At 44.7% G+C, this 53,378-nt stretch overlaps 2 protein-coding genes across 2 annotated transcripts; one reads left to right on the top strand and one right to left on the bottom strand.

Annotated features, from left to right (window-relative positions):
* Window positions 1–1,826: 1,826 nt before the first annotated feature.
* On the bottom strand, window positions 1,827–36,069 carry ccdc85ca (coiled-coil domain containing 85C, a; the record flags this gene model as incomplete). The annotated part of the gene is made up of 6 exons (XM_080849724.1): window positions 1,827–1,916; window positions 2,858–2,956; window positions 3,494–3,589; window positions 7,823–7,927; window positions 10,585–10,658; window positions 35,358–36,069. The coding sequence occupies 6 exons, from the start codon at window positions 36,067–36,069 to the stop codon at window positions 1,827–1,829; spliced, it is 1,176 nt and encodes a 391-aa protein (XP_080705850.1).
* A 2,049-nt stretch (window positions 36,070–38,118) lies between these two features.
* hhipl1 (HHIP-like 1) lies at window positions 38,119–43,835 on the top strand (the record flags this gene model as incomplete). The annotated part of the gene is made up of 9 exons (XM_080849999.1): window positions 38,119–38,409; window positions 38,681–39,327; window positions 39,507–39,650; window positions 40,341–40,669; window positions 40,925–41,051; window positions 41,284–41,429; window positions 42,128–42,209; window positions 42,755–42,837; window positions 43,186–43,835. 9 exons carry the CDS (start codon window positions 38,119–38,121, stop codon window positions 43,734–43,736), a joined length of 2,400 nt encoding a protein of 799 aa, XP_080706125.1. The 3' UTR covers window positions 43,737–43,835.
* Between the last annotated feature and the right edge of the window lie 9,543 nt (window positions 43,836–53,378).

Below are 53,378 nucleotides of genomic sequence, written 5' to 3'. Positions count from 1 at the left end.
TGAGGCTTTCATCTGTAAAGCGCTTCGAGTGCTGTATGTGTAGAAGAGCGCTATATGAATTCAGTCCATTTACATGGGCGGAGGAGCTTATTGCAAGTGGCATTGAGGCAGTTGTCATTTGAGCAATCCTGCAGACATGGTCAAGAGATTTTCCAGACTGCACACACAGACCGCACTATGCTCGACGAGAACACCCTGCAGCTTGGGGAACTCAGAAAAGTGAGCAAAAGGACTTAGCTAAAAGAACTCAAAGAGTGACGACATGTCACACTGTAGGTAAGAGATCTCCAGGAACACAGTTCCTGCACAGCACTCTGACAGATGTTACACAGTTCATGCTCATAACAAAGGGCTTTAATACCGATCAAACAGATCGTATATCGATGGAAGGTCTGACAGTGGAATTTTTTAAACTCGTGAGACACAGCTTCAGACGGTATCTTCAGAGTCAACAGACAGCCTTGTTTTGCAGTCATGACAGAACACAGTTGCATTGGGACAACTTGTCCATAATGATCTGGGATCAGAGGACTAGTAGTTCAGCCATGAACTACACATTTCCATTCCATTATATTAAGCTGTTGTGTGATTTAATGAGCTACTGTAAGTGCTGACAAGGTAGTGACTGGCTCAAATCTGGGATTTATCTGGATTTGTCAGCTAAAGGTCAATGTGTTTATGTGCATGCCTGTTCACGTTTGTTCAGTTAGATAGATGGAAGTCTGTACATGAATTACATTTAATTAGCATTAGAATGATTGTCAAATTCAGGTCTGCTTCTTCATATAATGAAGGTAAATTCTTGGCATGTGTTAATGTGTTACTGTTATTGCTTTATCTGACGGACACTAGAATTATTACAATGATTCAGTCAGAAGAAGAATTAAACATTATTGATAACCTCCTCTATCCAGCAGACTTCTCTCTCTCTCTCTCTCTCTCTCTCTCTCTCTCTCTCTTAAACAAACACAGACACACACTCTCACACACACACACACACACACACACACACACACTTCACAGCACACTCCAGTATTCAGACAAAAAAGGACTTCCCTTCCTCTGTTCACCCCTTCATACACTACATCCTTCCATACAATGATCACAGTTTTGAAACACAAGGTATGAAACTGAATATGGTGATTACACACACACATATGCTTAATACATGGCCACTCTAGAGAAGAAAAATATACTGATAGAAAAATAGTGCCATGTTTAGTCAGCCACAATGGTTAACATGTGGGCTTCCTGAAGGAGAAGCTCTACTTTAAAAAAAGAAAAACGCTTCCTCGGTCAATAACACAAAATTAAACGTACGTGCAAAAAAACCATCCTTGATCAGACATGCTTGAAGTCTGTCAACATTTCCAGGACTGATGAACATATATTAGGACCTTGGAGAATATGGTGAGGAGATTCTGTTCAAATACAGGTTTAAGCAACCTCTGAACAACAGGTTTAAGGTTGTTCCAACCTGTAGAGTCACATCCTGGAAAGGCAGATAATTGGTAAAAACTAGTTGTCTGTCCACAGTACTTTGTAACACTGAGGATGGCATGAAACTGACTTGTCAGCGGATGTTGTGTTTTTTTTTCTTCTTCTTTGTTTGTGTTTTGTGATGATTACTTTGAAGCTTGAGGGGAAGAAAGAAAACAGGATATGACACGACTTGAGTTGAGGAAAGAGCAATGCAAGCAGTTCGTCTACTTGGTGATCTTCCTAGGAAAGCCTGTGCCTGTGCAGGAGGCAGCTGCTGGTGTCTCCCGCTTTGTTTACTGGGTTGCTTGTTTGCTTTAGACCCTGGGTGCTGGCTGATGCCGCGGCTACAAAGGTCCTTTGAACTGGTTCCCAGAGAGGTGCTGCCGGATGGAGGGCTTAGAGCCTGTTGCATCCCCCAGCTTACGCCACACCACCTGAGAGCATAGTAAGAGAGAGAGAGAGAGAGGGCGAGAGAGGGAGAGAGAGAGAGAGAGAGAGATGGGGGTATGCAAAAAAGGAACATAAAAGAGAGGGACAAAGAAAAAAGAAAGAGATGTTACACAAGTTCACAACGTACACACACTAACTCACACACACACACACACACACACACACACACACACACACACACAGACAGAGGGAGTAGTGGGGAAAGAGAGATATCAGAGGCAGACAAAAGACATGAAGGCCTAATTACAGTTAATACCAGGGCATCAGAGACCATGAATGGTGGCATTGTGCCCGCACATCATCACCGTGGCGATTCTTTGACAGACGTAGAGCGGTGAAAATACCGGGGTTATATGTCCGAGAACAATGTCAGTGTACCGTTCCCAGATCCCCGTCCTTTCAAACACAAACACACACACACACACACATGAGAGGGGCCCCTGGAATCCTTATCTGGGATCTGAACCCCTCAGTGCTTAGAACCCAGTGGCTTCCTGAACAAGCTTCAATAGAGTGGCATTGTTTCATCTGGTGAAGTTATTTTAATTGCATTGACAACTGTGCCATGAATACTCCAAGCCCATCGACCCAGGGACACTAATTACGGTCCTCGTAAAAACAAAGCTTTGTAGTTCCGTAGAGGGAGCCACGATCCTCTATTAAATGATGAGATGCACGACTCTCTCAAGAAAAAACATACACACATGCAGAACACACACACACACACACACACACATGCAGAATACCAACAGAAATATTCACACTATATCCTAATACAAATATGAAAACATGCACTTTCAAATTCAAGGAAACACATATACACACAGTACTTATTCTGCAAACATAACTGTACAAAATCACACACTCACGCACACTGTATTACACCTGTAGTACATGAGACAGAAATAACCAATAGGCTGCTTACATTACACATCTCTCTGACAATGGCCTTCTCTTTTTCACTCAGGTCTTCCTCATAATCTTCAGGGATCTGTCTGTCCAGGTTCTCATGCACCTCAAGGACCTGCAACACCAAGGGATGAGACAAATGCTCACTTTTGTCACAGCAACTAGCAACTTTATGTATTGATATCTAAATTTGACTCTGACAGGATGATCTCTACTCTGTGTAGAAGACTGGGAATGGAGGCTTTTAAAATATCTAATTTACTAGACATACCACATGGTGGCACAATTGCTTTCTGTGTGATCTACAGTGCAGTTATGACCAATTCAACAAAAGTGCTTAAAGATTTAAAGTATTTGTCTGAAGATTAAATTTAAGATTACAAAACACTGCATGCTCACTGAGAGCATTAGCCATTAATGGCCTGATGATTCACATGCTTTGTAATCTCACTGAAACTCCAGAAAAAAAGTATTATGCAACGTAAATAGAAACTTGTTCACTTGCTCTTTATCTCATGATAAAAAAATACAACCACTTGGGACCTTGAGGAAAGCTAGTGTTTACTTTCTAATTTCTGAAATTCTTCAGAAGTCATTGGACCTGCACAGAGCACTGGACCACTCATGCGTGGGGGATGGGACTGGGCCTTACCTTCATGGCGTGGACCACAGCCTCGGGCTTCTGTGCAGGAGGCAGGTTGGGGGTGGAGGGGGAGGTCAGCTCTGCGGCAGGAATGTGAACAGAACCCTGCAGATAGAGGAGTAGAGGAGCAGGCTGATGTTCAGAGGAGATGCATGAAAATTAAACATGAAAATGCACACATTCTCTACATCTATCTATAATGCATGTGCTATCACAATCACAAATGCATGCTCTCTGTCTCTCTCAAACACAAACTGCACAATGCAATCTAATACTTTTTCTCTTTCTCTCCTCAGACACATAGACACACTGACTCCATTTCTTTATCTCTATGGCACACATATAGAAAGATACCCTCACACACTCACTCTTCTCTCTCTCTTTCGCTCTCTCTCACACACACACACACACACACACAAACACACACACACAATGCAAAGTTTTTGATCATTCTCTCTCTAATTCCTAAACCTCCTCTCTCTGTCTCTCTCCCTCATGCTCTGCCTCTCCTTTTCTCTCTTTTTTCTCTCCCACACACACACACACACACATATCATACATGTACATATCTCCCTGTCTACACAGGCACTAAATGGGTTAAACCATCTCATTATGGTTCATCTCTGCCTCTGCGCTGGCGCTCTGAGCCCCCTGACAAAGGGCCCTTTGAGCAGACGGGACCCCGCGGAGGCTCTGTTTAGACCCAGGCTTTTGAGCCCCATTCTAGCGTTAAATCCACAACAATTGGGCTGGCATTCCGGCAGTGGGGCGCGGAGGAGGGCACGGCCCTGAGAAAATGCCCCCGTGCTGCTCACTTCCAGCTGCCAGCGCCGGGTTAGGGGTGTGGGCACGCACTGGCCTGGGGTCGCACTCACAAAGTGGGCCGTGCCCAGGACTGACCAGGGCAGGACGATGCCTGCAGGTCAAGTTCAGATGGCAGAGAACGGCCATTAGTGGAGGCTGCAACAGGAAGGGGGGTGGGGTGGGGGCTGGGCTGTCCATCTTTCTGAGAAGAAAATGGTGCTGGGATTCCAGCCCTCTGCCAATGAGTGGGAGAGTTGGGCTTTTTACAACTAAAATTCCGGAAGCTGATAGTACTGAGCATATCTTAATTTATTATATGCACAATAATAATTCACCTTCAAGATCTCAAATTCAGATCCTCTATGATCCAGCAGATTCTACACCGTTGGAAATGTAGGTTTTGTGAGGGTTTGTAACTTCTGGCAGCACTATTTCGGAAGCCATTAGTAATGACTGTCCAGTCAGTGTGATTAAATCACAGGCATCGCTGAAAGGAAAATCTCTTGCTTGTACAAACACAGATCACCCACACTGAGCTGCCTTCCACTCCAGTCCTAATTACATGGCATTTGTGCTGTGCAGGCCTACAACCCACAAAGCCCCTCCGGGAATCATTAAATGTCATGTCCCAATGCACGACCCTTTTAATGCTACAGAGAGTGCAAATCTGAGAGAGAGAGGGTGAGAGAAGGATAGATAGAGAGAGAAAAAAAAGAGAGAGAAAGAGTGTGAATCTGAGATAGAGAGAGAGGTTTGAGGTTCAGTCCTTAAGCGCAACAACTTTTTTACACAATTACACCAGTAAAACACATACAACATTACCACCTCCAGTCAACGAGAGGGTCAGAGAGAGAGAGATGGAGAGGGAGAGTGTGAGAGAGAAAGACAATGGGGGCAAGTGGAGTAATGGAGAGAGAGGAATGGAAAGACAGAATGAGACGTCATAAGAGAGAGATGTCTGCCATGAAGGGCAAACCGCTTGTGAGTGAGCATCATGACTCATTTTATAGTTCTCCATATGATTGCTAGCAGCAGGGCGGCTAAGCTGAATTCCAAATGGGTGGCTAAGTGTCTGCATCAGGGGCTCCCTGCCAAATGAGATGGAGACATAAATTAAAAAAAGAAAGAAAAAACTACATTGTCTCAACATAGTCAAAATTCCCACAAACAAACCAGCATAACCACTGGGACCCCTTACGAAAAGCCTAACCACCATCACTGACTTTCACCGCAAGGCACCCTCCACAACAGACCACAAAAGGAGTTCAATAATAGAGCCCTTATCCACAATGAGGTAAGACAAAGGTCCCCTTACAGCAAATCCACTAAGTCCAATAAAGCCCCCCTTGCATAACACACACACACACACACACACACACACACACACGTCATACACGTTGAAATTGACAAACAATCGACCAAAACAACAAACATTTACTGAGAAGGGTTGTTGTGGAAAATCTTATTTTCCTCTGTGGATCAGAGAAATCATAAGACCAAAAAGGGATGGAAAAAGGTTGAGTGTTTGCATCATGGGAAACCAACACAAGGATGTTCAGTCTCTTGGTTTCCTCCATCACATCCTGAACGTCTTTAATACCCACATTTGAGTAAACTATTTTCACAGCTACGGTAAGGCTCACTCATCATCCCAAACACCCAAAGAATGTGATCAAATAAGCAGAGTCTGTGTAGGGTTCTATGTAGATGAAATCCATTCAAGTTTAAATCGGAACTCTGACGTAGATAGCTCAAAAAACTGCATACAGCAAAGAACAGCACGCCATATAAGATCCTGAAAGCTGTAGCCATCTTGACTTAGTTTAGCGTAGCGTAGACTCAAGCTGAGTCTGTCCTGGTGGAGGTTATCCCACATCTGTCACACGGGGCTTTGGGGCTTTGGGACCCTTGTGTTTGATAGACTAATTTTAGCTCCATCATAAGGAGGGGAAGGTAGGTGGAGGCTACTACACACACACCCCCCCCCCCCCCCCCCACCACCACCACACAACACACACACACACACATACACACACACACACACACACACACACACACACATGTCCCCCTGACACTTGACATTCTAAACACTCAGTTAACCCCTGACGACAGTCACAGGTCTTGTACAAATGCCTTGCTCCCGGTTTAGAAGAGCAGCCGTGCATAATTTAAAGGTGTCATCCACCTCTCCTGTTTGAAGTGAAAGTTCAAAGCCATGATAATGAGTTCACGAGCCCGACGACGACGACAACGACAATAACGGTGGCGGCTTTCACTTGAGTCATCTCATCCTGCACTATGAGTGAAAGGACGGAGGAGACAAAAGAGAAGTGGATGAAAAGAAAAATATAAACAATGGAGAAATAAACACAACAATAACAACGAAGGCTTTTCACAGTGCGCGGCTCATGGCGTGTCACAGGCTAATTGATTTCTCCTTCCTGTGGAAACAAGAGCCCTGCACGGTGAGGTTCCTGTGAGCCTTTGTGAGCCTTGTGTCTCTGCATGGCTGATAAGCGGGCTGATTGGCTAGACTGTATGACGCTAATGACTTATCAGTGCAGGAGCAGGCACAGAACAATGCTGGCTACCTGAGGACAGACAGAGAAAGAGGGTAGTGTGGGAGTCTAATAAGGTGAGCATGAAAGAGAAAGGTGAGGGGAAGGGGAGATGGGTGTGAGGGGGAAATGGAGGAATAGAAGACAAATAGAAGTGATGAAAGAGTCAAAGTAACAGCAACTCTTAAAGTGTGGGGAGAGAGAGAGATAGAGTGAGATAGAGACGGAGAGAAAGACATCTTGCACTCATGTAGAAACCTATGTAGGTTAAGGTGCATCACAGGAAACTTTGGAGGGGGGAAAGTCAACATCCAGAGCAGACTAAACCCACATGAGAAGTTAAAGCAACAAAGAAATTCATACAAAGGTCCTTCGTCTAAGCCTCTCAGATTGCTTTGATGTGTTGGGAAAGTGAACTCTCTCTGTACAGCGTGTTGTTTACTGCGTCCAAACCCTGGCCAGACTGAAAGAGGGAAGGGCTTGTGTGGTTGGGGCAGATTAAAGTGGATGATTTGATTTAGAAGAATCAAAGAGACGTTGAGGAAATTACATAATGCCAGAGGACCCTGACCAAAAAGCTAAAGCCCTCTTAGCCTCGTTCCTTTCTCATGCCTGGATGTCCAACAAGTATGTGCTAATCTTCTCTGCCCTGCTCCGTAATACACAGGTGAGACGCACAAGATATAAATACTGTATGGTTGTATTGTTTCTTGAAAAATGTCAATAAAAGTACAATTTCAAGAGAATTGAATTATTTATAAGCAGAAACTGAATGCATTTGATCTTAATGATCTAATAATCGCATTAATGATCTTTGAGATCATCAATCAATCAATCAATCAGCTACAGACACTATTTTTTGTTTGTGTGTTTACTCAAGTTAACGTCCAACATAGAGGACGAGTGTTTTAAATATGCAGTGAATTGAACCTGGGTTTAGTCCTGATCAATGCTGATATTGATGGAGTGTACGTACATTCTGCAGAGCCTCCTGGTACTTGGCGAGAGAGGAGAGCTGGGACTCGGAGTGGTAGAGCGACAGCCCCTTCCGTAGCGTCTTCAGATCTCCCGTGTTCCCCTGCTGCAGATACATAAACAGAGAGCCAGGTTAGAGTAAAGCACCTCGACCACCACTACAACTATTGCCTTTGGAATAAAGAAAGTGTCTGTCTGTCTGTCTGTCTGTCTGTCTATCTGCCTTCAACGGGTCTCATGGTCAGCCCATCAAATCACTTATACCACTGTGGCAAAAAGGTTTAAATGTTTGTATATACCTATATTTTTTTAACTACATTTCCATTCAGTTATTAGGAACAGTTGTTGTAAGTTGTGTGATTGTATGAATTTTAACAGAGCAGGACCACACGTGACTTCCCATGGTTAATTAGGAGTCCAGCTCATGCTTGTCCTGGAGGGAGACCTGAAGTCAAGTCACGGTGGATATGACTAAGCTCCCCGCCTAATGTTTTATTCAACATGAACAAGTCTTTAGCTCCTGCATTCAAACCAGCCATGCTAATTTAAGAACACCTGTTTTGCAGTGCCTTTTTTATCTTGGACAAATGCATTGCCTGATGTAATCTTGTATTCATTTTGCTCATAGGACACCTACCTACCTACTGTGCTTGTACTGTGTTCAAATTATTTAGAATAAACTACCATTTGTCAGAAGGTAGAGTCTGCGATTCTGGTGAAAGGGTGTTGTCAGCCAATTAAATGACACCCCCCCCTATTTAACTCCTACTGGACATGCTCCTGACGCAACGTGCTGATTGGCTGGATTTGTTCATGGATCAGTCTAAGCCACTATGTTTGTTTTTCCATTCACAGAGCCAAGACTTTATACGAACACCAGTGGTTTTTGAGGTCACATACAACGGACAGCTAGAGGACTGTGAGCAACAATTCGCTCAATTAGACAAAAAGTATATTGGATTAGAATGGCAGACCCTTCCTTTAAGACCAAGTCATTCTAAGAACTAAAAAATGCATAGTCTGGACAGAGGGCAGGACAGAGGAGGGCAGAGAACCAGGGATCACACAGTGATTTATACCAGTGATTTATACCAGCGTATAAGCGTTAATACACACACGTATACTTTCAATACATGCACACAGACACACACACACACACTCACCCCTACACACACACATATACACATATACACATATACACACACACACATTGGATGCCTAAGTCAAACACTACTCAAACAATCAAGACTTCCTGTAGCGTAGTGTATCCTCTTGGAGTGAGCAGTAAACCAAGAATGGTCACTTTGCAAGCCCGTCCATTTCCCTCCAGCATGACTGGGACTGGCCTTGGCTCTCAGCGCTTCATTTCAGCGTAACGGAAAACTGAATGCACACACTAATGTGCACACGCAGGGGGACAAACATTGACTCATCCTTTCCACGGCCTTCAAGCATCCACTCATGTTCCTCCAACACACTTAACTTAAAGAAAGCACATATTCCAACAACGGCGACTAAATGTCCAACCACCTCCAACTCAACCCTCCTACTGAGACAAGCATGTTTTCATACCACTGACATAGATGAGATGACTTCCCTATGGGAACTATAAACTATGGGTGTGCAGGATTTCACACTCCCCCCCATCTGTGTGCACTTACACGTGACACTTAAACACACCGCTAGGTGAGAACTGGAGAAAAAAAATGGCAAAGGGCCACAAGTTCAAACGAGCGTCTGGTGCTAAAGTGAGGGATAGTTTTCCGCTTCAGAGGACCACATCAAAACACATCCATCAACTTCAGCATGCATCTGTCCTGATGCATCATTGCAGCATGACTGCTTTTAGCACGGCTGCCATGGCTCTTTTCAATTTCTTAAATACTGCAGCAGCTCTTCATGTGAACTGTGCAATGTGCTAGAGCTGTGTTGTGTGAGGAACTAGAGCAATTTCCACCAATTTTCAGTCTTGTTTGTATAATCTGCTTGAGTGTCAAGCTGCAGTGAACATGAGCCTGTCGTTTTTTTTTATTTATTCCCAAACTGGGTCTCACACACACAAGGCCATTTGTATGAAAATCCATTTTTGCAGCTTACCGTCCATATCACCGCTTAGGATTGCTGTTGTGTGCAAACAGACCATAATAATACACATTGTGGGGATTACCACGGCAGCGGCATAGAAACAGCCAAACATATTTGTGTTTCAAAAGTTTGTGCGTGTGTGTATGCATGTGTGTATGCTGTGTCTCTGTGTTATATAAGTGTTGGCATTTAATGGCTTTTCCATAAATAAATGGAAATTCATTACAACAGCAGTCATTTGAATCATATATTCTTTGCGGCTTTACTGGAGGATGGAATAATTTTCCAACAGGGGGAAGGCATAACTCTAGCTGAAGTCTCCCTCATTTCCTTAGGTTGTGCTAGATGTCTTTTTATAACGACTCCGCCACTGACTTAAGGGATGGCCTGTGTTTTTCCCACACAGTGTTAGGCTGGCACAACCAGACCAATCCACTTGTTCCAGCTCAGTCAGGCCACAGCAGAGTTTAATGTTCACCATTACAATTTTCTTCCAACATTGCTGAAGTCCAAGAGCCTGTCAATATGTGGGTTAAGTCTCTGCAGGTATCCTTCAGCTTTGAGCAGTAGTTCACCCTGCAACAGTTACTTGATAATCTTCTGTCTTTGTTTTCATTCAGACTGTGCACTGTGTTGCAAAATTTTATAATATGGCTTCATGGGTGATTCAGACTTTACCTGTGCCAGAAGCTTATTGTTGTCATCCTCTAATATCCGAACCTTGGACTCCAGTTGGCGGATGTAGTTTACATCTGAGGGAAAGGGAGAAGAAGAAAGGGAGGTCAAAAAGTTAGAGTCTGCATGTCACTGGTCAAAAGCTTTGATAAGTCAGAGAGAATGTATAGGCCGATGGTCAGTATCGGAAAATAAATCCCGCCAGGATGGAGAGGATCCAGACCACATATTATATAGTTACTTGCCAAACAGATAAAAGACATTCCTCCAAAATATCTCTTTTTAAGTGATTTTGATGCCGTTTCGTGGCTTTCGCTGAGCTAAAAACAACTCTACATGCAAATAGAACTTTAAAGATTCAGGTGTTGCGTGTCTGTGTTTCTCTGAAAATGTGTGTGTGTCTGTTTGCTTGCATGTGCACACCTGGGTATGTGTGTTTCTTTGCATGTGTGTGTGTGTGTGTGCCTGTATCTGTGTGTGTGCGTGTGTGTGTGTGTGTGTGTGTGCGAGTGTCAGTGTGAGTATCTGGCAGCCCCTGACCCTGTAGAGTGGGCCTGACTCTTCTCCTGACCCCAGCTGTGTTTGGGATGCCTCACCCTGGGAAGCCCTTGTGTCTCCTGCCCTGCCCTGCCCTTCCTTGCCCTGTCCTGCCCCGCCTGACTTCATGCTCATTAGGGCTGCATACCTCTTCAGAGCAGAAAGACATCTATCCCCCCACCGCCTCTTATCTGAACACACTGTTCGCTTCAAGTGTGCAAACAGCAAACTCAAACCTAGAAATTAATTCGGTAGATTTCTACAGAGAAGATAGTTGCAAGGATGTAAATAAAACGTGTTGTGCGAAAAGACATTCCTTAATAAACTATTGATGTCGCTAATATTTAATGCAACACCAACACATTGACTAATGCACGCATTTATTTAAGTTAAATCAGGTTGAGTTCAATCAGGGTGAGTTTACAAAGGGGTGTAGAGTAGATGTGTGCATCTCCACATGCACGCTTGCCTGTGTGTGTTTGTGTCTGCATAGCGTGCATGTGTGTGTGTGTGTGTGTGGGACGCCCAGGGAACCCCTTGAAGTGTGTGTGTCTCTCCCTAGGGTCAAACACATGGCTCTTCAGAATGTTTAACATGGATTAGTGGGCCGTGTCGCTGTCTTTCTTTCACACTTAATGAGAGCAAACACACACACACACACACACACACTTCTTTGAAGTAGAGTGACCTCCATAAAGCCACACCCATTTGTCCAATCTCTGTGAAAGTGAGACATGGCCTAAATTATGGCCTCAGTAATGTGTAGGTGTGTACGTGTGTATGTGTGTGTGTGTGTGTGTGTGTGTGTGTGTGTGTGTGTGTGTGTGTGTTTGACTCAGCCTCACCATGGCACCATTAAGGAGTCTCAGCTCCAACCTTTGCCCTGTGTGCAGACTGCCAGGCTCGAACTACCAGCAGATCTCACAGACGGCAATATAATGCCCTCTTTCCACCCCATAAACCCCTGCTGAACGCACTGGGCACCATTTTGTAGCCTCTGACTTCACACCTATATCCGATCTCACATCACCACCAGGTGTCACTACCGTCCAGTGCAAGCATGTACCTCTCTAACGGCCACAGACATGATCAAAGAGGGAGAAAAACGACAGCATCACTGCCCATTTAAGTCACAACCTTCCACCATGATAGACCCCAGTGTGGTGTGCGATGAGTAACAGTTAATCCCAGTTTAGTGATGGGTCCACATGGCTCTTTTAGTGGTAAAACAGAGAGAGGAGAGGCAGCGCGACTCAATGCAGCTGGTTGGAGCGGGCAGCCCGGGGCCCTCTCGTGCTAATCCTCTTTGCCTTCCTTGTGACCCTCTAATCTAACTACAGCACATCTGATCACCTGACCAGCAGCCAGAACCAGCACCCAAGCCGATTAACACAGGCGCTCCCCGCAGGCCCAACAGACACACCACTTATCAGAACCAAAGTCCCTGTTCACAGGTCCAAATGAAAACACTACACACCAGAACCAAAGTATCCGTTCCCAGGCCCAAATTGACTTACTCTATATCAGAACCGATGTCCGCGATCACAAACCCAAATGGGCACCATATAACCAACGTATCTGCAGGCACTCATGGACACACTGTGTATCAGAATCAAAGCCTTTTTTGCAAGCACTTTGCTATAGACACCCTGTGCACCTGACCCAAAGTCTCCATGACTCGCCAGTACAACAGTGTTAGAAGCTACCTGTGGTCTCAGATGTAAGGCTACACTGTGCTGCTCTGAAACATGAAGACCAACAAAGCAAATTCCTCTCATTCGGAGACTCTTTCAGTGGTGCTTTATCTCCCTCTCAATCATGCATGAGATTGAAAGGGGGGGGATTTAATCGTTTCGTCCCTTTCGACCACGGAGCAGGGTTGTGTGACTTATAGAACAGAATCCGCCATTGAGATCAAAAGCATATATAATCAGGCGAGGGGATTAGCTGTAAAATGTACAAATGCCTTTGCATTGTCAACAGTGGAACGCAGAGCGAGGATTACCTCAAGGAGACACCCACCTGAACTCATTCAGCTGCACAGAAAGACATGCTGGAGGAGAGAATGCATGTGTGGCAGAATAAGAATGAGGGAGAGTGAGATGAAGAGATCAAAAGAGAGAGAGAGAGAGAGAGAGAGAGAGAGAGAGAGAGAGAGAGAGATAAGGACAGAAATAGAGAGAGAGAGAGAGAGAAAGAGAGAGAGCGAGAGAAAGCCAAAGCGGAGACCTGAAGCAACATTTCCATGTAGACGCCCAATGACGTGACACTAAGTGACATGAGCTGACCCTTTGGATCAGATTCAACAGCGAGCAGCGGAAGACGCAGCCACAGCAACCCAGGCTGCCCCACCCCCACCCCATCCTTGCCCTGCTGCCAGGCTCAGCCAGGCTCCTGGTCATGCACTCTGAACTCTCCATGTAAAGTTATCGCAGAGCTTTACCTCACAGTACCTGTAGCACCACTGCACACACTGGCAGCTTTCAGACCTGTGGGCTCAGGGTTACGACTCAGAGTTTGTGGGTGTAATCCTACACTATACGAATATCCAATCCTTTTATTGAAAAGAAAACATACCATAAACAAACAGGGCTGAATCGAACACCAGATCTCTTTCTGCAGGCTGTGGTAGTGTTCGTGTTACTGTATGCTGCTGTACCTGTGGAAGACTGACCCATGACCTCATACTCCCCAGGTGCCCCTTCACCGCTGATGTATTCAGGGTTTTCTCTCAGCAGTATTTTAGGAGCATTAACCCAACATGTGATAGTGAGATAGTTCTTGTATGGCCTGAAGCTGTTTGGGTATGACTATTTGTCCACATTTGTCATTCAGAACGATCAATCAACAAACCAGGGTACGACCACGTCTTTGAAATCCACTGCTTCTAATTAATTAATTAATTTACATCACTCTTCATACTAGAAGCAAAGCGATGGAAAACAACCTTGGAATATTCCTCTCTCTATCATTCCTGTCACACGCCACTGACCCACTCAGAGAGGATCAATTCTGCACACCTCGCTCCCATCAGAGTAGTGTGTGAAAAGGTGTGTTTTCACACCTCTCGTGAGAAGAGGAACAAAGAGAGTCACCTCTGGTCAAACAGGCGACACAAACAAGGAAAACATTCCATCATTAAATTCCTCTCATTGCCTGAGTAAACACCACTTTAACCCTCTACTCAAGCGTGTGTTTGAACAGGGATTAATAAGTGTACACTCAAGGAAATGAAAGGGAAAATAACACACAGACAGGGAAACACACTCCCACAGGTAGAAGCAGACCAAAGTAGACTTCATAACTCTTTCAATTTAGTTCAACCTCTCAAAGATAAGAAGACGAACAAGAAGCATTATAGTTGCTGTTGTTTTTATTATTATTATTATTCAATTGTGTTCTGTTTAGATTTAATTTTCCACTGGCTCAAGGTTCCTTTATAAAATCAACCTACCCTGAAAGAGCCTCATCTTCCTTGAAAACTTCACAAGGGCCCATTTGTGAAGATGAAATAACTGCTGCACTAATTAAACCAGCTAGCTACCTCAACCTCTGTCTCTGAGGGTCACAGTCAAGTAATGGAAGAAAAACAACAGTACATCCCCTCCTGAGTTTCCAGTATAGGTCAGGGGAGTGGGAGAGGAGAGGGGAGGAGAGAGAAGAGGAGAGGGGAGGAGAGAGAAGAGGAGAGGAGAGGACAGGATGGGAGAGGAGAGGAGAGCAGGGGAGGAGAGGACAGGAGAGGAGAGGAGAGGAGAGGAGAGGAGAGGAGAGGAGAAGAGAGGAGGGGAGAGGAGAGGAGAGGAGAGGAGAGGAGAGGGGAGGAGAGGAGAGGAGAGGGGAGGGAGTAGAAGAGAGGAGAGCACAGAAGAGGAGAGGGGAGGGGAGGGGGGAGCTTGTCCTTTACTGGAAGTCCAGGAATGATTTCAATTACTGCAAGATGTGAAGGAGGAAGAAAGGCAAACAGTGCGGTATTGTTCCTCCGGTCCTTTTGAGGTTCCCCCGCTCAGCAGTTCCCCCGTAACCCGAACTCCTGCTGACAGTTACAGGGTGGTGTGCATGTGATTGTATGTGTGTGTGTGTGTGTGTGTGTGTGTGTGTGTGTGTGTGTGTGTGTGTGTGTGTGTGTTTGTGCACGTGTGTGTTTGTATGTGCTTGTGTGTGTGTATGTGATGGTATGTGCCTATGTGTGTGTGTGCGTGTGTATGTGTGTGTGTGTGTGTGTGTGTGTATACAGGGGGCCTAGAGGATCCAAGCGGCCAACAGGAAGGTATTGATTTCTCTTGCATACGTCTCAGCACATACTTCATCAATAAACTCCACAGGGGAGCTGGGATGAGGGCGTGGAGTGGACCGACACTACACTACCATGCTGAGGCACTGCAAAAAGAGCATGTCCACACACTGGCTGAAGCACTACTCCCATGTTTAATGGTGCAAAGTTTCAACTGGTTCAACTAGTTTCATCAAGCAATTTCTTCATTTTGCCTTGCAACCCAGACTTGTTTATCCCCCCAAAAACCTTTTAAGCACTGCCCAATTTTTGAAAATATTATGTTTACGAACCCATAATGCAACTTTGACTCTTAAATTCAGTCAAACAGTCTGCCCTTTACAATCTTTGATTCATGTCCTTTGAACGAACATATTGAAAATGATAAAATACCAACGTCCAACATGCCACTCCTCTGCCATCACTAAAGCTGCAAATAGAGCGAAACCTCCTGATGAACAGGCTGGCTAGCGTTCAGGGAACTCATCTGTGACAGGCATCAGATGGGGAGAGAGAGAGTGTGTGTGTGTGTGTGTGTGTGTGTGTGTGTGTGTGTGTGTGTGTGTGTGTGTGTGTGTGTATGTGTGTGTTTATGTATTTGTGTGACTCTGTCACACTGGCTAGGCAACACACAGGCCCACGCTTCACCGGACAGCACTGAGCTGATGCCATCTGACGAAAACCCATGTCAACCCCAGAACCCACACATAGCACTTTAACAGAAGTCTCTGAGGCTTTCCTCTCTTATCGATAGGAGCCAGAGCAGGAGCCAGAGAGTTATTCTAGTTTGACCAAGTGAAGATGTAGTCAGCACACTGTGTTATCCTAGCTTGACCAAGTGAAGATGTCAGTCAAAGTTTTGCAGTGATTTCTCAAAAGGAGGATCATTCCAGCTGAGTGCGGAAACATTCAGGGTGGTTTCTTGGGGGCGATGAGTGAAGATAGTGTACAAACTCATGGATGCTAAGAGACTTCAGAGACGACTGAACTCTAGTATGAGTCTGTCTGAAGTGTGATTCTGCCCTCCTCTATGAAAAAGTGTATGGCCACTGATTGAGCCCGAAAACAATTACTTTTCCAGTCAAACTAAAACTAAAAATCTAAAAAAAATAATGACTGGAACAAGCCATTGCAGTTTCATCTCATTTCTGCCCAATGTTGGGCTAATAACCTCTCTCTTCATATGTTTGCCCCTACAAATGCTGGCAAACAACCGGGGAATCTCACCTACAGCATATAGTCTCTCTCTTTTAGTAAATGTGAATCCATACAAATGCTGACAAACCAGCTGACTATTCATTACCGCATCTTAAGAGAGATAATGATATCCTCCCTGGACAGCCTATCCATCCTATGGTCTATTCCTGTGAAGCTATCTGCACAGAAAGGGGAAGAGACACTGGAAACTGGAGGCCAGGAGAGGGTCGTATTCCTCAAGATCAGCAAAAACCTACAACAGCTCTGGCTGACTACTGTTGACCCTGTAGAGTCCCCCTGTGTTGTTCTACATGTTACTGGTGTGTGTTGAGCACCAAGAAAATGTCCAACAGGGAAGAAATGGGTTGCACTCACAATATTATACAGTTTCTTAGGGCCTGATTTACTAACAGGATTGCGCCCATTTCTGGCGTAAAATAGCGGTCGTAAACATAAAACGGTATTTACTAAGGGGCCGCAGCGCATATTAACGCCTGTGTGTGTGAACAGGGGAGGTAACTTGGAGGTGGGTGGTAACGTAGGCGTGAGGCGCAATTTACATGGGTGGAGACAAGGTAAGTGCGCCTAATGATGTCATGCGTGGTATTAACTAAACTGCCTGTGGAGCGCACGTCTCCAATTTGCAGGATAATTCTCCGCCTCATAAAAGCACGTCTTAACCAGGAAGCGCAATTTCATTGAGTCTGAAAACGTTGATATGGCAGCAGTGATAAGAGAAAGGCGAAGAAAGAAGACAGAGACAGCGCACAGAAATAATTTTTTCAACTCGCATAACACATTTTCAGTTAAATGAACCACAAATCATTAGACGGTACAGGTTAACCAGCCACGCAATACTTCAATTACTGAACCAGATCAGAGATGACATCTAACCCTCCAACGGAGATCACATTCCATTCAATCAGTTGGTAAACATTGCAAATATTGGCACCGGATCATTTCAAACAGTTATAGTATCAGCAGTTGATATATCTCAGCCTTCACAAATATTCACACAGGTACTCGAAGCATTGCTTTGGCGCACTGGTCAATACATTTCCCCACTGCCACAGCTGAAATTATAGACATCAAACAGGACTTTTTTTTAAATCGCAAACTTTCCGAATGTAATTTGAACCATTGATTGCACCCACGTCCATATATATTGTAGTGAACCCATGTCCCTTGTAGACATTATTAATCTCGCCATGTACACATCTATATTGTTATAATAGGCAGTTTATGCATTAAAATCAGGTTCAGTGATTGAGCGAACGTGAACCAATATATCTAGGCTATCTCCACTTGCTGAAGCTTCATATTCTCTTCCTAAATAAATACCACGGAAAATGCGGAAAAACACCGTGCGTTAATGTGCGAACGCAGTTTAAGCAGCGGTCGCAATGTTAGTAAATCAGGCCCTATATAGGGCGGAGTAAACACAGATTGCCCAGCGCGATCTGGTTTGATAAATACCAACTAAAATGCGCAAAAACACTGTGCGTTCATTTGCGAACGCAGATTAAGAAGCGCTCGCATATTAGTAAATCAGGCCCTTAGAGTGCAAGGCCTAAATGTTTGTCAAGATTCTGTAGGTTTTTTTTTTTTTTCCTTTTCCTGATTCTGTTGCCTTTATTGTGTTGGATGCCTTCCTGCCTTTGTATTTCTGCAAATCCATGATCTCCTCATAGAAATAGGGTGGGGCAGCGGGGTGAGAAGTTAACAACTGTGTATTTTCATTTGTGATGTCTGTACTACCTGTATGTTGTTAACCAAAAATCAATAAATACAATATTAAAAAAAAAGAAAAAAGGATTCTGTAGGTTGCACTTAATTAACACATGACAGCGTAGTGCTTCCTTCAGCCAAGCTTCGTCTGCTGGTTCAACCGGCAAGTACAGCCTTTTGCCTCTTCCGTACGCTGAGGAAACTCTGTCAGGGCATGGAAGGAAACAGAAAGTTTATACATCCCAAGTCAACGATGGAGAGCTCTTTCAGCCGCACTTTCAACCACAATCTCTGTTTTACGTAACACGCCGCCATTTTCCACAGGCCTTGGAGCCAGGGAGCTTGACTGTGACCCAGCTGTCAGGAGGTGGGGAGTGGGCCTGAGGAGCCCTCAGATGCTCACCACAGCGACAGCTATTTAACAGCGAGGCTGTAACCCTGTCAGGGGACGCACTGTATACAGCGTCACAGGCTGACAGCTCTTACGCAACCGTTTACACAACAACCACCTCCTCACAGCAAAGCGGGCACATATATTTCACCACGACATCCTATGAAATAGACACAACTATCCAAGCAGGAGGGACGTTAGGAGATAGGTGGGTGCGTGGATGAAGAGACAGATGTAGTGAATAGATTAAGTCATGGATGAATGGAAAAGGCATTGTGACACTGGCATGTAGTATCCTTATGCCACTGTAAGACCATTACTGACTAAACAATGACATAACCAGGAGTATGAATCTAAGAACAACAAAGCCGGGTCATTTCCCCAAACAGATAAGAGATAAGATGATAAGAGCTATTGCTCACACGCTGTGCGGTCACAGCAGCTGCGACAGGAGAAGAGTGCTTGTCACAGGGTGCTTGTTGTTTGTTTAGAAGGGATGGTGTGACGGAAGAGGGGAAGGATGGCGATGTCAACAAATACTTTGGCTGTATCTTGAGTGGCACGAACTCCTCCCTAGGGCAGGCAGAGGCAAGGTGGGGGTGTGGGGGTGGCTGTGTGTCCAGCCGTGGTCTGAGATCACTGCTGTCACTGCCGATCTCTGTTTGCGTAGTTGAAAAGCGCAGCATAACGATGCGCAGTGCTGAGGGGCAGTGAGTAAGCCTACACGCACACATACACAAACACACTCAAACACACACATACACACACACAGACACACAGACACAGACACACACACACACACACACACACACACACACACACACACACACACAAACACACTCAAACACACATGCATACCCCCCCCTCCCCAACACACACACACACCACCACCACCACAGACACATACACAAACACAAACACACACAAATAACCACCCATCACTCCTCAACTCTTTCTTCTCAGCTGCCACGGCAACCTCACCACAGCTTCTTGGCCCAGCACAGACCCGCACACGCGAGATATGTACACATACACCCTCACACACACACACACAAACAAACACACACACACACACACACACACACACACACACACACACACACACACACACATTCACACACACAGACAGACACACACTCACACACACACGTAGCCACACGCGCAACACGTCACTTTAGATCTTCTGCGGGTGAATGAAGGCATGGGCTTTTCCTCTTTCATGGCGGAGGTTCAGCATTGGGGCGTTAAACGTTTAGACTCTAATGGAGGCGTGAGAGGAGAGGAGAGCTGACTGTTCTTAACAATGATGCTTATATTTTGAGTTATTGCACTCCAACTAAAAGGGAAACACATAAATGTAAATGCTATTTATAAATGCAGTGACAGATTAGTTGCTTTATAAATAACAAAGAGCATAAACAAATCAGAGGTTTAGAGGTTAAGATTGCATTGTTGTGCATCAACATGAAAGGCACAGATTATCTGAAGGCTTTATCCGACGCATTGTGCATTAACTAGAAAGTCAGTGGTCAAAGGAGATCATTACATAACACAACTTCAAGGCTAAACCTCCAAAGTCCAAAACTTCCACTATATTAGAGGCACTTGTCCATGACTGGGGAATGACTAGCTAAAACAGCATGTGTGCCATTATCAGAATGACATGCGTTTCAAGTTCACTTCTTTTGTAGTGAAGGTAAAAGACTACAAAATTATAATATATACACTTAATTTCATTTCATTTAATTTATTACATATCAAAATATAAAATATAATTCAGTCAGATTCTTCCTCCTCCTCTCTTTGTTACTCTTTCCCTCGCTCATATGATTCCACAGACACTTGTGATTAAAGCAAATTAAGCTTTTGGGTTAAATCCTCACATTTCACCCACACTGGTCCTCCCAGTTCTGAGGGACTGAAGCCATAATCACCAATAACACCATTCATTCTTTCTGAGGTAAAGCCTCTGTGTCATTGTGGTAACACTGTCCTTTCATCTCAGCATGATGCAGCTGCGATGTCAGCTCTCTGTCCTCATCCATCACATGTTCAGGTCCCCGAAGAAGCGAGGCAGATGGCTCCGACTGAAACATCAGCACCGTTAAATCGCTGCCATCTCTCGCAGGACACACATGTGTGCGATTAACACCTGACATGCGTGGCGGAGGGAACGGGCCTGATGGCACGACCCTTTGTCATTCAGTGGCTCCGGTGTTCATTTCCACTGAGATCCGATGAGAAGCCCATATGCTGTGGGCTCTTAGCATCAGCGTCTCTTCATGAATCTATATGTTCAGAGCGCCTGCCATTCATCGTCTGAATCTCAATTCAAGTCCCAGGTAACAGTTAAGTCTGATGGGTCTGTGGGCACATTGGTCACATCTGCAAACACTTCCAGACACACACAAACACGCACACTTACACACACACACACACACACACACACATGTACACTCACACACAAATATATAAACACACACACTCACAGTCACACACACACACACACACACACAAACAAATAGAATCACACACACACACACACACACACACACACACACACACACACACACACACACACATACACACACACACACACACACACTCACACACACTCACACACTCACACACTCACACAAACAAATACAACACAAACACAAACACAAACACAAACACACACACATGTTAAGACAATGTCTTTCAGTGGGGCTATTTCCACTGCTTGGTCTGACAAAAACTCAATCCCCACTCGCACAATGGCCGAGCCAGCTAATGAGTTTCACAGAGGGGCTGGGTGCTCCTGAGGTCAGTTCAAATGGCACTTCTAACTGGCTTTGGGTCAGCTTCAGTCACACTATCCGCTATGCTTTTTCATAGAGCCCATGCGAGCTGTAATCATCTTACTGCGTAAAGCTGTAGATTACCAAAGAGGGGCATATGTTGTCAGTCCCACTCTCAATCCCCCCACTGGTACACACACACACACACACACACAAATAATTGAACACACACCTACATGAACACATCCATATTCGCCTGCACAGACACTGACACGCACATACACACATTAACTGAACATGCACAAACATTCACATACCACACACTTCACAAACAAGTGCACACACAACACACACAAGCACACACACACACACCCGCACACGCACGCGCATATATACACACACACACATCGTGCCCTCTCCACGCACACGCATATGCACACGCACACACACACACACACACACACACACACGCACGAGCAAACACACACACACACACACATACACACACACACACACACACACACACACACACACACACACATCGTGCCCTCTCCACGCACACGCACACGCACATGCACACGCACACACACACTCACAAACACACATCGTGCCCTCTCCATAGAGATCCTTTAAAGCATGGTGTGAATTGCCTAAGAGCTGTTGGTTTTATTGAGCTCCTATTGGCGCTAATAAAGCGCACAGTAGAGCCCTTCAGGGACTCATTTACACTCTATGCGCTCTAACCCCTAACCACTTTACAGCTCCCTCCATTAGCATTAGCAGTGGAACAATCAGTTTGGAAAACACGCCAGATCAATATCCTGGTGAAGGGCTGCAAGCACTGCATGTTCATCAGGAGGGGACCAATCTCACAGTCAGATAGGGGCCTTTATCTATCTCCTGTGAAGTGACGAATACCAGACTCACCCCAGCGTGTGTCAGCACGTGAGCAGGAGGGGTGAAGAAAAAAAACACATCAGACAATCTGCAGGCTGCTCACTGACCCAAACTGCCTTTTGCTTATGAAGTTTATCCTCATGAAACTTCTGGCTTACATTTGCTAAACAAGCTGCTTTGAGCTTGAGCATGAGGAGCACTTCTGTGAGCCCTGGGAAGGGTACAGTGTACTCGTTTCAAAAAACAACACGGAAGAAAGAAAAGAAAATTCCCCCTTCTGCCTTTTCTGATGTTTTATGAACAAAGTGCTGATGCTGCACAGGCCATACTACACTGTGGTTGCACACATGTAGCCTAACGTGATAACTATTATAGAACACACCCAGGGCGCCATTAGAGCAAGTTGTGTTCAAAGTTCAATACCGACACCTAACCGGGTGTCACTATCTCTCAGTGGCCATAAATCTGCACTCCATAAAGAAATTGTCCATGACAGCAAAGTACTCGTTACATCACACAACTGGAAATAAACATCATATTTAAATACATAATCAGAGGAAATGAAACATTGTGCTCAAATACAGTCAAGTTGGCGAGTGTACGTGTGTAGTCTATCCAGTTTTCCTTTTACCCTTCAAAACACTTTCCCCTAAGTCCTAGCTGCATAAAGTTTGGCGGCACTAAAAGTGACTACCTTGAAATGCGGTAGTCTTTAAAGAAGGTTTTGCGCCATTCTTGAGTTGATTTAAAAATAAACACATGAAGAAGCCTGTGGCTGCTCACCGCGCCGCTCACAAAAGCAAGGACAGATAGGCGGCATACCAACGTATTGATAAGAATGTATCCTAGCAACAAGACACACTGTTCAGAAAACCAACTGCATCTGCCAAGGCCTGCACACACACAGACACACACAGACACACACACACACACACACAACCACACACAGAATTTAAAGAAAAAAAATGAAAAATGAGCAAACTTAGCAAAGTCTCATGATGTCATATACATAAACAATGAAGCCAAAGCTTTTCCATACACTAAGCATTTCCACTGCCATTAAAACCCCTCATTCAAGAGGGGAGCAATCAAAATCACATTTGTCCCTGTTCCAAACTATGCAGGCCACTGCCAATGCCTGTGAAAGGGAGAAAGAAGGAGGGAGAAGGAGAGAGAGAAAGAGAGAGAGAGAGAAAGAGAGAGAGAGAGAGAGAGAGAGAGAGAGGGAAGCAATAGTGAGAAAGCGAGAGAAAGAAAAGCCTCTTTCACATACCAAACCCTTTAATGTATAAGGTAAAAACAATAAGAGGAAAGATAAAAGATTTTCATTCCCACACAGTCTGCCATTACGGTAAAGTCGCAGGTGTTTTCCCACCCTGACTGTATTTAACCGGATGCTATGGAGCACGAACCTCCACAAGACTTGTGAAACATGCAAGCTCTTATACCAGTTAACTAACCAGGGTTAGAAGGAATAGTGAGAGAGAGAGAGGCGGGAGAGAGAGACTTAAGTTTAAATGTTGGTGTGTAAAATGATAGAGGCAAGAATTCATTCCAGTAATTCATATGGGTTCGCACTGTAAATTAGGTAAAGCCAGATTCAAAAAATGCTACAGGGAACATGCAGAGCTCTCTTGTTTTCCAAGAGTCTGGGAACAGAGGAAAGCCCAGAAATCCTCCGATGCATAATTCAAATATAAAATATAAAATCATAAAACGTAGCACAAATAACCCGACTGTGTCCATAATGTTAAAGGCCAATTGATTTGGTACTGAGCTGCACGCTAAAAGCCCTTTAATAAAGAGGGAGTGGAGAGGGACGCAGCCTAAAACATCTCAAGAGCCTCCTCTGACTGCTGCTTCCTTTGAGGACGTCTTATTCAGTCAGATGGTTCCCAGCACTTCAGACTAAATCCCACACCCTCAAATTAAACTGAGGGAGACCCTAGCCAGTGACACACAGACCCCGACCAGGCTGAATTTACATTGTCTTTGGAATCAAATAAGAGGGCTTGGATAAGCAGGCTTTTAATCTTCAGGATTAATAAACACACACACACACACACACACACACATGCAGCGACATGGAACAGGTCGAGAAGCATGTGGAGCCAGTCACGTTTTTGGCACTGCGTGATAAAACCAATTCACAGATGCATGTTTCATTTGAGCTTCTCCTGTTGCAGAAGATCACAGAATGTGTGTTTGTACACCACCACAGGGCTGCACTTGGGTGGGGTGGGGTGGGGGTGGGGGTGGTGGGCTCCTATTTTTAGGACACACACAATGTCAGATGAACCTGTGACTCTAAACCCAGTACGGCCACAGCCTCAGGGGAAAACACATCTCTCTGCTGACAGACATCTAAACACATTTTGTTCATATGGGACATGTATATACACATGCGGCCTTTCCTATCTTTCCCAAAGGACGAAGAGATACTCCTCTCCTCTCCTCTCCTCTCCTCTCCTCTCCTCTCCTCTCCTCTCCTCTCCTCTCCTCTCCTCTCCTCTCCTCTTCTCTCCTCTCAAGAGGGATTTATGGTTGCCGTTGCTGTCCTTGCGCATGGCGGTGCGGTTGGAGAATATGCAAAATGGACGAGCTGGAGGCAGAGTCTGTGAGCAGGTCCGTCTCTACAGGCATCTTTATGATCTATCAGCATGGGAGCATAGGGATCCCCAGATGGCAGAGAACTTTGCATTTAGGCTCACTGTCACACAAAAGTCTTTTTGTAATGAAAATAAAACACTGTTCAATAATGCAGTTCAGAGTGTCTTTTGTTACCATAACAACTTGTGTTGACAGGCCAGTTTTACTGACAACAAGCAGGGTCGTTTTGCTGCCAGCTAGCAATAAACCCAAACACTATCCAGAAACTTTTCAGAACCCGTCCAGTTGAATCCACAAATGGATAGGTTAAACTGTCTTGTCTTATAAGCTATTTCACTGTGCTCTGCAACCTCTTCTTATTGCTGCTTCCAGCAGTTTATCCACAAATGAATTCTAGTTAACTATCATGTATATTTCACTGAGCTCTAATTCACAATTACTTCCTGCTGTTTAGATGGTATTTTCCTTGGCAGCGACATCTATTCTACGAAAAGCGCAGCGAGTCAAACATGTCTCTCGTGAAAGTATAAAAGGTTACGGCTCTGTACTGGCGTCACAGCATGTGTTAAGCATACATGTTAAGCCTGTGAAAGATGTTCATTAAACACTTTTGTCACAACCAAAAGTTTTTATAATTACCGATACACATTAGCTACTAGTTAAGTAGCTGCTTGTGACAGGGTTAGGGTTAGGCATTGCCAGCCCAGCTATTCCTGTGTCTATCTTCGCCCTCCTCTCTGTCTGGGACTGAAGAGGTTTCAAGTTTCAGGAGCTTCTTGTGATGTTACATTTGCAAACCTTGTTGCAGTATCCATCTGACTAATGTCTGGGGCTTAAAGGAGAACGATAATTGCTATTTATAAAAACAGGCTTTTTCTGCAGCTCATCACAGCCGCTTTCACTCCCACCACTTACTATCTAAATCCCTCAGATATTTCCACTGCCGGTGGGAGATTCCAGCCTTAAGACAGTGTAATACAAACCCTCCGTCAGTGTCAATCAATCTGTCAGTCAATACAATTTCAGTCTACTAGCACTTTTCAAGCCAGTGAAGGCAGTTCACAGTTCAAATTCTTATGCAGCATGTCCTGATGGGTTCTAGGAGCCATGGAGGATGGGGTGGGGAGGTAGAGCGTTTGACATAGCCAGATGCTTATCTACATGGCTGTGTGGCTTCCGTGGTAGGTGACACTTCTGTTCTGAAGTCGCTGTCAAACTTTAACATGGAAAGATATCAGGGTCTCATAAACAGGAGAGAATGAGATAAGTCAGGTGAGCCTTTTTGCCTGTCCTTTCCTTATCATGTAGAAGCAAAGGTTTTTGTAAAGGTTGAGCTGCCTGCCTCTGTGGAAAAAATCTGAGTACAGGCCAGATAACTTCACAGATGTATCGCTGCAATACCATATAGACAGACAGATAGGTGGATGGATGGATGGTTGGATAATGTAGGAATGGATAGATAGATGGAAGGATAGATGGATGAATGAGTGAATGGGTAGTCCATAGATAGATAAATGAGTGGGCAAATGAACAAAATGAAAGAGATAGATGGGGAGATGGTAAAAGTGGGAACAGAAAGAAAAATCAATGCAGTGAAAAGACAAGAAAGATGTACAGGGACAGACAGTCAGACAGACTGACAGGCAGACAGAGGGAGGGAGTGCTTGCAATTGGTGAGACTCATCCAGCTTTGATGAGGGGCGCGCCCTCGCCCTTCTCTCAGACCCAAATCGGCCGATGCGACGCGATGCTCCCATTCAGGACCCTGTCTTTAAGGGCTCTTCACCCCTTTGTCTACAAAACAATGCTGGTGGACAGATGGTCCTGGCAAAACTCAGAGCCGCACCCCACGCCATCCCCCCCCCAGCCGCACACAGACCACCCCAGACACCCCCCCTCCTCCACTACCCCTCAACCCCAACCCCAGCCACTCCACGTCTGGCAGAGTTACCGCACTGGGAGCGCATTTGATGAGAAAAGCCTGCCAAATATGTTTTCACACATTAGACTCTCTAACCCTGACAGCCAAATTGCATGGTTGGGGGGAGGTGGGGGTGGTTGAGTTATGAAGCTGAGAAAGCTCGAAGGAAACCTTTCTTTTCTCAAACACTGCTGCTGACACACACCATAGGCAAACTCTAAATAGTTGTAAATGCACAAGTCTTTACAACACCACAGAAATGCAGAACTAGTCATTAGAAGCATAAATGAAATAGAGAGCTAATTATTATTACATGTTTGATGTAAAGACGATGCATTCAAACAGAATGATGGTATCTACACATACTGTTAGCTAATTTTTTACAATGCTAGTAAAACCTATAGTAAACCAAGTTTATGAGCATGCAGGTGAAATAACCCTGAACACAAAAGAGACTAAAGGGGAGTATTATCCCTATGTATATTTGCTAAGCAAACATGTTAGGCTTTATGGTTCTCATAAGAAGGCCAACATTTACCTTTCTTTTAAGTCTTTTTCAGATGAGCATTTTCTAAGACTTGAACAAAACTGAGCACAGGTTTCGTAAACAATATATCTCATGATTTGGGCTGACAAGGTTTGACATTGGTGCATCCATCTGAATCGAGGTGAAAAGGCAAACATGTCTAAAAGCAGGTGCTGTTGATATTTTTGTGAACGCCTGTCCCTTTGGGCAGTGATAATGAGTGCTTTCACCTCAGAGTCGGGCAAAAATGTCCTGTTATTGCGAGAGCGAGCAGAGAGCTGTGAGGTGGCTAAGAGATTAAGCGTTGATGTGAGCAGTTGGCAGGAGGGGGGGCTTTGATGTACCTCTGTTATTCCCACTGCTGCTGTTGATGCCTGTACCTCCTTCAGCCCAGGATGCTTTGGCAGCAAGTTTTAGAGGTCACATGCCAGGAACATCAGCAGAGCTCACATCACACAGATCAAAGGCACCAAATCACGAGGTGAAACAGGCATGACGAGCCATTCCCCCTTCAGTCACCCAGAGGAGAGAATGGGAGGTTTCTTTAACGCGTTAAGACTGAGAGACCAGGAACTAAATCTTCCAATACAGCAGATTTCCTATGCCTTTGTGTGCCTTCACTTCACATGGACTTTGCCTTTATTTACTCTCCTTACTAGCTTTTACATAACAGCGCTGTGCTGAGAGCGTCTCCAACTGCTTGACGGAAGGCTGTGTCGTACAACATTGGCACTGAAGACTGTGACACTGTCTGTGAGTGTGCAACCAAAGCAATGGACCAACCTTTACCCAAAAGGGAGCTGCCATTGCATGATGTGTCTCTCATGCTCTCTCTCTCTCCTGTATTCATACAGCACATCCATCCCTTCACTTCATCCATTCAATGTATCCATGCATCTATCTATCTGTCCCATGTACTGTCTAGCTATCGAACTATCTGTATCTATCTATCTAGCTATCTTTCTATCTCTTTCTCCTTTCTGTCCATCCTTACTCATGTCCTCCTCATGTTGCTATGGGACTCTGCACCATGTCCAACTCCATCCTGTAGATGTGAAGGATGTTGTCCTGTAAACAGATTAAGACTGCCAGTCCTCTCTACTCAACCTCTTCTTCTCTGGTGAGGTCAGACCCTCCACAGGGGCCAAGCATAGAGAGGGAGAGAGGAAAAGAGGTAAAGAGGAAGACAGAGAAAGAGAGAAAGGGAGAGTAGTAGTTTTTGTGGCCTGAACTATCTGTAGTAATAATGGCTTACATGTTCTCTAATGCTTATATAATAATAATGCATATAATGTTTAATACAGATGTGTACATGTTTTCTAAGTTGAACTTCAACTTGAATTCAGTTCAGTTACTCCTGACCTACTGCAACCGATAATTCACATGTCTATCTGGCATATCCGCAAATTTGAGTTTCTTGCACCAATTAATATAAAAACAACAGGATTTGGTCCAAAACAATAATAGTATATTATTTATAATAATACATTTCGTAGAATGGTGGTTTGATTCTGGATTTTCAATCACAATTTTCTTTGACCTTGTTAATGATATTGCACCACACATGCAAGCACGCACACACGCTCACACGGTCACACACATGAACACACACACGCACGCGCGTGCACTGCACACACACACACACACACACACACACACACACACACACGCACACACACAAACACAATGCAATTAAGACTGAGAAGAGGTGACATGCAATCTGATCTAGGTCATTACTGTAAACACTGTGAATGACCAGATGTCCAGTTGAACAGGCTGGCTCCTGTGAAAAGCGTAAACAAGCAGAAGTACGAGTGTGTTCACACACACAGTATCAAGTGCATCTGATCACTTGAGACCTAGCGGATCCATCACAGATCAGGATGCAGAACAGTTCTAGAGAGAGCCACTCTCTGGCGTCTTAGTGGAAAAAACACTCCAGACCATTTCAGGTAAACACACTTCCTCCAGGCTCACCATTCTGTGGGCTAAAGGAAACGCAAATTCTCAGGTCCTCCACCGCCTCGCTGTCATTAACGCAACAAACACAGCCATTCCTCATCTTGCTGAAGATTAAACCTTTCTACAGCACTCGTGTGAAAGGGACTCACTTTGCCTGAACAAAGTGTGGAGGACAACTAAAGGGTTCAAAGAAAGGAAACTCCCAAGCAACACATAAACAAGATGTCAGAAAAAGGGAAGAATTTGCATCAGAGGCGCTGGGATACATCCTCTTCACACACCTTGTGTTTTAGTTCCCTTTCCTTGTGTTTTAGTTTTCCTTAGATTGTAATTACCAGGGGATTGGAGCATCAACTTATTTGGATAGTTGGAATGATGGGGTATTAGAATTACACCTTAAGTTTAAAAATACACAAACATTTCAACACAACATTTTTTTTTTTTTTAAGTTTCAGTAGCACTTTCAAATAGCAGAGATGAGTCCAACAGCTTAATATTTCCTTTCAGCTCTTTTTTCTCAGCGTCCCAAGGGAACCCTTAGTACTCTGGGGTTTAAAGAGGACCAACCAATTACATGCCCATTAGCCATCCAGTCTCCTGCCTCTCAGCCTCTAAAGAGACGAGAGGCTTGCAGGACCATAGCATCTTTATGGGGTTAACCCAAGCAGCCAGGGTGATAAATCTCAAATAAAACAGACTCAGCAGAAACCATATGTTCTCCTAGCTCAAGTTCTCCTTCATATGCCACTGAAATTATGCTCATCTTTCCGAGGTGGATCATTTAAGAGCTGCTTCTCAAATGTTCTGTTTTCTCTAGACATCCAGTGACGTCAGTGGATGGGGAATTGAAGATGTGGTATGCCAGTGCGCTACTTCAGCATCCTCTGGTAAACCAGAAGGATCAGAAAACGTTCTCTACCGCTGAAAAATTAGAGCTTTTGATGCAGTTTCGTGTTCCCGTGAAAAACGGCATGACCAAACACGCTCTAAGTACTGCGGCTTTGCCTTTGGTCTGGCTGGCTCCGCTCATTCCACATCAATTTCCAATTTACCGGCATCCTCTCATTAAACTAACAATTACCCCATCAATCAGGATTTATGGCTGCAGAGGTCAATGATGAGATTCACAGGCAGCACTGAGGGAGCAGTACAAACACACTTCAAACACTTTAAAAAATTTGAAAATATCTCTCCAGTGTTTACATTACAAGCCATTACAAGCAATAAGGCTCTAATCCATCACTAGAAAACTTTAGGTTTAATGTCTGCAGATTGGCCCCTAAACAAAATCTGTCTTTATTGCCATCTTACAAACAGCTTAACGGCCGAGTCCTCTCATTGTGAGCTCTGACCCCTTTGTTGGAAGCATGGCTTGTGAACTGTGATGAACGGTTAAGCTAGTTCAACATGAGCTCCTTTTAGCGGAGGTGATGGGGGGTTTCGTGGGCTTTAATGGTGGTTCAGTATAACCATGGGAAGCAGCAGGAATGCTATCTGAGCCTGTAACAGGACCCTGGCCCACCGACCCCCCGTCAACACCATTACCATTCACCCCCTAGGTGGCCTGGCAGGAAGGCTGCATCTTTTCTGACACAAAACAGAACCCCCTTTTTTTACCCCACTCCCGAAATGTCAGCTCACCTTCCATAAGACAATGATGCCAGCCATGGCACCACGGCAGCGGAGGTCACCTAGCTAAATTTTCACCTGTGGAGCACATCAATGATGCCTTTCTCTGTCACACAATAATGGCGACTTTACTCTCCCCAAAGACGGGGCTGCCCCTAATGTAACCTCTCTAACCTTTCCCTCACCTCCAATGAGCTACACTCCAGATAAACAAAGCTGAAAGGAATCAATGGACCTTCTCTCTTTCACAGGCCAAGGTTTCTCCCCTAAGACTGGGCGGCTTTACTATCCAAAATACTCAGCACTACAATCACCACCTCCAACCATCCCTTGTCCCTTTGTAAAAGCAATGTTGTTCACAAATGCACACGGATACTGTTAGTGTGGTTCATATTCAAACCACCACACATCAAATACCCCTGCATTCCTAGGGTGGTAAGGAGTACCGCTGTCCGATGAAAGCTCTTTGTTGTGCATTTTCCACTAGTAATGCTTCAGTGGTAGTGTGCCATGCTGCTCTATGCTGAGTTGTGGTTGAGTCTCTGGACACACAGTGGGAGATTCCAAGCCCAGCTGTACAAGACACTTATGTTTTGGATCTATATGACAGCAGATGGGGCCAGATAGGGTAACTGTCACTAAATGCTGTTTGGGGTTAGGGTCAGGGTTAACCCTTCATGCTCATAAATTCAGGTAGGCCGCAATTGCAAACACCAGCCTGTCTCTATACACGTCCCTAAGAGCAAAGTTTCAGTTTTGTTTAGTAATTAGCCTCATTCTCTTGAGCTACGCAAACACTAAACTAAAGGGTCAACTTCTCGCGGTCGGGGAGCTTGCTGAAGGGACAGAAAGCTGTACTAATCTTCCTCAGTGGCTGGAAGAGGGATTTGGGGGTTCTCTATCTCCCCCTAATAAAAACACAAAGTGCAAGACAATAAGATTAGATCATCACAATTCCATCAAAAACAGAGACACTTATTACCCTGTATTAAAGACCTAATTAAAGCCTTGAACTCACTAGGATGTCTGAAGCGCTTAAGCCTCAATGACTGACCAAAGACATTTTCCAGACTGGGAATTCGAAAACAAACTCAGATCATGTCATATGACGGGAACGAAGACTTTAACATGACTACTGACCCACTACATCTATTAACTTGAAGAGTAATAACCAAACGACAATGCTTCACAACAATGCTGCAGAGCTACACAGGTGTTGCAATAAATCAGTTTGTATTTGCTGCAATATGTATACTTTATTTACAAAAATTAACTTATATTTACTAAAAGGAAGGTTTAGATATGTTCACACCCTTTTCAATGGGAACTGAATCATCAAAAGACTAATTTACAGAATCCAAATCATAACATAACAACGTGTTCTATCGTTTTTCCGTTTGTTCAAGAGTTTTGTGTAGGCCCTCTTCGGGTTCCCATCTGAATCAGTTCCCCTGTCTCCAGGGTTGGTTTCGGCAATCAGGATAAATCCAATTAGGGGGACAGTCAGACCAGCCAGCCACAGGCAGTCTGCTTCCTGGGCAGCGAGTGGCCTGAGAGGGCCCAGAGGGAATCAGTGTTACACCTCCTCCTCCTCCTACAGAACTGTCCTTATGGGCACTCATCTGTCCGCAAGCACAGTTTCCAAACACACAGAGGCCATCTTAGAAATGAACCAGGTCTTTTTAAACAAATATGTAGGCATTTTACCCATATGTGTATGCACGTTATGGGGTCAGATAAAGCAATGAATCTTAAATAAACCACATTCATCAACATCACGCCTCATCCTCCACTGCTTTCTCTCGGGGCTCTCGTTTAGTCACTAGTCACTAATGCCATCTTAGAAATAAAAAGTTATTTGTAATAATGTTTATGATGTGTATACACTTTATGTGGTTAAATCAGGTAATAACTTGTAAATAAACCTGTTTTATTGGCATCACTCACACTCCCACGCCTCCACCCCTTTCCTTCTAGATTCTCATCAGTCCTCACATTCAGTTTGTCATCTTAGAAATAAACATGGTCTTTGAAAAGAAAAACTTAACTTACATATACTTACGTACATGTGTAATCTTAAGAATAGTTTGTACCACTTTGTTTAAAGTATGTCTTGGCTTCCAAGAAGGAGGATTTCAGAGAGAGTGTGAAAATGTGCTGGAATGTCGATAAAGCGTGTCTGACAGTCACACAGACCGTGTTTAAAAGAACTGTTTGACACAGTGATGAAATACTGAGTTTCAAGGAAATGCTTGACAGGGGAGAAATCACAAAGGGCTATACAGAGAAGAGAAATAGGGCAAAACTACTGAGAGAAAATAAAAGTGAAAGATAAAAACTACGACACCTGACATCCTGAGAGCCAAAGGTCAGTGTACACAAACACTCAGCGCGGCTTGGCAAGCCTTCACACAGCCACTGCTCTCCTGATAGATTCAAGATGCTCAGAGTTTCAGATAAGTTCTGTGAATCTCCATACTCAACTACACCCATGCAAACACAATTAAATTAAGTCACTGTTTCATCACAAAATACAAACCATAAAACAGACGCATGGGGTACAGCATGAAAGCTCCAAGTCCATGTATTTCCATTGTATTTCCTCCACACGCGCTAAGACAGCTTTTACTCAAGTGAGCAGGAATCATCCTACTACAACTGAATTCTATAGCAATAAATATGACTTAATCCAGGACTACAAAACACATTACATTCTCCAGGAGTCTCTTTGGCTCTGCGATACACCCCAGTAATAAGCCTAAAAGCTGTGTTCTCCGTGATGGACGGGGTCATTTGTTGTGCATGGAGGCCACTAAATAACAAACCTCCTCCTGCCACAAGGCCGGCACCTCTGCAGGGGAGTAGCCATCAGTCATCGGCAGCCCAGGACGCCCGGGCTGGGGCAGCTCTCCAGGATTAATCCCGTGAATTTATGACCAGAATAATCTAAAAAAGTGGGCACTGGCAAACACTCTGACTCTTGTCAGGCTATAAATCTGATCGAGCTCTTTACAGTAAAGGGAGAGAAAGTCCTCTGAAGCAGTGATAGTGAGGCTTCCGTGTGCCCTCAAGAGCCAGGACTGAGAGGAAGTCATATAGTGTAGCCATGGTCCGATCACCAGAAAGCACTACGTCCTTAACGTTTCTTCAAAGTAAATCAAGCTGCAACCACATTTTAACACTGTAACATTCACTGTTAAAAGTGGAAGCCATTGACCCATGCACTAATAAACTTTTACCCTGAACAAGTAGGAGTTTGGGGTAAAACACTCTGTGATTCTGTTTCGTGGAGTATGCCAGCTAAATACTAATGCTATTTCACCACGCTCATAAAGTACAGACTATCAGCATAATTTCCAGTCTTGGTTAAGATTGTGCAAAATGCAGACAATAAACTCAGCTGCTGCAAAGCTTCCTATAGGCTCATCATTCTTAATACACTCTGTCATAACAAAAGCTGCAGAAGTTGTTTGCATTAAATCTCCCCAGTTTGGATGTAATTTAAAACCAGTCATGTTTACATGTATTTGCTGCCCTTTGGCGCATTATTGCAGGAGCTCAGGGGGGCCAGCGTGCTCTGTATGAAGCAATAGATCTTAAATGGCGTTTAATCCTTATTAGGTCTGCTTTCCTGGGCTAAGGTTTGAGGTAATTAGAGCAGGGCCATCTGCGCTTGTCGTCTGAAACAGTGGGAGCTGTCTGCACCAGTCAGAGGCAAACAGCGTCTTGTACACAAACTGTATGTTTTGGCCTGAGCCAACGTGCGAGGGCCAGCATTCCTTCCATCAGAGATTCATCCTGTGCAAACATCTAAATCACATCCATGCAGAAAGCACCGCAAAGATTCACCAGCAGGTCAGCGCCAGAACTGGGCAGGATCCATTCTAGAATCTGACGCTACAGTATCTGGGCCCATTCTAGAGTTGGATGCTATCTGGGTCGACTCTAGAATCGGATGCTATCTGATTACATTCTAGAATCTAATGCCATCTGGGTTACCATCCATCCATCTGAGGCTTCCACCCCAAAAGTGCTTCAGATTTTCTAATTGGGCGTGTAAATGCAAAGAATAATATCTTTTATGTCCTAACGTCCCCTCTAGTCTTGGCATTGCCTCTCTACCTCACAATTAAGCTAAATGAGCTAAATGGATTTTTGGTATGGTGGGCAGTACTAGAGACCCTGGCACATCACTTCTGAAGTAGAACCTTTTTGCTTTATAGATTGCTTTAACAATATATACATAATTATAAACTTGTAGGTGGATTGTGAAAGTTGAATCCCAACTTTGATGCTGTCAGGCAACACATGCAATTTCTACTCACCATTCAGTCCATTGGGTATGCTTCTGTGGTGATGGGAATTGGAGAGATCATCCATGGATCTCCCCATGTTTGAGATCTTGGTGTCGGTAGGCTTATGAAGGCCTATGTGATTGTGGTGATGATCCGGGCTCCCAGCACTGCCCGTGCTGGAGGTGCTGCTGCCGTCCCCCACATCCCGCACAATGCTGGATCCTCCGTTTAGATTAGTCAAACTAGATTGGCTGTCAATGGAACTTCTGGACCCGGCACCGTTCCTGTCCTCATCCAGCATCAATATAATCTCCTTGAGCTCCACATTTTCTCGCACCACCGTTTCTTGGTTAGCCTCCAGCTCTTTCAGCTTGTGCTGGGACATGCCTACCTCTTTCCACATAACACTGGCTGTGTACCTGCCGAACCGCTGCCATTCCCGCGACAGTTTCTTGCCCTTTTGCCGGTCATCGTCCAAGAAACAACACAACTCTCTGAGTTCGTTGTTATCGTCCTGAAGCTTCTGGTTGACTTCTTTCAAACTCCGGATCTCGTGGAGGTGAACCTGCAGCCTCCGGTTCACGTCCTTCATCATATTCCCATGTTCTGCCATTAAATTCATCTTTTCCCCATCTGTCTTTCTCAGTCTTTGTATTAATTCTTCTTTGCTCCATTTCATGAGCTCCTCGTCTGGTATTTTACAAAAATCATCCCTCGGTCCGTCTATTCCATGTTTTGCCATATTCCCACCCGGCGTTTCGCGTCCGTTCCGAAGGTTCTGGGATTGAAATGTAAGATGGACTGTTTTAAATAAACTTCATTGGTAAATCAAAACCCAAAAGCGTATTCATTATAGGCAAAGCGGGTCCAGACACAAACAAACCCAAAACATTAAGGATTTAACCAACAGGCTAATGCCTGGGTTTTTGGGTTGAAATAAATAGAGGCGATCCAACTAAAGCAATTTTAAATCGATGTTAATATATCCAGGCAGGTTCAGAATGTCATCTCATTACGATAATTTCCTTGTTAAAACACCGTTCTTTTGCTGTTGTTGTAAAGAGCAGCACTGCAGCCTACCTATTTCATCCGACCCAGTACACGACCTGATGAATGATGAGAAAAGAGCCAGCAGCCGCGTTCCACTGATCTCCAGTCAGCCAGGGTTACGCGTTATGATGTCAGTGCATTTGTTCAGGGTAGAGCAGGCATTTTTAAAAAGTTCCCTCCCACGGCTCTTAGTTGCCTAGCCTAATTACGAAACTGGCTTTAAGGCCTGACTAAAACTATTCAAACACAAACGCATTTTATAAAACTGAGACAATTTCCTTTGAGCTGTAGAAAATATTTTTTTAAACTGCCCCCTCGAATATAGTAGACAGACAATATGCATTCGCTAGTCGATATAAATTCGTTCGTAAGCATAGGTTAGATATTTAGCTTCAGTAGATCAGGAGATTTGCTAAAGTAGTCCTAAGTAAGATACAGGCAGGTAGACAAAGTAGATGGCAAGCGCTTCAACGGAACTTAGGTTTCTTAAAGGAACCGCTGTAAGTAAGCTACTAATGCCTTGTTGCGTTTGTGGTGGGTAACAATTGTGTGTGGGTAGGGCTTGCTGACAATTCAAATTGGGTTGTTGATGTTTTACTGCTTGTTGAGTCATTGATCTTCATATGTCTTAAAATGTAATCGATGGCACCAAAGGATGCCAAACGCTGAGATCCAGAGAGCAATGGCCCAAGACATTTGGCAATGGCTTTTTTAATAGGTGGGTCTACGACGACGATCCGATTATAGTCCAGAAACGAGAAACGGACAGTCCACGTTGGACAACCCTAGTGTGTCATCGGGTTAACCCTTGCATACAGAGTTGAAACTGTTCCAAATCAAGTCACATAGCCTACATGCAATATCCATGGAAAGTAATGGGGATAGGGGGCCACCTTGTGGGCATCACACGCTGACGCCACTTCCAGGGCCGGGCTTGTTGCTGCTTTCCAGTAAATTAAGTTTTATTCCAAGTAAGCGTACACTGGTCATAGTAAAACCAAAGTCCATGTGCATCAACAACAAAAAACGATCGTTAATATACGAAAGATATCTCAGCAACCAGATTGTATGTGCGTTGGTGTCTATACGTAATTTTATCAGGCAAGGTTCAGTCCAGTTGTTCAACTCGTGTTCTGCCATGCGTTTTGTGTCTGCTTTGTTCCCTGTTATTTTCTTATCTCACTGCCGCATTGGTGATAACTGCGATCGGCGCATCTGACATTTCCTCTACTGCATCCTGTAATTGAATTAAAGTTAGCAGTTGTGGTCTTGGCCCGGCTTCACCCTGTCAAAATCGGGAAATGACAGTTGTGTGTGTGTGTGTGTGTGTGTGTGTGTGTGTGTGTGTGTGTGTGTGTGTGTGTGTGTGTGTGTGTGTGTGTGTGTGTGCGTGTGTGAAGATGACTTAAGACTGAGGTTTAACACAGCTGGTCTGCTGGAATCAGTGCAAGACGCAAGGAATGTATCGCAGATCTAACATGGAGGAAAAGAGGGTGGTCTGAGAATGACAAAGTTATGATTCGCCTACTAAAAAAGCTACTTTGTAACAATGTCTGGCGTCGCGGTTTAACAAACAAAACGGGTTTCTAGTGGGGAAAGGTTACAGCCTGACCAAAGTACAGAGCTCGTTCACAAGGTATTCAGACAACCGGCTCTCGGGTATCTTTTTTTAAGTCCGTACGCTTGCATAACTTCTGTTTAATGTACACGACGTAAGTCACTGGCTAGGCTACAAAGCATAATGTGGAACTTTTGCGATATCTTTGGACGATTCTGGCATTCGCATTTAATTTTATTGATTTTACTATGGTTTTTCGTAGCACCTGTAATCTCACACCCTCAATGTTTGGATTTCAAGCCCCCTTTCCGTCCTCAAGAAGAGCTCGAGTTTTGCGTAATGTATAAACATTTTGGTTGCTGTGATTCTGCAAAGGACCAGGAGCTGAAGGCGAAATATTACAAGATCATGGATAATTTTGACTATTATGGATATGCAAATTGCGCAGCGTACGTGCAAGACCTGCTATGCCAGGTAAGTGAAGGGTCACAACATCCGATTAACGGTTGTGAAACGCTTAACTTTGCGTTGACAGCTCATCCTCAACTTTAGTATTTAGAGTTTGGTTAATTAATGAACGACAAAGTCATTCTTTGGTATAACAACAATAGCAAAAACAATAATTATAACAATGGTAATAATAACAGAAAACTGACAGACATGAATGTGTGCCCAAACGTGTCAAATATTTTGCTTTTGGCTGCCCAAGCTGCTACCTAACCACTCTCCTGTGTTTCTCATCAAGGAATGCTCGCCCTACGCAGCACACCTGTTCGATGCTGAAGACCCCAGCAAACCTCTCAGGACCATCCCAGGGTTGTGCCCCGACTATTGCTCCGCTTTCCTGGACAGGTGCAAGTCCACCATACCCCTGTTCTCCGACGACCCGCGCTTGGCCGAACTGCAGCATGATAAGACCCAGCTGTGTCAGTACCTGGAGCTGGACGACCCAGACTACTGTTACCCTCGCCTGCAGAGCAACGATCACCTGACCAAAAACCTGGGTCAAGTGTCCGAGGACCCAGAGGGCTGCCTGCAGCTGTGCCTGGAGGAAGTGGCCAACGGGCTACGCAACCCTCTGGCCATGGTGCACGCCAACGATGGCACCCACCGGCTCTTTGTGGCCGAGCAGGTTGGCGTGGTGTGGGTGTACCTGCCAGACCGCTCCAGACTGGAGAAGCCCTTCCTGAACATCTCAGAGTCTGTGTTGACCTCCCACTGGGAGGGGGATGAGCGTGGGTTTCTGGGCCTCACCCTACACCCTGACTTCAAGTACAATGGCAAGCTGTATGTGTACTACTCCGTGGAGGTGGGCTTTGATGAGAGGATAAGAATCAGCGAGTTCCGCATCTCTGCTACTGACATGAACGTTGTTGACCACACTTCAGAGAGGTTGGTCTTATTTATCTGTTTCACTAATGACAGATATGTGTCAGGAGGTTAGGATAACCCACTCACATAACTACAGCTATGTAACAGATTTGAGACATTGTCCTTAGTTGTTGTAGATAATGTTATTGTATTTTATTTTGCCTTCATTCATTAACAAGTTCTTTATTATTTTCTCCTAGGGTTATACTAGAGATTGATGAACCAGCATCCAACCACAATGGCGGCCAAGTCCTATTTGCTGATGATGGGTATTTGTACATCTTCACAGGTGATGGTGGGATGGCAGGGGATCCCTTTGGGTTGTTTGGAAACTCTCAAAACAAGTAAGCCAGGAAACCTCACGTAACCTTCCTTTATGAAACATCAGAAAGCCACTATTTGTCTCTTTGAAGTGCTTTGGTCCTGTTTGCAATCACAGGAAGTCAGCTTCATTTGTCTGATTTGAAGATAGGATCTGTTGTTGTGTGCTGAGCCCATTGCCAGTCTCCCCCCACCCCCTTGGCCCTGAGCATCAGTTGGAATATCTTAGATTAACGTAGATGCAAAGGAATATTTAATTTAATCTGAATTTGTGAGTGACAGTACAATTATTTACACGTCCGGTGTATGGAGCTTGGAAAAAAAATATGATCATCTGATATCAGTGCAGGGCAGAAATGACTGTGAACTTGGTTGTCCCATTTTATGGGGGATATTTAAAAAACTACCCGTTTGTTTTTGAGTGGGCACTCAAAACCAAGGGGCAGGGGTAAAAATTAGAAATGGAATTGGACCAAAATATCTTTCTTATTCCACTAAAAGCTTAGGATAGAAGTGCTTGCAAAACAAATGAAGAAGAACTGGAGTACAGTTTGATAAAATAACCTACCCTTATGTTTGCATATAATTCAGGCCCTGGGCTCTGTAAAGCATCTTGAGGCAAATGTATTGTTTTGGTGCTATATACATAAAATTGAATTGAATTGAATTGAATATAATGCCCATGAACTTCTCATTTCATTTCATCATTACAGGTCTGCTCTATTGGGCAAGGTTCTCCGAATCGATGTTAATGATAATGAGAGGGGACCACTGTACAAGATCCCCCCAGACAACCCGTTTGTGCACGAGAGAGGGGCCCGACCGGAGGTTTTTGCTTACGGGGCGCGGAACATGTGGAGGTGTTCGGTGGACAGGGGGGACCCCCTTACTAAAGAAGGGAAGGGAAGGATCTTCTGCGGGGATGTGGGGCAGAACAAGTACGAGGAGATCGACATCGTGGAGAAGGGAGGGAACTACGGATGGCGGGCAAAAGAAGGCTTCTCTTGTTATGACAAGAAGCTCTGTGCCAACAGCTCCTTAGGTGGGCTTCTGCTGGCTCCAAGACAGATCCTGTGATTAAGGAGATTGAATAAAAGATGTTTCCGTTTAAGTTCCCCATGGTGCTAGATAGATGACCTCTACTGTTATATTTTTGTATGATGTAATTTTTTTAATCTTTTTTGTAAATAATGGAAACATTATTTCCTGTATGCATCATTCCTAAATTGAAACTTCCAAAGGTCTCTTCTTGACTCCACATTTAGTACCTGTTCAGTAACACTGTCTCTTTCTTCAGATGATGTCCTGCCCATTTATGCCTACCCACATAAAATGGGTAAATCAGTGACCGGTGGATATGTCTACAGAGGGTGTGAATACCCCAACCTCAATGGCATGTACATATTCGGAGACTTCATGAGTGGGTAAGAGTTCTAGGTTCTCTGTTGTGTTATTTAGCTTTAATTTCGTGTGATTTCATCACCCACCAAACTAACTCTGGCCGATGACATAATGACTAGACACCAACGCTTTCACTTTTAGTTACGTTTAAACCATAACAGTGGCCATGGTAACACAAAAGACAGACATGACAGAGTCAAACACACCACTGTTTAATGGAATGATTCACCAGATTCCTCTCTCTCCTGACCTCAGGCGCCTGATGAGTTTAAAAGAGAATAGACACACTCGGCAGTGGGACTATAAAGAGATCTGTATGGGCACCGGCCTCACCTGCGCCTTCCCAGGACTGATCAATAACTACCACCCATACATCATCTCCTTCGCTGAGGATGAAGCGGGTAGGTCACTGGGTTGTCAAAAGCCCTGCCAAAATCACTTATACACCGGTGACGAAATGTACTCTTTTTCTGATTTGCTGTCAGTTGTCCAGATATTTCTGGAAAATAGGACTTCTATGAACATTGCACAGTCATTGCAGACCTGACCTGACCTGACCTGACCTGACCTGACCTGACCTGACCTGGCTTACCTGACCTGACCTGACCTGACCTGACCTGACCTGACCCAGACCTGACCTGACCCAGACCTGAGCTGACCCAAACCCAGATCCAGACCCAGACCTGACCTGACCCAGACCTGAGCTGACCCAAACCCAGATCCAGACCTAGACCTGAGCTGACCCAGACCCAAGACCTGAGCTGACCCAGACTTGAGCTGACCCAGACCCAAGACCTGAGCTGACCCAGACTTGAGCTGACCCGGACCCAAGATCTGATCAGACCCAGACCTGACCAAGACCCAGACCCAGACCCTGACCCAGACCTGAGCCGTCCCAGGGTCATTCCTGGGTCATCTGCTTTCTGTGCCTTCTGGGGATATAATCATGTTCATAGTAGTGTGGCTATTTAACCTTTTTGATTAGTCCTTAGATGTGCAATTCATTTTCACAAAGTGTTATTCATGTAATAATTCAATGATGTACTAATGTACTTATTAATTTGTTGATGTCCATCATGCATGTGCTTGTGAACTTTAGGGGAACTTTATTTCTTGTCCACTGAGATACCCAGTGCCACCTCTCCCTCCGGTCTTGTGTACAAAGTGGTCGACCCTTCAAGGTAAGGATTTCAGCAGTTTGTGTCCACTGTGTATTTATAGATTTCTTAACGCAGATGCTACATGCTGCCTGCCAGGTCTAGTCATCCAAGTACACCAAGTTCCTTTGAAGCCTTGGAAAACAGGTGAAAACATACTTGCCTTCTCAAATACCAAATCTGCAGTTCTCAAACTGTGCATTTGCGCAACGGCACTAATAAATCATTAGGTTTTGTTAATCATTTTTCCTCTCTGCGCAATTTCAAAATCAGCTTTCCCTGAAACATGGCTCTCATTAAAAGGGAGGCTTGTGTTGGCAGCTCTATACAAAGCTGTCATCTAAATCTCCCTCGACATGATGTAGACGCAGACTCCGCTAGCAGACTCCGCTAGTCTGCTGGCCAAGGGCTACACTCACATAGCTGAGAGAGGTTATTTGTTGCTAGCTCCCTTTTGAAGAATGCCTCAGAGTAGATTCTGTATTTTAATATTACATGACGGTTTAAAATGTGTTTTAGACTACTATTGAAAGCTCCGTTTTGTTAACCGGAAAGTAATCTTGTTGCAGACGTGCACCTCCAAAAGCCTGTCATTACGACCCACTACCTGTCAAGGTCAAGAGCAAAACCATAAAATTCCACCCAAAGGAATGTAAGTGTGCTCATACTGGTTCGTATTCCTCAGCTGTAATGCATTGCATCTCATAAGTCGTGAAGCTGTTTCTGCCTGTGTGTTTTAGGTTTTTCAATAGAAGAGTACATTATTTGTGCAATGCCAGGCATGACTTATAATACTTTCAACTATACAGTATAATTATGCTTTTGCAATGATTTGTGTTTTTTTTTCAGTCATTCATACAATGTTTCTTTTATGGAGCCCTTAAGGGAAAGTGGGTAATTTTTTCCCCCCCATGTCCCTCATTACACGGACAAAAATCTTCCCAGATAAAAATATTGCATATTTGTGTGGCAGTATTGACATGGAATCTCTCTTTCGCAGCATTAATTGGCATTGAATTACCAAACACGCGGCAGGAAATACTAGACACGGACGACTGGCTGCAGGAACTCTTCCACCTGCTGGAAGAGCCTGGGTTAGCAACCACCCCCAAGCCAACCACCACCACTAGGGCTCCCAGGCCAAGCAAATCCCGCAAGGGTCGGCGCAGAAAACAGGGCCGGCACCGGTCCGAAGCTGCCCACCAGAACGGAGCCGTGCGATTGGCTGGAGACGACATGGGCCGTGTCGATCGGGGCCGGGTGGAGATCTTCGCCAACGGCGAGTGGGGCACAGTGTGTGACGACCTGTGGAACACTAAGAACGCAGAAGTGGTGTGTCGCCAGCTGGGCTACCGACACGCGCTGAGGGCCTCCAAGGCTGCTGAGTTTGGCGAGGGAAACCACCTGAGGATCGTCTTGGACGATGTGCAGTGCCAGGGAACAGAGGCCACCCTGCTGGACTGCCAACATGCAGGCGTGGGGAGCAGCAACTGCGCACATTATGAGGATGCGGGGGTGATATGCGGCAACTCCCTTGACACAGGACACTAAACGTAATTGGAGGGCGGCATACAGAGATAGGATCATCTAGTCTGAGAAACAGAGAAAAATGTTACCTCAATGGTTTTCCCAGGAATGTTCATGCTTAGGACTACCTCCTCTGTCACCAACAACCAAATTCAAAAGCAGCTGTGTAGTTGTAACCATTTTACTTCACTCAATGACCTTAATTTACCTGATCTTGTTAATAAATGCCTTGTATTCAGTTAAAATAAATGAAATCAGAAAGGAAATGGAGTCTGCTCTCTCTGAACACTCATTATTGCAAGTTAATGCAGCTCTAAACAGAAATTGTCTTAAAATAATAAAAATTCATTTTATTTGTTGTGCACTCTTCATTTAAGCAAAATCTCAGAGTGCCACATAGTTAAAAACAGCTCTCAACAAAAGCACAGTTTAAGAAAATGATACGTTTTTTAAAAATAGGAAATGCCTTTCTGAATAATAAGGTTTTTAGGCCAGTCTTAAAACAGTCTAGTGTCTGTTTTGCCCTTAAGTGGTCCGGGAGGCTGTTCCACAGTCGCGGGGCTGCAGAGGAGAAGACCCGGTCGCCCATGGTGCGTAGCCTAGTGTTTGGGACCTGCAGGAACGAACTGTTATTGGATCTGAGGGGGCGGTTTGATGTTTGGGGAGTGATGAGTTCTTGCAGGTCAGGGGGAGCATGACCGTTTATGCATTGGTGTGTGAGTAGGAGGACTTTGTAGTCAATGCGGGATGAGACAGGGAGCCAGTGTAGTGAGTGTAAAATGGGGGTTATGTGGTTGTATTTCCTGACTCTCATCAGGATCCTGGCAGCGCTGTTCTGGATGTACTGCAGCTTTTGGATGTTCCTGCCAGTGATCCCATTGAACAGTGAATTGCAGTAGTCCAGTCTTGAGGAGATGAAGGCGTGGACGAGCTTCTCAGCATCTGGCAGGGTTAAAGTGGGGCTGAGCTTGGCGATGTTTTTGAGATGATAGAAGGACATTTTACACAGATGTGAGGGTCAAACCTAACTCCTAGATTTGTGACTGTGGTGGAGAGGGGTATGACCTGACTGTCGAAGGTGAGATGAGTAATGGAGGAAGACTGAACCTGGTGTGGAGCGCCAACAAGAAGGGCTTTGGTTTTGCTGCTGTTTAGCTTGAGAAAGTTGTTTCTCATCCATGCCTTTATTTCCCCAAGACAGGCAGTGAGACATGACATGGCAGCAGAGGGGCTTGGGGCAGTTTTGATGTACAGCTCTGTGTCATCGGCATAACAGTGGAAGGACATCCCATGTCTGCTGACAACACAGCCGAGGGGGAGCATGTAGATAATGAAGAGGATGGGGCCGAGGACAGACCCTTTTGGAACACCACAGGAGACGGGGAGCTGTCTGGAATTGCATCTTCCCAGTGAGACATACTCAGTCCTGCCAGACAGGTAGGACTGGAACCACTTGAGTGCACAGCCTGACAGTCCAATGGTGGTGTGGAGGCGCTCTAGGAGGATTGTGTGATCCACTGTGTCGAATGCAGCAGTCAGATCCAGGAGGATGAGGAGTGAGGGTGATCCTGCATCGGCTGTCATCAGCAGGTCATTCGTCACCCTGAGCAAGGCGGTTTCAGTGCTGTGGGCTGAATGAAATCCTGACTGGAATTTTTCAAACATGTTGTTGTGTTTGAGGTGGTCCTGAAGTTGAGAAGCAACTACCTACTCTAGCACTTTGGACAGGAAGGCAAGGTTGGAGATAGGCCGGTAGTTGGCTAGGACCTCCGGGTCCAGGGTGGGCTTCTTGAGAAGGGGACGGATGACAGCGACCTTGAGAGCCGGTGAGACACAGCCTGACTGAAGGGAAAGGTTGACAATTTTGGTGATGAGAGGACTGAGAGTGGGGATGTGTGACTTGAGCATAGCAGTGGGAATGGGGTCCAGGGTACAGGTACAGGGTTTAATTTTTCTGATGATTTCCTCAACATGGCTCTCCTGAACCTCAGCAAGGGGAGACAGCACATATGTAGATAAGGTGTTTTGGCGTCAGAGGGAAGCAGAGATAGAAAGCTGGACATCACAGAGCGAATGCTGTTGACCTTTGATCTGAAAAAGTCAATGGAGCTGTTGCATTGCTCTTCTGTAGTCTCAGTTGAAGAGGATGGTTGTGGTTTCAGGAGATGCTTTATGGTGGAAAAAAGCTGTTTAGAGTTTCCAGGGTTTGTATTTATTAGACTGGAGTAGAACTGTGAGCGAGCATCTTTAAGGGAATTGGAGTAGGCCTTTTGATGCTCACGGAAGGCCAGCTTATGGACTGTGAGCCGTAGAAGAAGTATCTGCATTAAAATAGTTCTTGGCACCCACGTTGGTTGATAGACCCTTTTATCACTTAGCACATTTGAAAGTATATGACATTTAGCCTTAGCCTACTATTATTGTGTAATCGCATTGTCAAGGACGGCACCAACTAATGCAGTACCAGCGGCGTGTTCATACAATCAACAACAGTGGGTTTGGACACTTTAAACCTTTCCAGCTTAACATCAGTGAGCCTAAGCTATTTGTGGCCCACGGCAATGTTTGGCCATCTGCATCTGTAACATTAGGCAATTAGTCAACAGCATCGATCAGGGGACAGAGTTTAGCCTTGTCTGCTCTATGCTGGCAAATGCCGTCTTCGGCGAGTATACCTAGCCTTATTTACCAGTCGACATAAGTGCATGTCAATTTATTTATCAATATAGTATAAATATCAACTACAATTGTAGGTGTTCTTTATGGGTATTGACTACTGCAAGCAAATAGGCCAGTGGCTTTCCACAGAAACCTAATATTCATTGTTTGCTAGTTCGTGAAACTCAGATGAGTGTCACAAATGTACGAATATGTGTGAGTAAACAATGCTGTATATCAACAAGTAATTAAATTAAATGCCAGTATTAAGTTACACTTAACATTCCTTCAATAACAGATTTCACTATGTTGGCTCCACATAACACAACAAGTAATTCCCCCCTTCAAACGCTAGAGGGCAATGTTACAACATGATTGTGGTCATAGATTTCTTGCAGCACATTAGGAAGGACCAGTTTAAATCAAAGCCGACATTTATGAAATCAACATTCAACTTCGTTAAAATGGTGATTATTCAACCCAGAGAGACAATGCTAGTAAGCATTAAATTATACATATCATCTAGATTTTTAGGAGTTATATTTTGATGTGACTCATGGGTCCGTCCCCAACCTAGATGGATCACTTGACTTGCTCCCCGGGGGCCTAAAGGCTGCCCACTGCTCCTAGGCGTCCTGTAGGTAGGACAGTCCAGGATGGGATAAATGCAGATATTAAATTCACTTCAACCATAGGCCTGCGTGTGTGTGTGTGTGTCCTGTGCCGCCACTATATATGCACGTGTCTATTGCTGTGTGTCGATTGTGCGAATAAAAAGTAAGCCTTGTTTGTTTGTGTCTGAGCTGTCAAATTAAACCCTCATTTGGCTCACAACCAGTAATTCCCCATATTCTAAACCAAATTAACAAACCTTTGCGACTCATTTCAGCCATTCTTCTTAAATGGGTATTTATTTAGTTCCTTTAGGAGGCAGCAAAGAATGGCCACTTGAAAGGTATATTCATTGGCCGTAAGTGTCTGTGGATGTTCCTGATGAAACATTTATTTGGAGCATTTTATGAAGCCTGAGGGGCCTGCCTGCCGTGGGAGCTGCCATCACAGACGCAGTTTTGTTGATAATGGTCAGGTGCAGGACAACAGCCTGATTGAAGTACACATAGCCTGCCACCATACACATTGCATGACATCTCCAAGAGAAGCATTCTTTTAGACCCTAACTGATTGACCACAATTGGACCTAATTCCTAACCCCCACCCACCCCCAATCTAGCAGAGACAAACGACCATGGTTTATATTTGACATTTGTTACTTATTTCAAAATTAAATATCTACGACAAACTGAAATATGTTACGGAAAGCATATCTCCCCTCCTAAAAGAGAAACAGAAATGCCAGTGAGGCCAATCGTTTCAGCAGTACTGCTGGGTTTGTGGTTGATGTGCTGTGGGCTGTGGTCAGTGTCCATGCAGAACAGCCCTGTCAGCAGACACATGAACCCCCCCCCCCCTATAATTATGGTTGATTAATGGGACGGTAATGAGGTCTGTCCCCCAGTCAGCTTTAAGTAGGCCGCTGACCCGAACAAATCCCATTTCCTATCACAGCCAAAGATGGCTCCTCCTAATGTTTCCTCTTCGTTACTGGTTACAGTTAGTTACTGGAACAAGTGTGCTATATTTTTTAGTCCTTATTTATTTGTTTTCAAACCTCTTGCTAGCCTGATCATTTACACTACAGGCCTCCACAGCGTCTTTAAACATAATAAGACTAAAAATACCATGAGAAATGCCGTTTCCCATTACTAATTGAATGGAAGTAAATTGATCAGTGATAAGTTTACATAAAGCAGAAACAGTGAACAGGAATAAGGAATTGGACTTTACTAAGCTAGAATGATCGAAGATTGGTCTTGCAAAACTATTGACTGATTATCGATACATTTTTGGATTGAGCTGTTATTGATCTGCAAAACTATTACTGATTGGAGTTAACTGAATAAAAAAATGGTGATTGATTAATGCAGGTCCGATCTGTCCTGTGTATTTTGCCTGCTGCAGTGATCCTGCGTGTCGTCATGTTTTTAGATGTTTTCCCACAGCACAGTGTTGTCTTGATGTAGGCTGCGGCCTGGGTCTATTTCTGGGCAGGCGGGGAGGGAGGGAGGGCGACAGACGTGAACGGGTCAGTGACTGCGAGCGGGAGGTTGCGTCTGGCTCCAGCTCGCCCTGAGACCCGCCACACAGCTGTTCACCCACAGCATGAAGCCGGCCTGGGGACGCGCCCCCCCACACACCCACACACACACACACACACACACACACACACACACACACCCACACACACACACACCCACACACACAAACCCCCCACACACACACGCACACACACCAACTCCCCAGAACTTCAAAGGCCCCTTCTCTTTCTGTCCCTCTCTGTCTCTGCCTTGCTCTCTCTTCCTCACTCTCTCTTTCGCTCTCCCTCTCTCTCAAACACTGCCTCCATCATCTCTCTGTCCTGCTCTCTCCTTTCTGTCTCTCTTTCTCTGTCTCTCACTTTCTCTCTCTATCTCTCATACACTTTCTTCCTTAGCTCCCTCTCTTACCCCTCTGTCTCTATACTCCTCACTTTCTCTCTCTGACATTCCCACCTCTCTCTCTCTCTTCCTCTGCCTTTCCCCTTTCTTCCTCCTCTTTCTATCTCTCCCATTCTCTCTCTCTCTCTCTCTCTCCTCTTTTGACTCTCACTCCCCCTTTCTTTCCCCCCTTTCGCAGCCACACATTAGGGTTCTACATCAAACTGTTGCTACATTTTGGGTCGTATTACCGTCTTGATTCTCTCCCATTCTCTCTCTCTCTCTCTCTCTTTCTCTCTCTCTCTCTCTCTCTCTCTCTCTCTCTCTCTCTCTCTCGCTTTCTCTCACCTCAAACCCACAGTGTCTAGTTCCACTAACCCGTGCCGACGGTGTTGCTCTTGCCCTCCCCCAGAGCTGCCAAGTAGCCCAAAAGGTTGATGGTTGGCTTTACTTATCCTCCAATGAAAAAACATTGCTCTCCAAACAAATCATATTTAACCTCTACTGCTGCCTCTCTTCTCTTGATGTGCACACATGGTCAGAGAGAGGGTGGGAGTGATGAACTGAGGGGGGGGGGGGGGGGCATGGGGGGTAACCACTAGGAATGCCAAAATTGTTATTTCAAATGACTTTATTGTCTTTTCCTCTTTTAGTGCCGGTCTCTTGCAGTGATCCCTATGAAGGGAAGAGCCCTATATGATGAGAGCAGATGGATACGTAATAGGGCTGGTAGGTGCGTACAGATAAGGGGTCCCGTTTGTACTTTAGTATGGGTGCTGTCTTAGATGGCCAGAGACTCAGAGGGGCCTGGTGTGGACAGATACATTGGATCAATGGAGTTTGGTGAGGACAGGCACTTGGAGTGCTTGGGATATATACTATCTAGTATGGATACAGTTTAGCATGCATTCTTCTGCGTATGAACAGAGACTTAGTATGGGCCATGCTGGCCTGTGAACCAGGATGATACAGATGCTGAGGGATTCCTTCAAGCATTTATCCTATCATTACTGAAACCAAATAACAGTGAAACGTCCAGTTTAATGGCATCCACACATCCACTGATGAGCCGCCGTATTATCCCATGTCAATCACCATTAAGATCTGTGACTTTTAAACACAATTGCAACCATTTCCAAATAGTCTAGAGTGAGTGATAGAGGGTAAAACCCCCAAAATATGACAATATGACTGGAGGAATCTGGTTTCTCCTTGACATTTCATAGATGGTTGAGCTTCACTCAAGGCTACAAGAACTCTGTTTGTGTTGCACCATCCCAATAATAGGGTCTTCCACACTCCCCGTAGTGTTTGCATGGCTATCATATGAGGCAGCCGGGTTTTTCTTTTTCTCATGGTAGAGTGTTACCTTCCAGTCGTCATTCTCCTGGTGCCATGGGTTAGGGTTGACCTACGACCCCTGTAAAAGCTTGACAAACAAAGTCTGAATATAAGGCATGAGGTAGGAAAATAAACAGGTTGAGCGTTGCACATGTGGTGGCCCAATGAGAAGATCAGTGGCAAACATTTGCTCTTGGTCCCTCACAAACAATAGAAGGTCTAGAGTTGCCCGCTCCCTGCTGATACAGACGTGGCCTGTCCATTATCAGGAGTGACCAGGTGAGTCGGCTCTCTGCTCTCCTGACTTCCATTGAGGGGGATAGTTGACACGCTTTAGCCAGGTCAGCTCTATGTCACAGACTGGTGAGGTTCACTGACCCCATCCCCACAGAGTAGCAGCGTCTGTATGAGGGGAGTAATCCGCTAACAATTAGCCAGTCTATATGGGTGAGTGTTAGATCCGTGCTCAGCACATAGTGTCTCCCACAGCCTTCGTCTGGGCGCCGGTGGGATTTGGCTGCAAACAGTAGGTGTCCATCACTGTTTGGGTGGCCTGGGAACCCGGGCGCAGAAGAAGTGAGGAGATGTGTTTGTTTTTGTTTTGTTTACTGAAGTTTAGTTTAAGCCCCCTCAGGGGGTCTCTCCCGTTTAATGAAATATCGGATGGAATGATTGACTGTTGTTTTCACTGCCACCAGCAACAAACTACAAATGTCTTAGATGTTTGCATTACAATCAATAGAATGTTTTTCTTTTGAGTCACTCTCTTTTCTTTTGAAAAAGTCACTCTCAGTCCTTATCTATTTCCCAAACTGCCATTAAGTTATTCACTTTTTAATACATTTAAATATATATATAAATAATATGTATTTTAAAAAGAATATTTAATGTGCTTATTTTGGAGAATACTAATGGAAGAAAACGTTTGATGCTGTGTTTGTGAGTAACTTATGACAGATTCAGTTATTTGTGTATGCGATTTGAAATTACATTTGAAATCAGTATGACACACATCTAAACTTGTACCCTTCACATCTGCTGGTTTCTATTTTGTTCAGATTTAGTTTCATTAATTCAGTTAGCAGAACCCCTTGTCTGAAGTGGAGTTCCCAACCAGTCTGATTGTCTATGTGAATACCCCCACATGAACCTGACCAAACCCCACAACATTTTGTACTAAAGTCTGAATGGAGAATTGACTAAGTCACATAATCACATATGTAATTCTATCTAAATTACAGTAATTGGTCAACATTTTATAATTTTTGGAAGTCTTTCACAAAATGCTTTTAAGAAAGTGAAGTCTATCCTCTTGGTAATACTGTGTCCTTGCAAGTTCATTCAGTATAGTAAATGCTTTAATTACTGTAATGTCATGACTATGTATCTCTATTGCATATGTTCAGATAAATTATGTCACTCGCTTCTTACCCTCCAGGATTTAGATGTGTGTGTGTGTGACAGAGAGAGACAAGGTGTGTGTGTGTGTTTGTATGTTTGTGTGTACGTTTAACGTACAATGCCCATTCTTTTGTGGACCTACCACAATGGACCTACCCCTCATCCATCGCCAGTCAAGACAGACCAATATACCCCTAGACAGAATTATCAGTTCTTCTTAAACCTCCTTATCTTTCGGCAATGACGTGAGGAGACCTAAAGCATAGAAACAGCCTTGTGTGGCACTGAAGTAATAAAAACTTGGTTTTCTCACGCCCAGGCTTCTTCTAAGTTTAAGCCCTGAGGGTGAGCTGGCTGCACAGGGCCCACTGGTCTGCACTGGGAGAGAAGTTTCTGAGGAAGAGTGTAACAGAGGGCAGCAGGTTAGTGTATAGCATTGTTAACATCCCGAATAATGCCCTATATGAATGCTCTGGGCATTAGCCTCATGGTATTATGGCTGATGCCCTCGATCCCCATGCTGAAGGTCTAGAGTTCATACCCCGTAGTGGTTACAGAGGATTTAGAGTTGCTCACCTCTGGGTTTGTCCTGAAAGCCCTCTGAAAGGTATCAGTTATTATTATCAGTTGTTTTATATTTATTCATTTGTTGTAGTATAATTTCGTAACATTTTTTTCTTTGGATACACATGATGGCTTTCAAAATGCAAACGCTACATTACTTATTACAAACAAAACATCCATTGGAGTTTATGACTTCATTTTAGTGTGTCTGGAAGCCCTGAGAAGCCAGTGGATTGTCCCCAGTGTGTGAAGACATGCAAGGAATGGATGTAATCTTGTGTTGTGTGGTCATGGTAACCTGATACTTCCACAGCCTGGCTGGGCTGCTGGGTGCACCTGTTGTGGATGAGGCAGACCACAGAGAAGGAGGAGAAGACGAAGAAGCAGAAAACAGACTCTGTTTGTATTATTTCTCTCTGGCTGCTGGGACAGGAAATGCGTTGTGTTGTGCCGTTTTTGAGAGAAGCAAAAGTGTGGTAAAGAGGGCAATAGTAAGTTAAACGTTTCCCCCCGGCGCTGTGCAATGCTTTTGACAAATCTAATCAAAGCTTAGCTGCTCAAAAAATGTCCTTGAGGTCTTTTCCTTTTGTTGTTCTTTTTTTCATGTTTCCTAACCTGTTTCCGATGACCATAGCCTGACTCACTCAGAAAGGCATTATTCAAATAATCCGGGGCTAAATGAAACCAGCAGGCATCCTGAGGCCCCTGGGATACGCTGAGGCTAATTAGGATCGACATCGCTGCTTCGCCACCCCACGCTCTCTCTCCGGGCTCACGGCGGAGGGGACCTATGAATCGACCATAAACACAATTCCCTTCCCTTCCCTTCCGATGGACAGAAATCCGCAACAGCTGCCAATGGAATTGGGGGTCACAGCCTTGGGGCTTGGAGTTCAACAAGCAGACACAAACCACAATGTGCATAAATTCATGCTGCATATATTCCACAAGGACACATGGCAGGGCAGCACACAGGCGTGCACATGTACATTTATCTCTGAACGTGCATCACGGTGGGCTTGTGGACCATTTCATATTTCAGCGCAAAGTGAAATATTAAACTGATTTCAGTTATTTCGGTGCGTTTCGGTTTTACTAATGAGAGTCAGCCACGGGAATGGAAACAGCATCTAAGGCCATGACTTTCTTTGGGATGTTGTTAATTAGG

The sequence above is a fragment of the Sprattus sprattus genome (assembly GCF_963457725.1).
Source record: "Sprattus sprattus genome assembly, chromosome: 13".
NCBI lineage: Eukaryota > Metazoa > Chordata > Actinopteri > Clupeiformes > Clupeidae > Sprattus > Sprattus sprattus.
Note: the sequence above shows the minus strand (reverse complement) of the source record. Positions and strands in the feature narration are given on the sequence as shown.